The sequence below is a fragment of the Helianthus annuus genome, chromosome 1, assembly GCF_002127325.2.
Source record: "Helianthus annuus cultivar XRQ/B chromosome 1, HanXRQr2.0-SUNRISE, whole genome shotgun sequence".
NCBI classification, from domain to species: Eukaryota; Viridiplantae; Streptophyta; class Magnoliopsida; order Asterales; family Asteraceae; genus Helianthus; species Helianthus annuus.
Genome location: NC_035433.2, coordinates 73,650,591 through 73,722,679, shown reverse-complemented (window position 1 = coordinate 73,722,679; position 72,089 = coordinate 73,650,591). Strand labels below are relative to the sequence as shown.

General features: G+C 37.6%; 6 protein-coding genes, 1 long non-coding RNA gene and 1 other non-coding gene across 8 annotated transcripts; 4 read left to right on the top strand and 4 right to left on the bottom strand.

Annotated features, from left to right (window-relative positions):
- Positions 1-12,016: 12,016 nt before the first annotated feature.
- Positions 12,017-15,017, top strand: LOC110868998. The gene is made up of 2 exons (XR_002552901.2): positions 12,017-12,172; positions 13,873-15,017. It is a non-coding gene; the product is annotated as an uncharacterized LOC110868998 (long non-coding RNA).
- A 7,945-nt stretch (positions 15,018-22,962) lies between these two features.
- LOC110869012 (inactive receptor-like serine/threonine-protein kinase At2g40270) lies at positions 22,963-29,115 on the top strand. Its single transcript, XM_022118304.2, has 9 exons — positions 22,963-23,301; positions 23,382-23,526; positions 24,945-25,016; positions 25,106-25,249; positions 25,341-25,481; positions 25,825-26,258; positions 26,775-26,965; positions 27,040-27,172; positions 28,417-29,115. Exons 1-9 carry the CDS (start codon positions 23,220-23,222, stop codon positions 28,995-28,997), a joined length of 1,923 nt encoding a protein of 640 aa, XP_021973996.1. The 5' UTR covers positions 22,963-23,219; the 3' UTR covers positions 28,998-29,115.
- Positions 29,116-29,128: 13 nt separating this feature from the next.
- LOC110869005 (ethylene-overproduction protein 1) lies at positions 29,129-33,914 on the bottom strand. Its single transcript, XM_022118293.2, has 4 exons — positions 31,586-33,914; positions 30,777-31,068; positions 29,805-30,114; positions 29,129-29,715 (listed from the first exon to the last, which is right to left on the bottom strand). The coding sequence occupies exons 1-4, from the start codon at positions 33,667-33,669 to the stop codon at positions 29,483-29,485; spliced, it is 2,919 nt and encodes a 972-aa protein (XP_021973985.1). The 5' UTR covers positions 33,670-33,914; the 3' UTR covers positions 29,129-29,482.
- Positions 33,915-40,386: 6,472 nt separating this feature from the next.
- Positions 40,387-40,935, top strand: LOC110909188 (putative formin-like protein 21a). Its single transcript, XM_022154233.1, has one exon. It carries the CDS (start codon positions 40,387-40,389, stop codon positions 40,933-40,935), a length of 549 nt encoding a protein of 182 aa, XP_022009925.1.
- Positions 40,936-43,218: 2,283 nt separating this feature from the next.
- On the bottom strand, positions 43,219-47,324 carry LOC110869021 (pentatricopeptide repeat-containing protein At2g30100, chloroplastic). Its single transcript, XM_022118316.2, has 2 exons — positions 46,262-47,324; positions 43,219-44,185 (listed from the first exon to the last, which is right to left on the bottom strand). Exons 1-2 carry the CDS (start codon positions 46,988-46,990, stop codon positions 43,412-43,414), a joined length of 1,503 nt encoding a protein of 500 aa, XP_021974008.1. The 5' UTR covers positions 46,991-47,324; the 3' UTR covers positions 43,219-43,411.
- Positions 47,325-57,535: 10,211 nt separating this feature from the next.
- Positions 57,536-57,608, bottom strand: TRNAE-CUC. Its single transcript has one exon. It is a non-coding gene; the product is annotated as a tRNA-Glu (tRNA).
- A 3,139-nt stretch (positions 57,609-60,747) lies between these two features.
- Positions 60,748-61,275, bottom strand: LOC110909253. Its single transcript, XM_022154314.1, has one exon. It carries the CDS (start codon positions 61,273-61,275, stop codon positions 60,748-60,750), a length of 528 nt encoding a protein of 175 aa, XP_022010006.1.
- A 2,452-nt stretch (positions 61,276-63,727) lies between these two features.
- LOC110909350 lies at positions 63,728-64,609 on the top strand. The gene has a single exon (XM_022154394.1). The coding sequence runs from the start codon at positions 63,728-63,730 to the stop codon at positions 64,607-64,609; it is 882 nt and encodes a 293-aa protein (XP_022010086.1).
- Positions 64,610-72,089: the final 7,480 nt, after the last annotated feature.

Sequence of the window (72,089 nt, the reverse complement as noted above, 5' to 3'; positions counted from 1 at the left end):
CCAAACAAAAACATAAATTCCCAGGTGCTACCGTAAATTACGGTGCCACCGAAATTTACGGTAGAGGGTTTTGATTTACGGTGGTTTTCTACTGTGTTACGGTGTAACCAAGAATTTCCAGCACTCACCGTAATTTACGGTGGTACCGTAAATTACGGTGGAGCCTGGAAAATTTTTATATTTTTGTTATTTCAATGTGGTGTTAAATCTTGAAATTTTATCATTCATAAACATCAAGAACTAACGATTCAATTGCTGATTCATAGGTAATTAGGTGGTCATGGATGGCGATCAAGCGTTAAGATGATGAACCGAACACTCCACTTCGAAGCTTCCGCTATGTTTGAACTTGTAAATCAGTGTTTCTTTTGTTGTAAACAATTTCTTAAACAACTATACTACGTTCTACCTTTGTCTTAGTAGGCTAAGGGTGTAATAGTTTTTGAAACTTATGTTATTCTAACGTCTTTTGGTATAAAATGGTTATTAAATTCTAGTATAAATATAAGGGTGTAATAAGTTGGTAATCAGAGCCTCAGGTTGTCAATAAGTGTTCGGTTCAAGCTTGATCGACCATCCGGTAAGAACTAATTTCAGTTAATAAATCTTATATTACGTAAAGAATGAGAAATGAACAAATATGCATGAAAAGACCAAGTAAGCTTAATCAACAGCAAGAACGATTGAATCAAGTTGTGAACTTGATTGAATCAACAGCAAGAACGATAAAATCAAGTTGTGAACTTGATTGAATCAACAGCAAGAACGATCAAATCAAGTTGTGAACTTGATTGAATCAACAGCAAGAACGAACAAATCAAGTTGTGAACTTGATTGAATCAACAGCAAGAACGACTAAATCAAGTTATGAACTTGATAAAATCAAACAAGAACAGCATGTGTTATAAATGGAATGTTTTAACAACTTGTGTAAACATTTCAGAAACGAAGATGGCTGATAAAGGTAATGATGATGCGGTGCCAAGAGTCACCGAACAAGTCAGGGAGGCGATTGCCGAAGAGGTTGGAAAGGCAATCGAAAACAGTCTGACAGGCTTCATTGATAGAATTCAAAACACAGTTCTATCAATGGTAGAAGATAGAATCAAGAAATTAGAAGACGACTCAAAACTTGAAAAGGAAAAACATGGAGGACGGAAACCTTGTTCATACAAGGAATTCATGGCTTGTAAACCACCGATATACAATGGGGAGGTTGACCCAACAGTGTGCCAAAGATGGCTAAGTGATATCGAAGGGGTATTCGAGAGAACCCATTGTGATGTAAACGACTATGTAGCCTATGGTACGGGTCAACTAAGAAATCAAGCAAAAGATTGGTGGGATAACAAGAAGAGAGAGATCGGTATTGAAGCTGTTAAGGTCATGACTTGGGATGAATTCAAGACGCCATTTCTGAAGCATCATAGCCCCAAAGCGGTTATGAATAAAATCAAGCAAGAATTCATGCAGCTCAGGCACAAAAACGAGACCATAGACAAGATCACGGCAACGTTTATGGATAAAATGAATTTTTGTGATGATCTTGTGACAAACGAAGAACAAAGGATATACTACTATCATAACATGTTGAGTGCCGAGTATAGGGAGTTTATCACCCCTTCCAAATACGAGACCCTTACCGAGATTATAAATGCTGCTCGGGAGAGGGAAATCGAGCTGAAAAAGAGTATCGAAAGGGGTGAACGGAGAGCACCTGATGTAAATCCCAGCCCTACTAAAAAGGCACGAACAAGTGAGAGCTCAAGGAAATCTGACACGAAAGGCGGGTCACCGAGTTGCAAAATTTGCGGGAAGGGCCATAGAGGCGAATGTCATTACAAGGATAAGCCTTGTCCTATATGCAAGAAAACGGGACATATAGCCTTATCATGCCCGGAGAAGGTAACGGTTTGTTACAATTGTTATCGAACGGGACATAAGAAATCTGAATGCCCGGAATTGGTTGAAAAGAAGGGTGGGCAGGAACAGAAGGGTGAAGCCCCTAAAGCAAAGGCAAGATCTTTTCAACTAACCGCCGCAGAAGCAAAGATTGAACCTGACGTGGTCTCAGGTATATTTACTGTAAACTCGATTCCTGCACGTGTGTTGTTTGATACGGGTGCGAATAAATCCTTTGTTTCGTATGGATTTATTCGACATCCTTCATTTATTCTAACTAAATTACCTGTGCCCTTAGAAGTAGAGATAGGTAATAATAAAAGTTTTATTGTTTGCGATGTATGTGAAAATTGCAAATTGAGCATTGACGATGAAGAATATTTGATAAATCTAATCCCGATGTCGATGGGAGAATTTCAAGTCGTCGTTGGGATGGATTGGCTATCTCGACACCATGCAAAGGTCGTGTGTTTCCGTAAAGAGATAAAACTGACATCTCCGAGCGGGAAACACGTCACCATCTATGGCGAGAAAGGAGGCAACCCCATTGTATGCTCAATGTTGAAAGCACACAAGCTAATGAAGCAAGGATGCAAAGCATTTATGATATACGCAAATGAACCCGAAAAAGAATCACGAAAGATTGGAGATGTATCGGTAGTACGAGATTATGAAGATGTTTTTCCGGAAGATTTGCCGGGGATACCGCTCGAACGGGAAGTAGAGTTCGGGATCGAATTGATTCCGGGCGCGAAACCCGTAGCAAAAGCCCCGTACCGACTTGCGCCGTCAGAATTGCAAGAATTGATGTCCCAAATCCAAGACCTGCTTGACAAGGGATTCATAAGGCCGAGTGTGTCTCCTTGGGGCGCACCGGTATTATTCGTGAGAAAGAAAGACGGGAGTATGCGCATGTGTATCGATTACCGGGAGTTGAACAAACTCACGGTAAAGAATCGATACCCGCTCCCGAGGATAGACGATTTATTCGACCAGCTACAAGGTGCGAACTGGTTTTCCAAAATTGACCTTAGATCGGGGTATCACCAATTAAGGGTCAAAGAAGAAGATGTGCCGAAGACGGCTTTCCGCACGAGATACGGACATTACGAATTTCTTGTGATGTCATTCGGGCTAACAAACGCACCCGCGGCTTTCATGGACCTCATGAACCGGGTTTGCAAACCAATGCTGGATAAGTCGGTCATCGTGTTTATCGATGATATATTGGTATATTCAAAAAGTGAAGCTGAACACGCACATCACCTACAAGAAGTGTTAGAAGCCCTTAGACGAGAGAAGCTATACGCAAAATTCTCTAAATGTGCCTTTTGGTTACGAGAGGTACAATTTCTTGGCCACATTATAAGTGCCGACGGAGTACTGGTGGATCCGTCAAAGATTGAGGCGGTGGCAAAGTGGAATTCCCCAAGGAACCCTTCTGAAATTAGAAGCTTTTTGGGACTTGCGGGATATTATAGGAGATTTATTCAAGATTTCTCCAAGATTGCGTCACCACTAACCAAGCTGACCCGAAAGACAGAAAGATTCATCTGGGGCGTTGAACAAGAGAAAGCGTTTCAAACGTTTTTGCGAATTCATGACTGCGTTACTTGAAGAAGCTCATAAGTCACGATACTCGGTCCACCCCGGGGCTACAAAGATGTATCGAGATTTGAAGGCCAATTATTGGTGGCTGGGCATGAAACGCGATATCGTTAAATATGTCGCAAAATGCTTAACGTGTTCCCAAGTGAAAGCGGAACATCAAAAGCCCTACGGAGAATCACAACCTTTGGAGATACCGGTGTGGAAATGGGAGGAACTAACGATGGATTTAGTAACCAAGCTTCCAAGAACGAAAAAGGGGCATCATACAATATGGGTAATCGTAGATCGACTTACGAAAAGTGCTCACTTTCTACCCATTAAAGAAGCTTATTCTTCCGAGAAAATGGCGGAAATTTACATGAACGAGATTGTATCTCGACACAGGGTGCCCGTGTCAATTGTCTCAGATCGGGACACTATATTTACTTCTCGTTACTGGCAAAGATTTCACGAGAGTGTGGGAACGAAATTACACATAAGTACCGCCTACCACCCTCAAACTGACGGCCAGTCAGAAAGAACCATTCAAACACTTATTGATATGCTGAGGGCGTGTGCCTTAGATTTTGGGGGAAGTTGGGATGACCATTTACCACTAGTGGAATTTTCTTATAACAATAGTTACCACTGTGGTATTCAAATGGCACCTTACGAATTACTATACGGAAGAAAATATAGAACTCCCATATGTTGGGGTGAAGTGGGACAAAGGGAGCCCGCGCCAAGTGATTTAATAGCAGTGACAAATGAAAAAATTGAATTGATTAGAGCTCGTTTGAAAGCAGCCCGGGATCGACAAAAAGCTTATGTAGACAAGAGAAGGCGCCCTATTGAATTTCAAGTTGGGGATTTTGTTCTATTAAAGGTGTCGCCATGGAAAGGCATAATCCGCTTTCGTAAACGAGGTAAGTTAGGCCCTCGGTATATCGGGCCATTTAAAATCTTGGCTCGAATTGGAAGGGTTGCATATCGATTAGAGTTACCGTCCTCACTAGACGGAATTCATAATACCTTCCATGTGTCGCAGCTGAGAAAATGTCTTGCGGATGATACTGCGTTAGTACCTCTCGATGACGTCGAGTTGGACGAGGGATTGAATTATGTTGAGAAACCAATAGCCATTAAAGATGTGAAGGTGAAGAATCTTCGAAACAAAGCTATTAGACAAGTACTGGTCCAATGGCAACATCGAAGGGGGTCGGAACTTACGTGGGAATCGGAAGATGAAATGCGAAAATACTACCCTTTTCTTTTCGGTATGTCAATATTTAATTTGATATGTGTTTTAGGTTTCGAGGACGAAACCTCCTTAAGGGGGGTAGATTTGTAACACCCCAAAAATGTTAATTCACTTAGGATAAAATGTAGAAATAAAAGGGGGTAGTATTTAAATTAAATAAGTATTTGAAATTGAGGGACTAAAGGTGCAAATGCCCAAAAGTTGGGTTACTAAAATCAATTTATGTCAAAAACCCACACACAGTACGTGTGTGGGGTTCTGGTCGATCAACAGAGAGGAGCAAGAAGGGAGTAAACCCTAGTTTATCAAAATCCACAAGAACCAAGTGAAATTTTATGAAAATCGAAAGCATGAACAACGAATTTTAAGCTCCTACATCTGTTCTTCGAAGTGGCGTGAAGGAAGAAGGTTCAAATTCCAAGAAATCGGAAGGATCACAAGACCGAGGTAAATCCTCGACTTAGACGATTGGATGGCTTGGAACGTGCACACTTGATTCATGTCCGCCTCACGCTTCCGTTACAAGTTAATTTGATATGGTTTAAAGTTTTGGTTAAATGTACTTAAACTTATGTAGTAAGTCGATGTCCTTGTTGTAGGGTTGGAACTTTGTAAATGTAGTCTTGTCGTGTTGAATATAAACCTTGTCCGTCTTTGATTTTTGTCAAAAAATGTTAAATGTTGGTGTTTGTTTGAGTAAAACAGGTAATAGTGGTTTAGTACGAATGGGTCATGCCGAAATTTCCAAAAATTTTTCCATATATATTAAGCTAGTTAATCTTCTAAGGTTTGGGGCGTATCATGGCCGGACAAATCAACGGCCAATACGAAGCCAAAGGATATGTAATGGCGCTCTATCTGAGTCAAGCAAAGACGTTGCTACAAACCTTCTATTCCTACAAGGTGCATCACATAAACCGAAGCGAGAACAAACTAGCAGACGCGCTGAGTAAACTCGCATCGACAAGCTTCCAACACCTAGCAAAGGATGTGCGCATAGAAGTTTTGAGCAACCCATCTGTTCCACTTAGGGAAGTAAGCGTCATCCAGAAAGGGACAACGTCTTGGATGACTCCGATAATCATGTACCTTCAATCCGGGATACTCCCCGAGAACAAAGCCGAAGCGAGGAAAATCCAGTACAAGGCCGAGCACTATCAGATGGCCGATGGAATTTTATACCAAAAGTCATACCTTGGCCCATTGTTGAGATGCGTCGACGCTGAAGACGCAAACTATTTGATCAGAGAGGTCCACGAAGGAATCTGTGGTATACATGTCGGGCCAAGAATGGTGGTGGCAAAAGTGATGAACGCCGGGTACTACTGGCCCGGAATGCATTTAGACGCAGTAAAAGAGTTGAGGAAATGCAGTGGATGCCAAAGACATGCTCACAAGACGATGCGCCCCAAAAATGAATTGGTACCAGTCACAACTGCATGGCCCTTCCAGCAATGGGGAATAGACATGGTCGGCCCTTTCCCAGAAGCCTCAGGAGCGGTCAAATTCATAATAGTCGCGGTCGACTATTTTACCAAATGGGTAGAGGCGAAGACACTTGCATCAACCACGTCAACTGTCGTCAAGATATTCATATGGGAACAAATCATATGCCGTTTCGGCCTACCGCTCAGAATCATCACTGACAATGGAACGAACTTCGCGGCAGACGACCTCGAGCGATGGTTCAAAGAATTGCACATCGAACACACCTTCTCTTCGGTTGCGCACCCGCAGGGGAATGGTCAAGTAGAAGCAGATAACAAAAGCATTGTTGATGGTATCAAGGCAAGGCTAGGCGAGAAAAGAAGGGGCTGGGTTAACGAGCTGCCCAGCATACTCTAGGCCCACAGAACAATGCCAAAAACAAGCAACGGTGAGACACCGTTCAGTCTAGTTTATGGGTCTGAAGCAGTAATACCAACAGAGATAGGATTGCCGTCTCCACGAATGCTCTCCATGAACTTAATCGACAACGAAGAAGAAAGGAGGATCGACCTGGACCTCCTAGAAGAAAGAAGAGAGATGGCGGCAATCAACGAAGCAAAATACAAAACGAAGCTGGAGAAATATTATTACTCCAAGGTCTGAGTCTGCACCTTCAACCCAGGGGATTACGTCCTAAGAGACAACGAGGCTTCAAACGCCGAGAAACCTGGAAAACTGGCTCCCAAGTGGGAAGGACCATATGTCGTGGGCGCAATACTCGGAAAGGGAGCTTACAAGCTGCGCACCATCGACAACAAAGAGGTTCCACGAACTTGGAACGCTCAACAATTGAGAAAGTGTTATATGTAAGAAATTCATGTAATTACAATGGCTGAATCGCCGACACATTTATCGTAATACAAGAAGTGTTTGGCTATCTTTATTATGCAAATTTCCTGTCACAACTGCATATATTACTTTGGGCGTACACGAAAACACCAATGGCTCGACCATAGGAAACGTTGTAGACCTCCAAGGCTCGTCACAACCAAGTGCACAGCTGGGTCAGAAACACAACCAAAGCCTACAAAATGCCAAAACAAAACTTCGTGCCCACACAAACACGAAAACATCGATAGCAAGGTAAATAAACATTGTAAGGCTCCTAATGCTGAGCCCACACAATAGCCTGCAACTCGATCACTTCTTAGTCACAAGCCAACTCGCGCAGAAATACGATAGAACAAACGTTGTAATTAACACAACACAACTTGTCAGCGCCATCATTCATTCGTGACACCTAATCAAAGTAATTTTACATGCACATATTATGATGATAACAAAATTCGCATAAAACAAAGGCAAATATTAACATACCAAACATCAAGCATGATCAGTTGTTCACAAACATAACAGGTAAAGCAAAAATTCAAACTGTTCACAAGTCACCAAAAATTACAGGGCCGTCTAAGGCCATACGCGGCACACAGGCCGGAATCCTTCACTTAGGATGGCTAGTACCAGCACCTCCCGCCGCACCTGCTTCATCCACGAGAGCCTTTTTCAACAAGCAACACCATCAACCTTCCTAGCTAGCTTCTCTGCAGCTTTAACAACGGCAAATTCCAGGGATGCAAACTATTTACGTTTTGCAGCATACCTACAATCACAGTTCTCCGCATAAAGCTCGAAGTGGTGGTCCTTTTCATTATTGATAGCCGCAGCTTTAGCCATACTTCCGACCACTATTGTATCCCGCTTGACCCAACTCAAACATATACGTGGCAAGTTCAGGAGAGTTCACAATACGGTCAGCAAGATGCAAACAAGCAAACACCAACATAAGAGGAATCGTCAAAACATGCCAAAAAAGAAACAAACATAAACGAAGGAAGTTACCAAAGGTACTGCGCGTGACAACAACCATCTGCAATCAGCAGATACCTCCTCAACAAGGCCATCAGAAGCTGCACATTCAGAAGTTTTCTCCTCGAGAAGCTTTCCAGTGGCCTCACACTCGGAAACCTTTTGCATAACAAGGAGCTCCAAATTGTCGATACGAGCGACATATTCTTTTTCTCTCTTCTCAAATGCAGTACGCGCCTGATGGGCTTCATCAGCAAGCTCCTTCTTCTCACCAGATAACCGAATAATCGCTTCACGCTGAGATTGCATCTCAGCGTTAGTACGTTCACACGCTGCTTCCCAGTCCTTTTGTTTCTGAACGTTAACCTGTTTCTCCTGCTCAAGTTTTCGTTCAGTATCGGCAACCCTCCATTGTAAACCTTTCTTCTCCGCATTAAACTTTTCTTTCTCCTCAGCAAACGCCCTCCTAGCATCCTCAAACTCAACCGTCTCCTCTCCCATCGACCTCCATTCACGGACAATTTCTCGAGAAGTAGCAAAGAAATTAACCCCAGCGCGCACATGATCATCCAATAACTCAAAACGATTGCGCCGCTTCTGGAACATCCTTTCAGCAGGAGGAAGAGACATAGAGAAGAAATCATGACAGTTGCCCAAATCACTCATCCGGGAACCTTGAGTCAGATTCCACCGAGGAGCGTGCGGCAAGTCATCACAAGCAGGGTTGTGAGTTTCCCAGGAATCAGCATGAACACTCTCAAACTGTGGACTACGAACAGCACCAGAAGTAGCACCACCACCACCCGGGGGCGCTTAGTATAAATCGTTTGGCGCGGGGCAGGTTCACTGGATTCCACCTCAGTATCAACACCCTTACCCCTGTCACCAGCACCTTCACCACCTGCGCTACCACCGGCACCAACACCACCTGCAACATCGCCGCCACCCTCACCAACATTCTCCGCAGCCGCTTCATCTTCCTTCTTCTCCTTCCCAGGATCATCGCGAGGAGGGGTTAAGCCAACCGTCCTCGATGGAGGAGAAGTAGGAGGAGTAATTTGTGAAACATCCAACCTATGAGGCCCTTTGCCAGACTTGACTCCTGCCATAGAGCAACCACAACAATCAAAAGTAGCTCGAAGAAACATGCAACAAACATACAAATACAAAGTCATTACCAGTAGGAGCAGAAGCAGCAAATATCTCCTCCAAGAGATTCCCGCGACCTCCACTAAAAACACCCATATCAATTTCAGACTCGGAAGGAGCAGGCGGGGCTTCCTTATGGAGTTTAGCCTTTTTCGAAGCAAGAAGAGCAGCGGCTTGCTCGTCAAGTTTGCGTTTCTTATCTTCGAGGGCTTTTTCTTCATCATCTCAGTCAAGGTAGACTGGTCATCCGGGTCAGACACACGAGCTTTCTCACCAGCTTCTAAACCAAACAACGTATCAGATACGACTACATAATCTAGAAAAGGAAGAGTAGAGGGTCGTTCACGAAAAGTACCAGCTGTTTTGCCCTCAACCCTCTTCTCCCCTTTCTCAGGCTTGTCAGCTTTTTTCTTCTTTCTTGACTCCACCTGAGCAGAAGGATCAACATGAATCTCTGCATCATCATCAACAACTTCATGAACAGGCTCATTAACAACAGCCTGCGCGTTACCTGCACGCGCGCAACGCGAAATTAGACCTTCAGAGGATCTATCAGAACTTCCACTCGAGAGAACAACAACTTCCTCTCAAATAGAATCAATGGGGTCATCTTCATCATCTTCACCTAAGGAAACACTGGCATATTTAGTAAAACTCTCATCAGTTGGGTGCAAAAAACGACCTCGAATTTGGTTTAACCATGTCGGTTTTCCATCTTCTTGGATCGCCTCAACCATGGCACCCGCAGCCTTCGGGTCCAAAACATATATCAGACTATATCCAACTGCAAAAAACGAAGGAATAAGGAAGAACACACAAAAAATTCAAATATACTTTAAAGGAAATCACATATATTTGCCTTGCTAACCATAAACGGGTACACCCAAGGGGTTCTTCGGACCCATAACAAACTCATTCCAGCACCAACTAAGGCCATCTCGAGAGAACAACAACTTCCTCTCGAATAGAATCAATGGGGTCATCTTCATCATCTTCACCTAAGGAAATACTGGCATATTTAGTAAAACTCTCATCAGTTGGGTGCAAAAAACGGCCTCGAATTTGGTTTAACCACGTCGGTTTTCCATCTTCTTGGATCGCCTCAACCATGGCACCCGCAGCCTTCGGGTCCAAAACATTTATCAGACTATATCCAACTGCAAAAAACGAAGGAATAAGGAAGAACACACAAAAAATTCAAATATACTTTAAAGGAAATCACATACATTTGCCTTGGTAACCATAAACGGGTACACCCAAGGGGTTCTTCGGTACCCACAACAAACTCATTCCAGCACCAACTAAGGCCATCTCCTCCAACTGAGAAATAGCAGTTGCTTTGTGTGTTAGCTTCTTGTACCAATCTTCTTCAGCAAAACCCACCAAAACATCTACCTTTGGGATCCCTTCACCTACCGACCGGTAATGCATATCCACCGGAATAACACCGCGACGAATGTAGAAAAACTTTTGCTTCCAATCGTGCAAGCTATTCAAAGGGACGGAGCAAACGGGAGCAACACCTGTCCGGGCGTTGAAAGAATAGAAGCCATTGGCGTAAGTAACACTGTAGAAGACGTTGAACATCTCAAATGTTGGATCAATACGGTGGGCTCTACAAACAAACTCAAAGTGAGTAATACGCGGAAGCCCAATCGCATTAATTTGAGAAATATGAAGCCCATAGTTCCTCAACACCGAGGCAGTAAACTTGGTAATTGGAAGCCTGAAGTTACCCTCCCGGAAGAATGCAGCATATAAGGTCAAGTAACCCGGAGGTGCATCCATAGCGGTAGAACCAGCAGTCGGATATTGGGCTCCCCACTCAGGACGAAAACCCATTCCCTTCACCAAATTATTGAACTCCACTTCCTTCCATCCTATAACTGCCTGGTCAGGGCTAGGGGGAGCCTTTCCTTTATTCTTCCTCTTCTTCTGGAAAGGATTTGCACCAGACATAATGAAGATAATGAGAGGTTAAACGAAAATGTTCAAACAAAGAAAGAAGAAAAGATGAAGGAGATGGAGAGAACCAAACTTCAAAAATTTGAAAAGTGAGGAAAGAAGGAGAAACCGCCTCATATTTATACCCATCGCATTGAATGCGATGGGTAGTGGGCCGTCAGAGTCCAGGAAAAGCAACCAATGGGGGAGAGACACGTCAGAAGAGAGAGAAGACACCACCTCTTTTTTCGGGAGCATGGGTAACAGGGCCTGACAACGTGACAGAAAGTAACTGACGGAAACTGAAAAGGCGCCTGTTCATCTCCGATAAGACAGGGACACCAGACAGTCACATCAACATCTTCCCCAAAGACAACAAAACTTCCATTAGAAGGAAACAACAAGTGCCATGCGCCATGCGTCCATTTGGCTCAACTTTTTAAGTTGCCAAAATCCATGCGCCATGCGTCCATTTGACTCAACTTTTTTAAGTTGCCAAAACCCATGCGCCATGCATCCATTTGGCTCAACTTTTTTAAGTTGCCAAAACCCATGCGCCATGCGTCCGTTTGGCTCAACTTTTTAAGTTGCCAAAACCCATGCGCCATGCGTCCATTTGGCTCAACTTTTTTAAGTTGCCAAAACCCATGCGTCATGTGTAACGCCCCAAAATTCAAATTATCTAGTTGTTAATATGTTAGCACGTTTAAAAAGAAAAAAAAAAGAAACAGAATAACTAGGTTATTAAACCTAGTTAAAAGTTTGGTTAAAATAAATAAGGATAAGAAATCTAGTTATATAATGAATAGGTTACAAACATGAGGGGTGGTTTTTGAATAAATAGAAAGATTATATATAAAATAAAAAAAAACCCCAACTACCCATATCTGGGCGTGGAACGATCGAACAGAGAGGAGAAAGAAAGGGGTGAAACCCTAATTCATGAGCAGACCTTCAAATTGAAAGGGGAATTGAATCCTAGTTGAATGCATGAACTAAGAATGATGATCCTCTAAGCATACCCAACATCAAGTAAGTCGAAATTTTCAATTTTGTGATGTTTGATTTTGTGGGTCTAGTATAATTCCGGTATGTAATGCAAAAATTGGTATGAATAATGGTTGCTATGGTTGCTAAAACATCAAGAGATGTTAAATTTTGAATATGAGCATGGATTAGGCAAAACCCACTTGTATGTTAAAAGATGGTTAAAAAGTTGTGAAATTCTACATGCAATTTAGATAAATGTTGATGATATTATGATTAATAGGTGATTTAGAACAATATGCATATGGCTAGGGTGGCAAATTGTGAAGTTGGGATTGCTTATGTGAATCAATGGGTGAACTAGTATCATCATGTAGAATATGAATCTTGCTTGAATTTGATGAGAATGAAGAATTATAGTGAAACCCATTTGTGCTAGTTGTATGGTGGAATCTAATAATTTTATGTTAGTGAAATTTATGTGAAATTGAAGTATGAATGTATGTTGGTTGGAATTCATGTTGAAATTGGTCATGGTTGAAGATGATTATGTGAATTGGTTGAATTCATGTATTAAGAGCTTGTACAATGTGTTTATAATGTTGTATGCACACCAAGCGTTTGATGAAATGCTTGAATCATTAGCTAATGCACACATACATTCACGCATGTGTAGTTTCAATGTGGTTCATGTTCTATGTAAGAATTTGTGAGAATTATTGTATCATATGGTCTCTAACATGTTTATGATGCTTAGCATAAATTGTGAACATGAATTGATGATTTAAAGTCGAGATTTAGTTCATAATTCCAAAGATTTACAAAGCTGATTGGAAGTAATTATTGTTGCGCACCTGTTTTGAAAAATTCGTATAAAATCAACCGTAGCTCGGTTTAAGGCATATGATATATCCTTGAAAAGGTTGTTTCGCATATTACATTTCATATTTGGTCATAAGAGGCTGGTTATGAGATTTAGTGGGTCAAAACAGCATGAAAAGTTAGTAAATTCGTTTTGACAGCAAGCTGTTTGGAAGCATTTCAGCTTCTGTGCTGATTTTGTAAAAATCATATAAAATCATAGGAATGTCCGATTGTTACGATCTTTATATGCTTAGAAAGATCTCTGAGTGTAGATCATTTCATATTTGAACATGAAGAACTGAATCAGAAGATAAATGGGTTAAAATGTGTCGTGAACAGCTGCTGCGCAGAAAGTTGCTGCACAAATTTTAGTATAAATATTCAGTAAAAATAGTTGTATTGTTATGCACACTTGTATGAATCATGAACTACTGATTTTAATAAATTATTAGTAAGTTATTTGATTGTTTTAAGTGTCTAAAACACTTACCAACTAGTTTATGCATATAATTGCACCAACGGGTCGAAACGGGTTGTTGATAGAAAATAGTAGAATGGATGTGTAAAAACCAAGGTGTTAAGAAATGGTATGAAATGTTTAACATATGAAGCAAGTTGCCTAACTTAGAAAAGGTTATCATTCTAAGTATGGAATTTTGAAAGAATAACGAACATGATGTAAATACATAATTATGCATGCTAGAAGCTCATGTATGACTGTTGTGATGATGGAATGATAAATTGTTAGATTGATTAGCATTGTAGTATTATGATACATGTTGAACTCGTTAAGCGATTGACACGTGAATAGAAGTGTGATTAGTGATGCGTATGATTATGTATACTAACTATTGAATGGATGTAATGGAATGAGATAATAGGAACGTGTCAAGGAGAGGTCAAGCATAGGAGGATAACGGGTCAAGATAAGGCAAGGTGACAAATACACTTATTGGAGTACTCGAGGTAAGTGAATTTCGATTCACTTTTTAGTAGGTTTAATAGATTTTAATACTTATGTTTACGAAACATCATGAAAGAACATGTAATAATCAGAAGTACAAAGCCAATAATGCCTCATTATTGAAGAAGGTTGTATTTAAGCCGAAAGTAAATTGGTGGGTTTAAACGGGTCGAATTTTATGTGCATATGTTGCGTAATGTAATGAAATTCGTTATGGTTAAGACCTTGGGTAAGAATTTTTAGTCATTATGTAAGGGGAACATTTCCCGGACCATTAGGAACAAGTTTTATATGATTCGGTTGTCGGTTAGTGAATGAACGGATTGTTTCGTGTTAGTGTAGGAAATTTTATAAGTATATGTGTATAGGAATCCAAAGGGCACGTGGGTTGAATCATAGATTGTCTATACTATGTAAAGTTGTGAATGTGACATTCCGGCATAAACCTACATGTAAAAGAAGCTTGTGTATATATTCGTGATTAATTGATTTTGCGTAGGAAGGAACATTGGCATGTATGAAGGTACGCATGTATATATATAAGTGTATATATATATATATGTATGTATGTATGATAATAAGTACGTAAGTGTGAATGTATGTGTGAATGAATGTTCAATGCTTAAGACATATGCATGAACGTTATCAAAGTGTTCGAGTATTTATGGTTACTAATGATGTGCGTTGAGTTGGAATGTAATGTAGTTATGGGATCGTTGGCTTCATGAAGAAATGGAGCTGGATTTGGATAAGAGTATTAAGAAAGCGCTTGGACAATTCCACGACTACTTTATAGAATGCTCTACGAAACTCTATTATATAGTTTAATGTTGTATGGTATGTTAATGACTAATGGTTTGGCTGTACGTGGTGTCCACAGGTATCACTTGGGTTTTCTCTACATTTATTGAAGTGAAGCGGACTTAGTTCGAGTTGAGAGCAAGGATTGTACGGGGTAGAATGGTCACATAGTGTAACTCATATAGGTTTTGAAGTATTAATGTTATAAAACGTTATAAATCCGTTTTAATGAATATATGGTATTTCGCATTTGAACCTTCATGTGTTTGATATGTCTATTAAAGAACGAAATTTTTGGGCTCTTGTTTTCCGCTGCGTCGTATTTTAAGTTATTACACGTTAGTCTTACAGGGAATTGTTCTTATTACGAACGGGTCATGCCCGAATTTCGTCAAATAATAGTATGATAATATCACATTTTGGAATGTGTAATTCTTGGGCGTTACATCATGCGTCCACTTGGCTCAACTTTTTAAGTTGCCAAAACCCATGCGCCATGCGTCCATTTGGCTCAACTTTTTTAAGTTGCCAAAACCCATGCGTCCACTTGGCTCAATTTTTTAAGTTGCCAAAACCCATGCGCCATGCGTCCATTTGGCTCAACTTTTTTAAGTTGCCAAATTCCACGCGCCATGAAAACCGCCATAAAAACCACTACCCTTATAAGTCCAGAATCCCTCCTAGACGATCAACTCAACTAGAAGGCACACTGGACTTGGGGGACTTGAAGAGGTATGGTCCCAATTCCCTGCCCACATGGCAGGGACCACACCACTTTTCGATCATACATGGCGTCTACATCAGCAAAAGCAATCCAGAAGCTTCTAGAAACTTCTGGAAGACGTCAAGGTGGCACCAAAGATGCTCCATCCGACAAAAAGGACAACACGTGTCACCAGTTGCAGAACGCCACATAGGCCTGCGACAAATCAGGGGGCAGAGCTGACAACGCCAGTACAAGGTTTCCAGCAGGGACAAACGTAAGCGCGCCACGTGTACCACTACACCGACTATGGCAGAGGAGACCAAGAGGATATTCCCCTTGGTCGGACAGCTGGCGCGCAACCATAGCTGGCACAGCTGCTCCCCCCTTCTTCACCCTCCGGCTATAAATAGGACCCTTCATCATTCAGGTTGATCATCTTGGCTCTCTATACTCACACACTCAACACACACTGTTTATTCTCCCTCAGAACAGTACTTATTCTCACGCCGGAGCCTGGTTAAGAGGGAAACCCCCATATTCCCCTCTTAACGAGACTAACGGTGTTGCTGTTTTGCAGGATCCAGGTCATTTCTGCGAGTAAGATAAGAGATTGAACTCATAGGAGAAACAACCTGGCAGATTAACCTTGGTGTTAACCTGTGTTTCATCAAGGGTTAAGTTATGGGTTGATTGTGTAAAACAATTTGATAATGGTTCGGTTAACCAACCAACCACCGAGCTTCACATTTTAGGTTTGGCTTAATTAGACTAATGTAATATTAATTTATTCTTTTTGTGAAATTAAAAGCTTTTAACGAACCAATACATATTTGAAGATTGACTTGACATAACTAAATACCAACTTAAAAAAAGATACAAATTAAATACATGTTCCTATTGGTACCAACTTAAAAAAAAATACAAATTAAATACATGTTCCTTTTGGTTTTAAATGGTATGGTTATCAATATAGTGAATTGTACTAAATAGAAACTGAACCAATATAGTGAATCATCGGTTCACTAGTTTTTATTTTTATGATTATATTTTTCATTATTTCTATTATTCCGTTATACGGTTTCTCTACTCATCCATAATTAAATAGAAGTGCATCATTCTTACCAGGTTGGTTTACTTTCTTTACACAAATTGTAGGGGACACTGGTTTTTTTTCCTCGTAACTCTTGCAAATTTGTCCCCCAAATACGCTCCCTTCATAAGAGCGGACGGGGCGGGAGCGTGATGGCCGGTGGTCACGCGTTATAATCGATCGGCACACCGCCGCCGGTCACTTGAAAACGCGTTATCTTTCTAACGCGTTAACCACACAACGCGTTGAACTTTTCAAAAATCGAACGTTGCACATGACCGTTGTTCAAAAATAGAATTCCATATCACTAGTGATTCCACCCCTCCTCCATTTCTATCACTAGTGATGGAAATTTGATTGATGACATGGCATTACTTGATTGGATAGTGGGAGTGATGGAATTCCATCACTAGTGAACCACAGAACCACCCCTAGTGGCCTAAGGCTCGAATCATTCTCAGATGCCCCAAGAGCATCCTTTCCTTGTTTGTTGAGTTGGTTCACACACGCGCAAATAGTGGCGAAGCTTGACCCTATTGACGGGGGGTTTAAAACGTATATACCCAAAAATTTCTATAGAACCGGGGGGTCGAAAACGTATATAACCAAAAATGTCTATACGAAAACTACATATATAACACTATGTTGCCTTGATTGGGTGAGACTGGTTGTATAGTACAAGTAGGTTAAAAGCCAACAATAAGTTGCCTTGATTGGGTGAGACTGGTTGTGGGTGTACCGTGTACGTGTTTCAATAGTGCCGGCCACATGTCTCCTCCGTAGGCTTCTTTTGACACCTCGCATCCCACCTCTTTTTCGCCAAACGATGTTTGTTGGGTCATGTATTCATCTCCATTGTCACTGTGTGCCGCAATCACAAAACTTGCCGGTATCATCATTATTTTCTCTTCCTGTTCAATCGTTTGCATTATGTTTCTGAAGCGCATTCGATTGTTTTTAGTAAATCCGTGTTTAGGGTTTCTGGATATTAATATTTTGTTGACTTTGTGGGTTGTTTTTATAAATACAAATTAATAATCGTATAAAATACCCATGTTAGTTTCTAAAATAGAATATTTCTATAACATAGTTGTTAGAAGTTTATAAGGATTTTATAAAGGGAAATTTACCAAAATAGCCAAGAATAACTTTGACTTATCAAAATGACCACTTCATGAGTCGGTGGAGCAGGGCATCACGGATTCAAATGTGTGGGATGCCTCTTTCAAGACCCCTCATGCATCTTTAAATATGGAAGTGACACGTGTCTCAATGATTAGGTAGACTCCTCCAATGCCCCTCACCAGACTCATCCAATGCCTCAGCAGACTCTTCCAATGCCCCTCAGCAGACTCTTCCAATGCCCCTCAGCAGACTCATCCAATGCCTCAGCAGACTCTTCCATTTAAAAATATTTTTTTAAATTAAAAAAAGTCTGGGAAGTGCCGGGATGCGTCTGGAAGTGTCGGGATGCGTCTGGAAGTGCCGGGATGCGTCTGGAAGTGCCGGGATGCGTCTGGGAAGTGCCGGGATGCGTCTGGGAGGTGCCGGGATGCGTCTGGAAGTGCACGGGATGCGTCTGAAAGTTGCAGTCATCTCCGGCGAGTTGCAGACGCCTCCGGCTCCGTCTCCGGCGAGTTGCAGACGCCTCCAGCTTCGTCTCCGACACCTGCAACTCGCCGGAGACGGAGCCGGAGGCGTCTGCAACACGCCGGAGACGGAGGCGTCTGCAACTCGCCGGAGATGACTGCAACTTTCAGACGCATCCCGTGCACTTCCAGACGCATCCCGGCACTTCCCAGACTTTTTTTAATTTAAAAAAATATTTTTAAATGCAAGAGTCTGCTGAGGCATTGGATGAGTCTGCTGAGGGGCATTGGAAGAGTGTGCTAAGGCATTGGATGAGTCTGGTGAGGGGCATTGGAGGAGTCTACCTAATCAATGAGACACGTGTCACTTCCATATTTAAAGATGCATGAGGGGTCTTGAAAGAGGCATCCCACACATTTGAATCCGTGATGCCCTGCTCCACTGACTCATGAAGTGGCCATTTTGGTAAGTCAAAGTTATTTTTGGCTATTTTGGTAAATATCCCTTTTATAAATATAATTGAAACAGTAGTTATATATTTCTCTAGAACAATATATGACAAAAAACCATCAATGAAAACAGAACAAGATACAAATATTAAAGACAAATCTCAGAAAAAAAAAAAAAAAAAACGATAAAAGTAGTTTTGAATTTCATAAGGTGTTTGGTATTAAGGGTTGAGTTTATAGATACTGGATAACCTCAGCATGATTACTATAAACTTATTTTGTAATTTAAAATTCGTATTGTTGATATTATTATCAAACATGACGTGACACGTAGCATAAAAAAGTTGATAAATGAAAAGGAATTATGGGGGTCTCTTTCATTAAGCTAAAAATCAAACAAATTAAAAAAAATCGGAATATCATTCTAATATATATAGATGCGCAGCAGTTCAATCTAGTTCAGAACCATTTAGAATTTTTAGTTTTAGTTGTTTTTCAAAAAGCTCTGTTTTTTTCATTCTAATAAATATAAAAAAATTTAAAACTATCATATCATAATTGGTGAATAAGTAAAACATGTTATCTTACAACATATTAATATGAAATAAAATTAATGCAAAGAAATGCTCTTAAGAGGGACTTAATGTGAAATAATTTTCATCATCATCATATCAGCATACTCAGTAAATCTCATCAATAGCAAAGTTAAGGTAAGGTCTGAGGAAGGTAAAATGTAGACAGTCTTACCTCTACCTCGTAAGAATAGAGATGCTACTTCTAGTGAAACCCCCGGCTCATTATATGAAATAATTTTATAAACCTTAAATTCATTAGTTTTTAATACACTATGAAACCACCTTATAAATAAATATTAAAGTTAAATACGATTTTCGTCCTCATGTTTTTACAATTTGAACTCTTTTAATTCAAAAGTTGAATCTTTGTCATAATTGTTATTGACCTTTTTGTAACTTTTTCGGCCCCAAAAGAAATCTTTTATACAAGTTCGGCCCACTCACGCTAGTTTTGTTAGATTTTTATGATAGATATAAGGGCATTCCAATCTTTTACACTAAAAAACTATGTGTAATTTAGTACGATGATATCAAAGTTGGAAGGCTATTTGTGTGATTTAGTTTTACTCAAATAGTTTCATACTTATTAGAGTAAATTACAAGTTTTGTCCTTTATGTTTATATCAAACTTCAGGGGTTGTTCTTTTGGCCAAAAGTTTACAGGCGGTGTCCTTAACCTTTCAAAATCTTACACGTTTTGTCTTTTAGGCCAAACCTGGTTAGAAATCTCAGTTAAAAACTGTCAAATGCAATGCACATGAGGGTAAAATGGTAATTTCCCTCTCAACCCTTTCAAACTCAACACTCACTCCATCTTCTTCCCCAAATTAATCTGAGCCTTAATACCTAATTAAAATCATCTTCCCCAAATTAAAATGATTTTGAGCCCTAATACCTGTATCAATCTTACTAAAAACACATCCAGAACATACCATATATCAATCTTAAAGAAAACACATCAAAAACAAATCTATGCTTCATCATCATACGATACATTCAACGAAAACATTCAAAGCGCAAAAACAAGTGAGAGTTCAAGCGAATACACCACATCAATGGAGTTCAAAAGGCTGAAAACCACACCTTCACCGGAGTTATTCAACCTGAATAACATTCCTACCTTCATGTTCAACCAGTTACCAGATCTCCGATCAATCGAGCCAATAATTCAACACAAGTATTCACCTCCATTTAATCACCACACGCAACAACCGACATTAACAAACTACCTCACTCCAACGCCACCGCAACAACCGCCGTTTCCTCCTCCGACGATGACGAAGTTATCCGGAACAAAACTGGCGTACAAACGACGCCGTACACTCAGCGACAAAACACGATCCTTACAAAAGCTGCTACTGGTGGACAGAAAAATGGATATGGCGTCGATTTCTGAAGAAACGTACACGTATATTATGTTTCTGAAAGCTCAAATCAGTGTTCTGGAATCGATGCCTGTTGTGTCTAGCTCGTCATCGTAGTCGTGTTTGAATTTGAGATCTGCAAACCCTAGGTATGGTGGATTAGGGAAACTGAAGAGGCAGCAGGTGCTTGAGGTTATGGTTAACTCCCCTGTGAATCAGTCGGTTTGAAGTAATTAATTTCTTTATTAGGTATTAGGGCTCAGAATCATTTTAATCTTGGGAAGATGATGGAGTGACTGTTGAGTTTGAAAGGGTTGAGAGGAAAATTACCATTTTACCCTCATGTTCATTGCACATACAGTTTTTAACTAAGATTTCTAACCAGGTTTGGCCTAAAGGACAAAACGTGCAAGATTTTGAAAGGTAAAGGACACCGCCTGTAAACTTTTGGCCAAAAGGACAGCCCCTGAAATTTGATGTAAACATAAAGGATAAAACTTGTAATTTACTCTACTTATTAAATGTACTGAAAATCCACTTAGAAATAGCCTAGTGGTATTGTTGAGTTAGATTTTAAAGTAAGATGAGGTTAGGGGTTCAATACCCATAGTTAGAGGTGGGCAAATCGGGTTTTTTGTATACCCGAAACTGGTTCCTAACCGTACCCGGTTCTTGTCTGAGTTTGTATGGAACCGATTCTTCTAAGATCCGGTTCCGGTTAGTATGCAAGTTTAATAGCTAAACTTGCATACTATGGGCTATAGTATGCAAGTTTAGCTATTAAAAAATTATATAAAAATTTATGTTTTTGTTTTATTTTTTTAATTTAATTATTTATTAGCTTGAGTACGTTACACAACTAGTCCCATAATTATTTAATGATCTAATTAAGTTACATAAATAGTCCCTAGGTGTAAAAATACAAGTACACCCTTCCATTTACCTGGTATAAATTAGTAACATTTTTCGAGTTGAGAGTTTCACTGGAAGCAGTCTCTCTATTCCTACGAGTTAGAGGTAAGATTGTCTACATCTTACCCTTTTCAGACCCTACCTTAGCTTTGCTATTGGTGGGATTTACTGAGTATGATGATGATGATGATAAAATTAGTAACATCTTGATGCATAAAGGTGTTGTACTCTATGCATAGGGTGGTTTTAAAAAAATATGATATTATACTTTTAGTCCCAAAGTTAATTGACTTTTTACTTGTTTGACGGATCCGTTGCAACGCGTGGGTCCTTAATCGAGTTAGTTATTATTTTCTATGTTTTACGTTTCGGTTTAATTTCTCCGCATTAACACGCCGCAACTTCAATGTTGATGGTCAATGACGGTGGTGTGACATTAGTGCTATTTGTCATGGTTTTACGCCCCACCGCAATGCAGGAGGAGGGGGGTTTGTAATACTAGTTTAACATAAAAACTAACCGTGTTAGTCTTAAGGATGCAAAACGTTACAAACCGTTTACGTAACAAAAGATGATAGTTTAAATAACCATAACCAAACCAGATAAACAGAAACCTTATTCAACTCAAAACATTAATCATAATCATCTTAAATCTTAAATCGCTAAACACACATCTTTACACACTACACAACTCCTAAGGGTGAAGGGGGCACCCCCCTAATTAGGTGAGGGAAAACTTTTTTTAACCCAATCATACGTTGCCATGTCATTTCCCCTCTATAACTTCCCTCTTGTCCAAAAACGTACGGGGTGCACCCCTCTTAGGGGAATTGTTTTTTTATTCAAAAAAAAAAAAAAATTCATTGGTCCATCAGTTCCCTCTCTCCTCCCTCTCTCCTTCCTTTCTTCGGTGACTCCCCACCGATTTGGCCCCCCGATTTCCCTCCCCTCTTGGTTGGCAGCACCTCACCGCTCGGCAACTTTGGTCCCCGAAGGAAGTCACTGAGGGTGCCCCGCATAGCCTAAACACATACATCCAAATAGCAAAAAATATCAAACAGATATTTTGAAAACAAAAATTTACCCTTTAAAAGAAGAAGACACTTGCCCATGGCTTTATAGCCTAGTGGCATTTTGGGGGTGAGATAAAACTTTGGGACCAATAGGTCCTGGGTTCGATTCCTACAAGGGGGTTTTCCCATATTTATTGGGTTTCCTTCTGAATTAGTGTATAGGCATTATGCCTAGTGGAGATGGATATGATCGGGTGGTTCCACTGGTGGCACGATGATACTCCAGTGGTCCGTCAGTGATCCAAATTTGCCGTTAAAAAAAAAAAAAAAAAAAAAAGAAGAAGAAGACACCATTTATTATTAGTAGTTGAAAATATTTATGAAAGATAAATGCTATGGCCACCAAACATGGCCAAGTAGAACATGGAAATAAAAAAGTAGCACGTGACGTACGTAGCAAACACAACAGGACGGCGGCCACTATAAAATACACCAAAAACATACGACAAAGTCAATCCAACAAAACAAACATCTTCTTCGAAATTCATATTTCATTTTGATCAAACTTTGTTATAATAACCGAAACCCACAATAATCTCGGCCGTCGGTGACCAGACCACTTTTTTTTATTCAAATTTTGTTACCAAATTACCGCGTTTTTAGCCTCTTTTTTGCATGATCACCACCACCCACACATATCTGGTTTTATTCATAACTAAAAAGTGCTAAAAACCCTTGATTCTTTTTTGTATTTTGGTTTCAAAATGGAAAGATTTAAGCTGATGTTTGCAATGGTGTTGGCTGCTGTATTACTGATTGATCACAGTTGGTGCATCAATACAGAAGGTATGGTAATTAATTGGTATACTGTGTACTGCTGCTTTCTGATTCACAACTCTTTCGGTTAAGGTTTTATGGGTTTGCAGGATTGGCTTTGTTGAAGTTTAGAGATGGGATTGAGAGGGATCCTTTTGGGGTTTTGTCTGGGTGGAGTAACGGCGGTGATGCGGTGGATTTGGACCATTGTTCTTGGTTTGGGGTTGAGTGTTCTGATGGGAAAGTGGTTGCTTTGTAAGTTTTTTTTCACCTAATTGATTGACTGTTAGACCATGCGTAATGGTGTAACATTATAATGCCCCCACCATGGGGCGTTTTGCGCCATGTGGCAGCCCAGTCAGCAAGGGGCATTATACCATAAAATGGTGTAGTGGGGCATTATTCAGATAATGCCCATGCAATCATTTCCCAATTATTTTTTTTAAACTTTAAATACTTTATTAAATAAAAAAAATACAATACTAGAAATAAAAAACATAAAATCCGATTAAATAAAAAAAATACTACAAATAAAAAAATTAAAATCCGAATATAAAAAAAAAGACTAGTTTTCATCTTCGCTTTCTTCACCCTCGTCCTCCGTTTCTTCCTCTCCCTCCGGTGGAACATACCGAACCGACCATGCGTGGTGTAGTAAAAAAATCGTAGTTGGCTTCCAAGTCGTGGACTATACGTAGAAATAACCGCTTACTCATTCGGAAACGACGTCTAAACATTTCGTTCGAATATGTCGGCTCCTCGTCAAAATAATCCTTCATCAAACGATCGTGTGCCCCGCGTCGGTCTCGTTCAATATAACCTCTTTTACCTTTTTTGGCTTGTGGGCGACGACAATGCTCGGCATATCTCATCGCTAGTTTACAAGCACCCGTAACCGCCTCTTGCTCAACCTCCTCATCGGTTGAACCATCGCCATCCGCAAAAAACTCGTGATAGCAATAGTTTAGCATGGAGGAAGAACTAGGAGAATCCATCAAGTTTTTATAAAATTCTTGTATTTTTTAGAGAGTTTTTGTGATTATTTGAGTTGAAAATGTTTGAGGGTATATATATATATATATAGGGGGAAATAAAAAAAAAAAAAAATAAAAACTAGCCGTTAGCAACTAGCCGTTTGATTCGTCCGTTCCACATTCTCGAGCGTTTTAAAAATCACGCCAAAACAATTTTTTTTCAAAAAAAACGCCGGAAAACGCCCCGTGTAATGGCGAATCCGGCGTTATGCAGCGTTTTTTTTCAAATTTTTTTAAAAAAAACGCCCCGTTACGGGGGGTCTTAGGTGTTTGATCTAATGCCTAGCTGAGCTTAATAATTGTGGTTAGGGGGTTTAACAAATTATATCGGATTGGGATTTTTATATATAATTTTCAGTTTTTTGTTTGTGTATATATACACACATGTTTATATATAAATTTCATAAGTAGAGAGGTTTTAAGTTTTAACCTCTCCTCAAACCATTTTTTTAAGTAGACAAGATTAATAGTCAGAATTAATCGCGGGGCTGCCATCGATTTTTGGCCGAATAGGACCGTAATGGCCAATTAGATGAAAATTCCTAGGTGAACCTCTGATTAGCGATTAATTGGCGACTAATCGGAGGCCCGACGCTATTTTTACAGCTATGGTTACGCTAATAATTGCTAAAATTACAGGAATTTGAGAGATCTATGCCTTGGAGGAACACTTTCACCGGAGATTGGGAAGCTGACAAATATGAAATCCATGTAAGGATCCATGGTTGATAATTTGATGTCTACTGGTTTTTTCGTCACTCATCATGTTTCGACGATTATTTTGTATGTTGTATGAACAGTACTTTACGCAATAATTATTTTAACGGGACAATTCCTCGAGAGATTGGAGATTTAAAGGAGCTAGAAGTGCTGGATTTGGGATACAATAACTTTACTGGGACATTTCCATCTGATCTTGTTAATAACCTATCGTTATCAATTCTGTGAGTTGTATTTCAGCTGTAAATTATGTAACATGTTCATACTTTTTTCTTATTTTTTGCTTATTCGGTCCGTATATGATTATTTACGCAGTTTATTGGACAATAACAAGTTTCTTGATACGCTTTCGCCTGAAGTATACAATCTTAAGACGGTTTCTGAGTTTCAAGTAGATGAAAACCAACTCACAAGCTCTCATAAAGATGGTAGTTGTAATGGCAGGTCCAGTTCTTGGTAAGTGTCTTAAATAAAGGTGGTTAAAACCGGTAACAATCTTCATTCAAAAAATTGGTTTTTAAAATGATTTTTTTTTTTATGTTTTCAGTAAAATGATTTATGCATTAGAAGTACATTTTGTGTGAATTTAAACCCTGTTTTCCTTTTGAAAAATATAACTAGAAGTCCATAACTGACATACTCGTAGGTAAATGGGTCGAAATTACCACCTCTACTTGCTGTACAGTTTAACTTTACGGACAAGTTGACTAATTTCCAACTTTGGATCCGATATGCAACTAAACCCGTATCAAATCTTTAATCAGAAAATTCAAAATCTTGTTTCTTTTTGTTCTTATAGGAATATTATTCAAACCCGAGACGCCACCGAAAGAAAGTTGTTACAAGTGTCACCATCACCTTCACCTTCACCTTCACCGTCGCTATTAGGTGTACCGATCTCATCGATATCATTACCCCCGTCGCAAATTTCCGCACCTTCGCTGCTACCCGTACGTCCACCACTGCCGGTTTTCCCGCCAGCAAGTCCACCAGTTAACTCTTTAGCACCAGAGACCGTACCCGCTTTAGCTCCATCACCCGCTTTGGTTCGAAACTTTAACCATAACCATTCAAACCATCACAAGGTTTTAATATGGTCTGGGATCATTGGGGGTTCTGCATTTATATTTCTTACGGCTTTTGGTTTTCTTTTCTTTAAAAGAAATAAAGTCGTTACCGTTAAGCCGTGGGCTACCGGCTTAAGCGGGCAGCTCCAGAAAGCATTCACAACAGGTTGTTTCTTCTTCTATCATTTTATTTAGGCCTGTAAGCAAACCGAACGAACATGAACAAAGGCGTGTTCGTGTTTGTTCATTTAACTTTAACCGAGCACGAACATATAACCGAACGACTTTTTGGATTCATGTTTGTTCATTCAGAAAATGGGTATTATCGTGTTCATTTATGTTCGTTCATTTAAAACTAAACGAAAGTTCCCGAATGTAAACGGGCATAAATGAACGCATAAAACATGTGTTCATGTTCGTTCATTTAATTAAACAACGAACAAAAAAATTTGTTCATGTTTATTCGATTATTAAATAAACGAATTTCCCGCCAAACTAGTTCAGGAACAGTTCATGAACATTCGGTTCGTTTACAAGGCCTAATTTTATTCCTTACTAGTAAAATAAAAAAAATATATATATATTTAAAGAAAAGGTGTCAAATCGGTCAAACGGGTTGAAAGTCAACCCGGGTGAGAATTGCAGGTGTTCCAAGTCTAATACTTTTATGTCTGTAATTCAGGTGTTCCAAGTCTCCAACGCCCGGAACTTGTAACTGCTTGTGAAGATTTTAGTAATATAATCGGTACAATGTTAGATGGTACTGTCTACAAAGGAACACTTTCTAGCGGAGTCGAAATAGCTGTTACGTCGACTGCGATAACAACGTCTAAAGATTGGAACAAGAAACTAGAAACCCAGTTCAGAAATAAGGTTAAAAACCTAGTAAAACACAAAAATGTTTTTAATATTTATTTCAAGTCAAACTTGTGTTGGTTGTTTTTCAGATAGAAATGTTGTCAAAGGTGAATCACAAGAACTTTGTAAATCTTATTGGATATTGTGAAGAGCAAAAACCTTTCACTAGAATGATGGTTTTTGAGTATGCTCCAAATGGAACTCTCTTTGAGCACCTACATAGTAAGTTACTTGGGTCAACTTTGACTTTTGACTTTTTCAACACCTTGGTCAGATTCGATGATTAGATCATACTCATACGTTTGTTTCGAGATTTTAAATTCATATAATTGTCAGAATAGATTAAGATCATTTTATTAATCTGTTCATGGTCAATTATTTGACTTTTTCATCATCTTCAGCATATTCTTGAATCAATCATGCATGATGCATGCTACCCAATAATTCATGTTATTTAAAAAAAATTAAGAGTTAAATGCCATTTTAGTCCCTGTGGTTTGGGCCATTTTGCCAGTTTAGTCCAAAGGTTTCATTTTTAACCTGTGGGTCCAAAAAGGTTTCACATTTGCCATTTTAGTCCACTGGGTTAACTTCATCCATTTTTTCTGTTAACGAGAAGGCCAATTCGGTCATTTTGTATGTAATTCTGTTAACTAAAAGGGCAATTCAGCCATATAAAATGACCGAATTGGCCTTCTCGGTAACAGAAAAAATGGATGAAGTTAACCCAGTGGACTAAAATGGCAACTGTGAAACCTTTTTGGACCCACAGGTTAAAAATGAAACCTTTGGACTAAACTGGCAAAATGGCCCAAACCACAGGGACTAAAATGGCATTTAACTCAAAATTTAATGACCTTTTAATCTAGTTAGCATCAAGAATATTATCAAGAGGATAGCTGTCTTTATCTTTTGAATGTTGTAAGTTATTTGACAACTGGTATACATCTAGATCACATGCAGTTAAAATGATTAGGTCATTATTGTCCATTTTATATATTAAATTTTGTTATATCTATAAACTGTAGTATTTCAGCAATAATGAATGATCTCACTGTTTAAATAAAATGGAGTAAAATGCCATTTTCGTCCCTGAGGTTTGGCCAGTTTTGCGACTTTTGTCCAAAGGTTTGTTTTTGCGCATCTGAATCCAAAAGGTTTGAAATCTTGCCATTTTCATCCGGGTCGTTAACTCCATCCATTTTCTATGGTAAGTCAGGGGTATTTTTGTCAACTTAAAGACGGAAATCCTTGACTTAATAGAGAAAAATGGATAGAGTTAACGAGCTGAATGAAAATGGCAAGATTTCCAACCTTTTGGATCCAAATGCTAGAAAACAAACCTTTGGATGAAAGGCGCAAAACTGGCCAAACCTCAACTATACAATTTGCGCAACTTTTGACCGGTTGAAGGGTCAACATTGCCACATGTACTGATGAATATCTAACTATTGTTATCTATGCAGTCAAAGAAGCAGAACATTTGGACTGGTCAACACGATTACGCATCGCTATGGGAATCGCATACTGCTTGGAGTACCTACACCAACTCGACCCGCCGATCCCTCACAAAAACCTAAAATCGTCATCGATATATCTAACCGAAGATTACGCAGCCAAAATCTCCGATTTCAGCTTCTGGGATGCAACAAAAGCAGGACCCTCAAAAACCGAGCTTTTGGAGACCCCACCGTCATCCCCACAAACCAACGTCTACAGTTTCGGTGTGATCTTATTTGAACTCATCACAGGTAAGATGATTAACGATTCTCTTGAAAACATGGTATCAGAACTTTTGAAAACCGATCAGCCTGTAACAAGTTTGGTGGATCCGAGTTTAAGTTCTTTCGAGAGCAGTATGGTTTATGGGCTTTTTGAAGTGGTGAAAATGTGCGTTGTTTCTGACCCGAATCAAAGGCCCGCGATGAGAGAGGTTACGGGTCGGTTGAAGGAGATTACTGACGTGGCACCGGAAAATGCGATACCGAGATCTTCTCCGCTTTGGTGGGCTGAACTCGAGATCTTATCATCTACTGAGTCGAGCTAAAAAGATTCAAGTTATTCATATGTATCTATATCAACTTTTGGACCATGTTTTGTGTACATATTCTTAATAAGTATTTGATTTGTTCATCTTTAAATAAATTTCTGTAACTTGATAATCATTAACCTCATTTATAATAATAATAATAAAATAATAATTAAAAAGAGAATCTTGAAGTCTACATTCAGAATTTAATGAAGAAACAATGATTTTACAGCATACAACAATAAACTTACAACAAGATTCCCAAGGGTGGTACGTGTGAAATTTCCTTTTTACCCCTCTTTACAACCCTAATCAAACATTCAAATGCATGTAATATGTCATATCATAATCATACCACCATAAACTCTTGAGATTTTCAACTTCCAAAATTTCCTGTTCAGTCCCTTCTTTTTCATACATTTGGGCGCGAATCTGCAGTCGTGTGATTGAACCAATGGAGGGCGTAAACGTCTTTTTATGCCCTCAATAGCTGCACAACAACCTCATGTATAGAACTCGGCAGATTCTTTTAGTGTTCGGTTATAAAGCTCGAGTGTCTCTTTGTGATTAGGATCTAAACAGAGTGCCGCTTCACAATCTCTTAACGCTAAGTCGTAATCACTCATCGACTCATAAAACGCTGCTCGAAGATGCAGCATTTGTAGCTCGGGTTTAAACGCTATGGCTTTTGTAAGCTCTTCGACAGCTTCGGTTTCCTTTTGTTCATCCATCAACACTGGTGGTATAGAATAATAAAGTTTATTACTCTAAAACATTAAACGTATCTAAATAATTAAATTTGAATTATGAAATAATGAAAAGTACCTGCAGCTCTATATCTGTAAGGGTAAGTCCTGAGTGGATCCAACTGAGTTGCCATATATAAATCGTTAACAGCGTTATCGCGATCGCAATATTCAGAACGTTTTTCATGAGCGGATGCATTATTTTCTGCTTTTTCAATCAGTTTTGTCATTTCATCGTATGCAGCTTTTCTGTCGTCTTTAAGAGAATAGACACGTGCTAAACCTTGATGAGCTCTTGTATGCTTTATATCAAGTGCGTTTATATAACAATCTGCCGCAAGATCATGCTTCCCACAGTCCACGTATATACTACCGAGATTATTTAATGCCTGCAACAACAAAAATAGAAAAAAAAATTAGTCTTGTACTTTCTTTCACTTCCTATTCCTTGTAAATGTAACGGGTTCATTTGGGTTATGTTTTATTTAAACGGGTTAAATAAAAAACTTGGTTAGAAATTTTTTTTATGCAAAATGGTTTTGAAAGTCATTCAAAGTTTATTGACTTAACTGCCATTTTTGTCCTAGTGGTTTGTCCAATTCAAACCAAATTTCGAATTTGTACCATTTCCGTCCCTGACGCTCTTGAAACATGCCAGTTCCGTCCAAAAACGGACGTCTGTTAAAACCTGCTGGCATAATTGGACAAGCCACGGGGACGAAACTGGCATAACATACGTTAGTTTTTTGGACGGAATCGGCATGTTTCAAGAATGTTAGGGACGGAAATGGTACAAGTTTGAAATTTGGTCTGGATTGACATAACTGGACAAACCACAGGGACGAAACTGGCATAACAGACAGTTTTTTGGACGGAACTGGCATGTTTCAAGAATGTTAAGCACGGAAATGGTACAAATTTGAAATTTGGCCTGGACTGACATAATTGGACAAACCACAGGGACGAAAATGGCAGTTAACTCAAGTTTATTTTTACTATATAGAAAGATTCAGAAGTTTATTTTTAGTGTATGTGTCTACATGTTACTTACTTGTCCTTTCCGAAGCCCGTCTGAAGGGCATTTAAGAGCATCAATAAGAAGTTGAATAACAACGGAAGAAGAATCAGGATCAAGAGATGCATCTGCAAGTGTATACGCTTTAAGAAAATACGCTTCAAATGATCTTTGAATCGAAATAGATTCGTCAGCTTTAGCTAAAGCTTCCTCACGATATCCAGTATCGTATAAAATCCATCCTTCGTAAACAAGTCTTTCATGCTTTGCGGTCGCAAGATTTCTCGCCAATCGCAAGCTCCGCATTGCCGCCTTTTGGCAGTTTAATCTGTATACAATATGTAAATGGTTCTCTTTATTACAACATCACACAATATTCTTTAACTTAAAAGCAACTATTTAGGGTAAATTGCATTTTACGTCCTTTAAGTTTGAACATAATTGCAGGCGTTGTCCTTTAACTGACGAAATTACACTGGATGTCCTTATGTTACAGTTTCCCATCATGTTGTGTCCTTTTGCCCTAACCCAATTATTTTTTTTATGAAAATGACCATAATGCCCTCATGTGAGTGGCAGATGTTAAGAGTTAACCGAAAAAATTAACTACGTTAGGGCAAAAGGACACCGCATGATGAAAAACTCTAACATAAAGTACATCCAGTGTAATTTCGTTAGTTAAAGGACAACTTGCAATTTTGATTAAACTTAAAGGACGCAAAACGCAATTTACTCTTTAACTTTTTTTCTTTTATTTATTTATATATTTTGAGGCTAAATGCAATAAATACCAACCTACTTTCATTTATTTCTTTCCTTAAATGAAATTTAAACATGGTATGTACCTTAAAAGAAGTAAGGACTGCCTGAACCTTAAAAGACTCTTTGCAGGTTCATGCGACATCATTTGATGAATTATTGCAAGTGAGCCGATGTCATCGATATAGGACCACCGATCATATAACTGCAGCCAGCAATCAGCAGCGGTCCACTGTTTGACTCGTTGACTCAATAAGTCAACCAAATGATCACATCTCATTTTACCATGAAACATCATATAACAAGGCTCTAAACTCAATAACGCCCGAATATCCCTCACAGCAGCTTGATAATCTTCGAGAACGAGATAAAACCATGCGCGTAATTCAAGGCAATCCGGAGAAACCTTAAACCGAATAATTTTATTGATTTCTTGAATAGCTTCGTTGACTAAATTTTCCGTCACCATTGATACGGCTCTGTATTTATACGGGTATGCAAGTGTCGGATCTAATTTAGACGCTAGTTCCAAATCTTGAAGCTTTTTAGTTCCGAGATTGTATAAAGATCGTTCTTGATACATCCATCCGGTCGGTCTTTTACAGTCCGATATAATCTTGTTGATTAAATCACGTGCTAAATACGTTTTCCCTTGCTTATACAATGTTCGGGCAATACCGGTTGCTGAATAAACGTGACCCATTTCATACGCTGCCTCGAAACAATTTTGAGCGGTTTTATACTCTTCTTTTTCGAATAACAAAACGCCTAACTGATGAAATGCGAGTGTTTTCTGCCATTTTTCTGTTGCAAGCTCGATTAATCGTTCTACAAGCATGATCGCGTTTGATGATGTCATCTTTTCCTCGAACGCTACTTGTGTAAGGAAATAGTATAATAAAAACGAAGCGTGATTAACCGTACTTAACTTCTCCATAGATTCCGGACTAGCAAACAAGCTTAGCACTTTCGGGTTGTTTAACGAACCCGGAAGCTCTCGCAATATAACTTGTAAACAAGACGCTACAAGCAGACTCGCATTGTCTTCAAAACCGTATTCGATGAATAATAATGCATCGTCAATGTTGGAAACTAACGATGACAGATAAACCTCACATGCTGATTTCATTTCCTCGCAACAAAACTTCTGCGAAAACGATAGAATCTCCAAAACTACACTCGGAGAAACGAAATCCATCAACTTTTTCGTTCTACTAAACGCTTCCACACCCCTCATTGCTTCCGCAGATATCCCGATTTGCGAAAAATCAATCTTTTGTTTTACTGATTCGACAAAACTACCATACAACAACGTGTTTAACGGGCTGGATAACGAAGCGATTTTCCCCCTAACACAACTAACAACCTCATTACCAATACAAAAACACACAATTTCTTCTTCTTCTTCATCTTCATTATTAGTACAAACAACATTATTAGCACGAACAATAACATTATTAACATCAACATTCTCAGAGGCATTTTCACAAACACATAGACAGCGGTCAAAAACCGACCGAAAACAATTCAAACCACCATCAACCAAGGCCGATTTCGGGCATTCGAGAACCTTACCGATACAATCAAGAGCCGAAACACCGACAAGCTCATCCTCTCTCCTCTCAAACCTAAGCCAAGCAGACAAAACAACCTTCGAATGCACATCAACCGCATGTTCTCTAGCACACTGCAAACTCCTCCTAACCAACTTCACATCACCCAGTGCGCACAATAGCGCATACTGCTCCAAATACAACCCACAACATGTTCCAGATTTAGTCCCAGATTCAGTCCCAGGTTCATGACAACAAGAATGAACAATTCTTGTGTAAAGATCGGAAATGGAGTCAACAAAGTCAACGGGGCGTAAAAAGGGGTCAATTGGAGGTTCAATTAGGGTGGAATCGGGTAACCCGTATGGAAGATGAGATTTTGAATTGGTAATACTATTAATCGATTCATCACTAGTGGAAGAAGAAGAAGATGATAAAATGGAGTTGATAGTGAGCGCGTGGACTTGAGTGGGCTTTTTGCAGCGGTCTTTGAGCTTTAAGCCGTTGGATTTCATGGAGTTTGTGAATTGACGGATCAGAGTGACGACTTTTGCTGATCTTGGTGTTGATGATGATGATGATGGGTATTCATCGTATGTGGGTGTGGAGATCGACATGAATGTGAAATGGGTTTGGGGGGGGGGGGGGGGGGGTTGAAGGTTAACTGGTGTTGTTGAATGCCATTGGGACGATGGGTGTGATCAGTGTGCGTGCATCCGTGAATGTATGAGAGAGAAAGAGTAAGAGAGAGAAGATGGTTTAAGGGATTATTATTAGGATTTATTTTCTGTCAACATTATTCGTTAAATCTGTGAAAAGATTTGTGGGTGTAGAATCTTTTGGAGTGTTGTTCGTTTTGAATATGTTAGGCAGATACACATTTTGGTCGACTCACATTTATAGTTTATCGATCAATAGAGTGGGGGTGGGTTGGGTTTTATTCCTTTACAAAAGATTAAATACAAATACGGGGTTATTGTATAAGACGTATGAATAGAATGAAAAAGTAAAATAGCGTATTTTTATAATTATTCTATTAGTTGAGTAATTGTCTTGATGAACTGATAGAGATACACATATAGAGTAATTTTGAATTTTGTATTATTTGATGTATTTGTAGAGTAATTTTTAGAGTGGGGTTTGCAATTCAGAAAGGATTGGCGCCGCAGCTTGTTGCCCGTCTACCTTCTGTTTTGATGTAACTTAACAAGTTTTCTGGACTTTATTTATATATCTTTTTAATTTTTTTTTAATTTTATGTTGTTTGATAAACTTGTAGAGTAAATGTGTCTGATATATTTTTTTGATGAACTGGTAGAGTAATTATGATTCACGTGTAGAGTAATTTCGAATTGTATGTTGTTTGATGACCCTGTAGAGTAATTTTAATAGAATAATTACGATAATGCTACAACGAAATATTGGAAATACACTCGATTCATACGTTTTGTACATTAAGTGTATTTATACACGAACTAAACTCTTTAAAAACTGAATAATAGGTGAATTTAAGGAGTAGATATTAGAGGGATGTGTGTATTGGTCGTTAAAAAAATTTGAAATATGTTAATAATAAACAGTATAGTATGTTATATAGAAAACCAATTTCGAATAAAAAAGTCGTATTATACACACATAAATTACTTATAAATGTGTTCTACAGTTAGTGAAATTTCTATAAAAAGTTGTATTATACACACACAAATTACCTATAAATGTGTTCTACAGTTAGTAAAATTTTCTATTAAAAACTGGTTATATGTTGAACATTTATATAAATATGTAACTAGTAATTAGCTAGATAAGTTTTTAGGACTGATTATTATTATTATTATTATTATTTTTTTAGTTTGATATATTATGTATAAAATACTGTTTGATTTAAAATACTTTTTTTATTACTAATCAAAAAGTATATTAGTTATGAGCTTTTATTCTTGCTTTTAGATGAAAAAATAACCCATGGATGTTTTGGAAAAGGTTTCTTGGTTACTTTTACATGTTTTTCATTTCCATGTACCAATTAGTATTGAGACAAAAGTTTGTTGGATTTCATGTGATACTATTATATTAAGGTGAACTGATATTCATTCTTCGCGAACAATTACTACGGATTAGGATAAAATACAAAGTTTCTTAAAAAAAGAAGTGTAAAAAAACTCCTAAAAATAAATCTACTAAAAAAAAAAACCTAAACATCCTTAAGGTTTTTTTTTTTTTTTTTTTTTTGAGGGGGGGGGGGGGGGGTTAGGTTTTTGGGTGTGGTGGGGTGGGGTGAGGGTGGGTGTTTAGGTTTTGGGTGGTAGTATAGTGGGTTTAGATTATTGAACACTTGTCACTCTATAAAGCCTTCTTACACCTCTTACAATTAGATGCCTTTGTAAAATAAATTAACCCCAATTACTACAGTTTCGTTAATATACTTACATACATATACAACTTTTATTTTATACGTGGTGATGCATATGCGCATCACTACAATTTAGTGTTTTTTCTTGATCAATAGTTATCAAATAAATATTACTTTCAACAAAATTCATTACTAATATAAAGACGTGCTGGCTCTTTGATTATATATATATATATATATATATATATATAGGATAAGGATCATGTGAGAAGTGATAGGCTAGTTGAGAAACTTGAGAAGCATTCTGGACCACACATTTTTCTAAGCCTTTCGTAATATACACATATGTATAGTTTAAAATTGACTATATACATATGTGTATAACTCAATATACATATATGTATATTGAGTTATACACATATGTATATAGTCAATTTTAAACTATACATATGTGTATATTACGAAAGGCTTAGAAAAATGTGTGGTCCAGAATGCTTCTCAAGTTTCTCATATAGGGTGGACTTCTCTTAGGATCCCTACCCTATATATATATAGGTAGAGGATCCTGTAAAAAAGGCCTAAAGTGTGAGAAGGGTAAGATCTCAGCCATTAGATCTTTTAATCTAATGGTTGAGATCAATAGGAAACAAATTGTAAAATATTTTTATTAATTTGGACTGATTTGAAATATCTAGGGGCAATATAGTCTTTTAAACCCACTAGAAATTAGGTAATGCACATGTAACTTCCCCCCGTCTTTTTTAAACGGTAATAACTTTTTATACATAACTTTTTTTTAAAAAAATTACACCATAATAACGAGCGTTTTTTTTATATTTAATATGAGTATCATATTGCTATACTTATATAGAGAAAAAAATATGTTTCAATCAGATGTTTAGTCAATGAATGGTGTTATATACTCAACCATTAGATCTAAATTAATTGAAAAGGGTAAGATTGTAAATGCATTAACAAATTCAAATATGATAATCCTTGATTTAAGGATTTGGAGAGAGAAAATCCTTGATTTAAGAAATATAAACCTCCATAACATCATTCATTTTAATTTTTTTTTGCATCATTCACAGAATCAGAGCCATGTTCATGACATGGTGTTTTAAAAAATTCATAGTTCAATTCATGGTGTTTTTACGAAAAAATATAACACCATTCAGTAAACAAAAATATAACACCATTCAGTACACAAAATAACACCATTCAGTACAAGATATAACACCATTCAGTAAACAAAATATAACACCATTCAGTAAACAAAAAATAACACCATTCAGAAACAAAATAACACCATTCAGAAACAAAATAACACCATTCAGAAACAAAAAAAAAAAAAAATCATCCAGCAAACAAAAAATAACATCATTCAGTAAACAAAATAACACCATTCAGTAAATAATATAACACCATTCAGTACAAGAATATAACACCATTCAGTAAATAAATATAACACCATTCAGAAAAAGAAAATAACACCATTCAGAAACAAAATAACACCATTCAGAAACAAAATAACACCATTCAGAAAAGAAAAAAAAAACACCATTCATAAAAGGAAAAAAACACCATTAATGAAAGAATATAACACCTCTGTATCATCTTCTCCACTTCCGGCGCCGTTCGATGTAGATAGAAAGAGATCGCAATACCACCACCACTGCCAATTCCGGCACCACCACCGCCGCACCACCACTGTCGATCCAGCACCACCACCGCCGCTGCCACTCGCACCAGCACCACCGCCGCTGGCTCTCGCACCAGCACCACCGCCACTGTCGCTCGCACCACCACCACCGCCGCTGCTGCTCGCACCACCACCGCCGCCGCTGTCGTGTTTGATCTTCCGATTAGCCGCTGTCATGTTTCTTCTTCAGATTGATTATGAGAGAGATCAAAATCGTAGATGGAGATCATCTGGAGAGAGAGAGATATTATAGGGACTTTGATTTACAGTTTCCATTTTTTGAATGGATATAAAGATTTTATTACCCCTATAATTTTCAATTCAGTCCAAAAAATAAATCAAATTTTATAATTTGGTCCCTATTAATCTTAACCATTAGATCAAAGATCTAATGGTTTAGATTTTTTCTTACCTTTCTCACACTTTAGGCCTTTTTTACAGCATCCTTTATATATATATATATTAAAAGAGAATAACAACGATTAAATAAATGAAAATTTAGAAATACAAATTGCAAGAATATGAATGATACAAGCCACACATTTCAAAATAGGGCACGCAAGAATTTAATACTATATTCCTCCAAATGAGTGGAGAGTAACAAGAGATTAGGATCCAAGAAAAATGATGATGGTATGGATAGCAAAACTTTATTTGATTATGTTCTTAAATGAGATGTGATGTGATTCATTTTTTGGTCGTCTTAAATCTCGTCCATAGAAAGTGATTATTCTTTTCGATTTGATCGTTTTAGTTTTTTTTCTTTTTGAACGGCCAACAAAGTTTTGTTATTAAATACACGGCACCAACTGAATGTTAGCACCGGAAAACATTACACACACCAATGTCTTACAATCTTATACACGATAAATCAAAATTACACCAAAGATCCCACGTCAATTCACGCATCTCCGCACGATTCCTAAGCCAAAGGAAACCAAGGATTCTAATTTCCTCGAGTAATCCATTAACTTGAACCTGCTTCTGGTTGAAAACCGCATTATTACGGCTTCTCCAGATGCACCATGTAGTCGTCTGCACTAACGTGTACCCAAAAAAAAAAAAAAAATCTTTGGCGTGTTTGAATAATGTTGTTTGCCGTTCAAAAACAATTGTTTATCCCCAAATGAAATGCAAGATAGTCAAGTTATTGCAAGAACTGCTTGATAAAAGGGTTCGTTTGCTCTAGCAATTGATGCACCTATTTTGTTCATAAAAATAGAAAGATGATAGCTTGGGAATGTGCATTGACTAGTGTGGATTAAATAATATGACCATCAAGAAAAGATATTCATTGCCTACTTTTAATGAACCTTTTTTTTAAATCATGTGCTAGTTGGTTTTCGAAGGTTGACTTGAGATTGGTTTGTAACGAGCTTAGTCGTTAGGAATGTGCGGTTACGTTTCGAATTATGAATGCACCAACCACCTTTATGGATTTTATGAACCGAGTGTGATGACCTAAGTTCAATTGACCATTAATAGTTTTTATTTTTTTGAAGTATTCGAAGAGTAATCCAACCATGAAAAGCATTTGTGACATGTGATGGATACATAGAGGATAAGTTTTATGTCAAAAGACATTCTCTTGTGATGGCAAAAGACAGTGATAGATTTATAGAGGAAGACCTTAAGGACTTCGGTTTTTCGTGTGAATTATGAATGCACCGACCATCTTTATGGATTTTGAGAGAAAAATGAGGGACGGAAAAGAAGAAAAATGAATGAGTGTTAGGCGGATGGGTGTGGGCTCGGGGAGTTGAGGTGGCAGGTTATCCCTCGGGGAACACTGCCCCTCCCGACCCTTCTTCGGTGCAGATGGAGAATTCCCTCCGATCATTTTTGTTGTTGTTATTGTTTGTTGATTTGAGCAAAATCAAAAGGGGGCGAAGGGGAACAACCATTTCAGCATTTCTCATAGAGATAGAGGGGGGAGGTGGTGATATGGAGGTGATGTGAAGGTGAAGGTGGTGATGTGGATGTTGGGGGATGACCCTTCCACACCCTATAGTCTTATAATAGAAATAGAAACAAGTAAAATAAGAAATTGTGTAGCGTATTGTTTATGAGGTAAAATTATTAAGAAATCCTTAAATATGTCTAAATAGTTAACTTACAAACTTCCACTCAAAATCTGGTAGGAAAATGCCAACTCTCTGTTTCAATATCAATTTATAGAATGAAGAGTGCTACTATTAATTAAGTATGCAAAAACATACTTAACCTATTGATGTGTCACATTCCAAACACGGAGCACCTAACTTCATTAATTGGTAACATTTTTTTCTTCATTGTAATGCTTGCTGACTTGTTTTTATAAGTTATTTTAATTTTTCTTATATATTAAAAAAAATGTACAGCTTGCTTTAGCATATAATATTCTAAACTAACCCCTTAAAATATTTAAGATTATCATTAACGTTTAGATTAAATCATGCTACGGTTAAATATTATAATTGATGGGGTCATTAGCTTTCCGGTAACGTCACTGTTACCACTATATCTTAAAGATTTTGGAAATATATATTTACATTATTTAGAATAACATCAAGTTGCTTCTAGCCAATGATCTCTAGATCAAGTGGTGGATGGCTTGCATTTCTTTTTGAGAGATGCAGGTTCGACTCTCACTTGATGCAGAGTGAGATACTGGTGGGCAATGATAGCAGACCCAGGGAAACCTGGGTTGGATCCTTGAGCCAAACGGGTTTTACCGGTAATTTCACTGTCGGTACCTACAGGCGGTCACTTGATGCAGAGTGAGATACTGGTGGGCAATGATAGCAGACCCAGGGAAACCTGGGTTGGATCCTTGAGCCAAACGGGTTTTACCGGTAATTTCACTGTCGGTACCTACAGGCGGTTGGTTACCGGGTTTTCTCGGAGTACTCCGTTTGTCCAGTGGGTGTCCCAAGAGTACTCGAGATTGAGTTTGTTGACCGTTCAAAAAAAAAAAAAAAACATCAAGTTGCTTCTGTCGTTATATGTTAGATTTTATGATAAATTATGTTTATTTAAAGATATAACGAAGTTATTCAAGTTCTTTTTCTTAAAGTTATTCAAGTTATTTTTATTGTCAATTAAAATATATAACGGAAATGAGAGGTGGAGTGCAATGGGCTATTACGAGGTAATGAAAAAAACGTGTTTGATTGGTCAAGGTAATGGAACCATCCATTACATAAGACATTTCATTCCATCAAATTCAATGGATCCATCATCCTTGTTTTTTTTTTCATTTCATTCCCTCTCTCACCTTCATTAGCAACACCTCCCACGACCATGACCACCACCCGCTGCCATAGACCACCAATGGCCATCACCGCCGACACCCTCCGCCATCGAACACCAGTGCCACCGCCACCACCACCTCCACTACTAACCATCGTCACCCACCGTCGCCGCCACCACTTGCCACCCTCCACCACCGACCACCGTCGCCGCCGTCAACCATCGCCACCGCCACAACCACCACCCATCGCCACCGACCACATCCTTTGTCGCCCCCACCTGCCACTGCCGACCGCCGCCACTGAACACCGGCGCCACCGCCGACCACCCGCCACCACCACTAAGCACTGCCACCCATCGTCGTTGCCGCCATCACCACCCGCTGCCACCCTCCACCACCGCCACCACCGACCATCGTGCTGCCGTCATCCGCCGCCCTCCATCATTGCCACTGCCACTGACCACCACCTATCACCGCCGTCACCCGCCACCGCCGCCACCACCAAACACCGTTGCCGCCACCACCGAAAGCTGCCACCACCATCACCGACCGCCACCATCGGCCCCCACCCCCACTACCGCCACCCATCGCCGATTTGATTCCTTCGCCGTTTCCTACCTACCAAACAACACAAGGTAATGATTCATTATATTCTCACATAGTAACCAAACAAAACAACGGAAATGTAATTATCCATTTCATTTCATTACCTCATTCAATTCCGTTGTTCTTTCTGTTACCCAATACACCAAACAAACCCCTAGTAATACGGTTTTACGCCCCCTCCCCGCAACGCCGGGGAATCAATTTTAGTTTACACTATAAAGCATAACATCTGTTTCTGTTTTAGCTTTTCAAATTTTGACAGAAAACACCCAACCAAATTAAGTTTGACATAAACACATTTAAAAAATATGTATACATAAATAAGCAGGTTAAGCAGGTCAACACAAACATTTGTGAAGTTAACCTGAATCCGACATGTTAATTAAATGTGTTCGCGGATTCAATGCGTAACTAACTCGAACTAATTTAGATGAAAACTATGTATGCGATTCATACTAGACACCTCTTAAGTGTTTTCTGACCCGTTTCACAAACTAATATTCGTATTGATTTTCATGTTTCTTTTTGGGTTGAGAACTTATTTAACCGAATCGATCACACACCAAGAATACATGATATACATGACATGTAAACAAAACAATACGATGAAATTAAAAATGAATACAAAAACAAAAACTAACAAGCATACAATGTCTGTCAATTATTGAACAATAATATTAAAATAATATGAAAATAATGCATGATTAGGTATACTTAATACTCATGTTCTTTGTCAACTAGCAAAATTTGCATTATTTGATCATTTCACGACAGGACAACCAACATCAGCACAAATACAAGTCAACAATCACAATATATAAGCACATATGCAAGAAATTAGGCAAGAATAGGTCATCACATGCTTGAACTGTCTACAACTCTAAAAGATGTAAGAAAAAAGATTCCAAAATACAATCAAGTATACATATTTCCAGCTCAAATGTCCCTTTTGATATTACCCTTTCACCCTTCAAAAAAGGGTTGGTACAACAATAAAGTGGCGGTACGGTGGTAACAGATAAGCGCTTAGAGTTCACCTAGCAGAGGTCTTAGGTTGGAATTCAACTTCTACTGATTTTCTATTTTTAACCGTCTTGAAAACCATTTGCCCAACCCAAGCTGGATTTTACCTAGTCTCATTGATTAGCAACGAATTGGTGAAGTCATGTATATGTAGGTTTTTTTTTTTTTAATAAAAGGTTGTCATAGGTTGAAAAACAAGTTAGGATTGATAAGGGCTTGGGAAAAGAAGTTACATTTGACTTGAATAAGAACTACTAAGCTTCCAAAGGTATTTGTAAAATGACAAAATAGAAAATAAAAAATTATACTTTAGGTAGATGCACTTCAAGATTCTTGATCCAAAAGGTAAGAACTTTAAAGATGACAAGATTCTTGATCCAAAAGGTAATAACTTTAACGCTAGGTGGTGTGGTATAAAGCCCACATGAGCTTTATAATGCCACATCAACGCCACAAAAGCGAGATGCTTTATCGTTAACTTGCATGGTGTGAGATAACGTCCCTTTTAAACAGTATAAAAAAAAAAAGAAAAAGGAGATCAAAAGGAGGAAAATCTGGTTGGTGGGAATGAAGCGCCACATAAGCGAGAGGCTTTATCGTTAACTTGAGTGGTGGGAGATAATGCCCCTTTTAAACGGTATAAAAAAAAGAAAAAGGAAATCAAAAAGAGGAAAATCTGATTGGTGGGAATGAATGGGCCCCACATGCATAACCCTTTGGCGCTCGTTAAAGAGATGGAGCCCCTCCATAGCGACCCCCCCCCCCCTGGCGCCTAGTAAATGGGGAGAGGGGCGCTATGGAAGCTGATTTGACAGGGGTGCGAGACAACACTGGGTGGTCTAACAAAGATGCCGTTGACTTTTGACCAAACTTAAACTGATTGGTAGTGACCAAACTACAAGGGGTCTGGGTCTGTTGACCTTCAGCCGGCCAAAGTTTCTATTAATAAAGGTATCTAAGTCCGTCGTTTTCTTGTAGTTTGACTTAACCATATTGTCGTCGATAGAGTAGTGAATATAAAACAAAATTTCTTTAGCGACCCCTGATTAAAATTTTCTAGTTCCGCATATGGGTATTCACGGCTTCAGCATACCAGAAAGTTTTAGATCAATGCATAGCATGATTCTATGGGTATTCACTGCTTACCTGTAAAAGTTTAGATTGATGCATAGCAAGATTCTTGATCCAAAATGTATGAGAATTTGAACAAAAATTCTTGAACTTGCCCAATAACATTCAATACAATGTACCGGAGCATATGACAATCATTGATCCAAATTGAAACAACTTCGACAAATCGAATCATAAGATACACATTGGAACATATATCAACATCTTAACTACAACCGACACGAATTATTAGCTCTATACACATTATACATATACATACATATACATGATGACAATATCACCTTGCACTACAAAAGTCACTTACAGTTTACAAATTTAAAGCATTTTGATCACCCAAAGCTTATACTTCTTTATATACATATATATAAGACATGGTCCAGTCAAACCCGCATCCGATAACTGCTTGCAAAGGTTAAAATAAACTTCCACATTTCCGGTTTGGTTAATTCTTCTCCTTAACCCCTGCAAAACCGCAGCCCGATCAAGAAATTCGGGATACACACCCAAAGCAAGCATCTTAGATACCGTTTCGGCTGCATCTTCATAATGAGAACCTTTGATATAACCCCGTAATAACCACGTTAACGTTTTCTTTTTATTTAATAAACTCGTGACCTCCATTCTCGTAAGCAGTCGTGAAATAGATTTTACTTCTTTTTGTGACGCACAAATGGCTAACACGATGTCGTAAAGGTTTGCGTCGGGTTCTTTTCCGATTAACTTCATTTTCCATAATTGTTGTTCGGCTTCGGGCCCGCGGCCCGCACAGATGTACATGGCTAAAAGACGTTCGTAAACCACCCCGTGAAATGACGGTCCGCCCTCTTCGATCACCCAATTGGATAAGCGGACCCCGTCTGATAGAAGGGTGGTTTGGTAATTTTGGATGAGGAGTGTGTCTTCTGCGTCTAGGTTTGAAATTAAACCGGTTTTTGTGAAGGATTTTAACTTGCGTAAAGCTTTGCTGAATTCGTTGAGTTCTTTGACGACAGCCGTCATGGCGATTAGATAGCTGTAAACCTCTGGTTTTAGATTGGATTCTTTAATTTCGATTACGAGCTTAATTGCATCTCTGTAACTACCATCCTCCTGATAAAAAAAAGATGGCACAAGTCAAATAAATAGCCATTAAAGAGTAAAAATAAAAATCAAGTGAACCAAATAAACACTACGGATACTTTACAATGCGTACTAACGGGTTCAAATGTAACATTAAATCAAAGCTTTGCAAAAAAGGGAAAAATGTAGCGTTATTTTGAATCAATTTAACGATCAGTTTCAATATTATGAATTCAAAACCATGTTAAGTCACGCCTCGTGTTGTTTCCTTAGTTATACATCGCAATTACAACCTGATTCGAGATAGGCTAAATCTCCAACTACAAAGGTAAAAACCTAAGTTGATAAACAAAAAAATCGATACGAAAAAAAAAACATCGATATGAACTCCTGAACCCTTAATCTCTATGTTATTATAAAGACAAAAAGGTAAACACGTCCCACAATTAGCTCCTCTATTTCTGTTGACTGACTAATTGAGTTGACTTGCTCTGTGGATACGCATCAGTTTCCTTAGTCAAATATGGGTATTATGTTATTTAAATGTCACGGAATGGCAATATACCTATTACCTAAGTTGTCAGCGGTCCGCTTTCATAATGATAATAACGTCAGATATATACTTTCTTGAAATGGGCTAGTTTGGTAAATTCATGGACAATCAACCGGTATAGCCGGTAAAAAAGATGACATGGCAAGCCACCTGGCAGGCTTTATACTTTTCTCAGTTTCTGAAAAGAACTAACCTAGTAATAAAATAATAAACCACTTCATTATAAAAGCATAGTTACCAAAATGGACCAGCAGCCTAAGTACGTTGCTATCCTATGGAAACTTATACGAATATGATCAAGGGTATTAGTTTATTAGTTTTAATTTTTTTTATTAATCCACAATTAAGCTACGTACCATTATGGAGGGACGGTTAGAAGCAGCCTCTCTATTCCTACGGGGTAGAGGTAAGGCTGTCTACATCTTACCCTCCTCAGACCCTACCTTTGCTTTGCTTTGCTATTGGTGGGATTTACCGAGTATGATGATGATGATGACCATTATGGAGGGACGGCTATCTCACCAAGCAATGTTACTAGAGTCACATCTTTCTGAGGACATGGTCCAAGATAGGACTTCGTGGAGGCGTAGGATTAGGGTTAAGGACTTCTAGAGGATATTGCAGGAAGGTCTTAGGTGTATTTTAGGACTTAAGTTTTTCTTATTCTTTAAATGACTTAACCGGTGATTGACTTCTTGTGTACATGCCTGAATGATGTTCTATGCTATTACACACGATTTACATTATACTGTGTCAATCTGATCACTAGCTTGGTGTAGGTGACTTCTTTTTTCTATATTCTTTGACTTGATGTGTTGGTTTGCTGTTCGTTTTGGAGCCGGGGGTCTCTTCTGGAAGCAGCCTCTCTATCCCCAGGGATAGAGGCAAGGTCTGTCTACATCCCACCCTCCCCAGACCCTATGAGTAGCATCGCTATTTGTGGGATTTACTGGGTATGGTTGTTGTTGTTGTTGTTTTATTTTTATAACTCTCAATAAACTATCATTCTTGTGTCCTATCAAACCACAAGTATCCTACCTAAGAGGCTATGCAGTTAATGCGGTAAAAATCGGATATTGGTCAAGGACCAATATTTAAAATATCAGTTATCGCGGTGGGATATCAGTAATTTATATATATATATATAGCAATTCAACACTAAAAATTCAATATACTCTCCTAATTAACCCTTTTCAACTTGCAAAACACTAACAATCGTAGGAAGTAGGAACTGATTAAGACTTGAAACACTAACATTTAGCACTGACAATTAACAATTAAAACTTAGAACTCTTAATAGCAGCAATAAGAAGAAAGACGAATGGTAGAACTAAGAAGAAATGTATTGATATCGGGAAAATCGGTGATATCGGTCAATATCGCCGATAATATCGGTACCGATATTCTGACCAATATTTGACACCGATATTTTACATGGAGACCGATAATTGCTATATCACCGATATTAACTACATAGCTAAGAAGATTAATTGCACACAAGAGATTAAACTATATAAACATAAACGATCAAGAAAACATAATTTAAAACTTACCATCATCTTCCAAGCAAGATATCCGGTGGGCCCCCCTTTACGTCCACGTTGTTCACCCTCTTCACGCCCAATCCCCCTCCTCAAAACCTCTTTCACAAACAAAACACCCGCATCTTTCTCACCCAAATCCCAATACAACGATATCACCTTCTCAATCATACTAAAATTCGGTTTCAACCCGACACACTCCATATTCACAAGAAGATCAATCACATCCTCAATCTCATGCTTCCCTTCAATCAACTTCTTAACCCAACCACACATCAACGACACCATAAGCTCCATCGTTTCCTCATCGACCTTATTCTCCTTCTTCAACCACTCGAAAACCTCTAACGCACACCACGAATCCCTACCCTCTTGAACAAAATACACCAACACTAGCTGCAACTCTCTAGCAGACAACCTAGAATTCATTTCCTCAAGAACATCAGACGGTTCTCTTGTCATCGTCTCTAACGCCTCAATCGCCTCGAAAAAACCCTCACTCATTTCATCCTCATCATCACTTGTCACAACACTATCCAACTCTACCGCCTTACAACACCTAAATTCACCATTATACATAATATTTCTCATACTATTATACATAATATTTCTGTTCTTGATTGAAACCCTAGAGCAAGAACTAACAAAACTGATTCCATAAACTTTTGGGGGTGTGAAATTAGGGCTTTTATTAACAGAAACTAAATTCATAAAAGAAACAAGATTATAAACAGAACCCATTTGCAAGAACAAGTAAAAGAAAGAAACAAGAGAGAATTTACTCAATTTAGGGTCAAAGTTGGAGGGAAAACCATGGAATTGAGAACGGAAATGGCGGCAGGAATTGTGGGTGTTGATTAAGGGTGAAGGATAAGCAATAAGGGGAAGATTGTGAGGCAAAAAACCGATGATTTGACTAAAAAGATTGGATTTTTTTAGTGGAATGAATTTGTGTGGTATGAAGATTGGCGATTGAATGGAATTTTTGGTTTGTTGAAGATAAAAATAAAAGGTTGTAGGTGGGTAAGACGACAATTTTCGAATGTGACACCACACCGCATATTTGTTCGGTCATCGCAAGTACAATTAGAAGATAAGGTTTGTAGACTACTAAATCATCACTTAGGCGATGTGTATTCATAAAGCCCTTTTGGGGGCGTTATGCGACATATGGCATGCCACGTCACTTCGGGGCGTTATGCAATTTGAGGCCGTAGTCATAAAGTCTCTGTGTAATCATTACTCATTTTTTATTTTTTTATTTTTTTAATTCATTTGTAAGCGTCGAAGGTTGGCGTTTCGGGTTCACCCGACTCGTTTGTTTTGGACCTCTTTGATGGCCGTGTGTTTCCCGAACGACCACTCGGAGTAGATACGGTGGCCCATTTGGGGCTATGGCGAAGGATTTGCCAACACCTCATGTACGGGAAATGGCCATTAGCCTCCGTATACTCGACCAATACCGCTTGCGTAATGTCTTCATCGTTACTTCCACTTTTCCATCCGGAAAACAAGCGTTGGTACACGGTTTGAAAGTTTGTAAAAAAAAAATGAAAGAGATGAGAGTGTTTGAGTGTGTGTGGTAAAAAAAAATAGGAGAGGAGGTAATGATTTAAAGGAAAGTTTGAAAAATAAATTGATTTTTTTTTTATTAAAATGACCGCTTACAAACGTTCAAAAAAATCAAGTCACCAATTCAAAACGCCGTGATTATTATCGCGCTTTCAAAATTTTTTTGGGCATAGCGCCCTTTGTATTGGTGTGCATGCCGCCATCTCGGCGCTATGGGTAGTGGTCGCGCCCCACTACGTATGCTCTTAGGTTGGTTGGTGAGTCTAGTATAAAGTCTCGAACGGCTTGGTGGGTATGGCCCCGTCCTCCACCCCGGCGCTGCCACCGGTCATCGTCCCTCCACCACGCCCCCCTTCCGTCCCGTCCTCTTCGTCCTTTCTTCGCCGTTTGCGACGGAGCAAACAGGTGGCCCTCCCTCGGCGACGCCCGTCCTCCCACGCCGGCCCCCCGTCTTCATCCCGTCACCCATACCGTGTAACCATGTTATATAGGGGCTTTAAAGCTCCCCTTTAAGTTGAATGCAATGATTTAAATGTCTTAATCTTGATTACCTAGTTATTTGTTTTTTTTATTTTATATATTTTTTAATTTATATACATTTTTCTTTAAAACAAATTAAAAAATCATACTTTCAATAAAATAAAACAAAATTTTAAAAACATAATTTCAATAAAATAATTAAAAGATTACAAACTACTTAAAAATAAAAAAAAAACTACAAAGTTACTTGAAAAACAACCAACTTAAAAATAAAAATAAAAACCTTTTCAGTCGTCCACATTTTGAGGAAGTGGGTTGGGTTTCGGGTATGTTTTGGGTTTAGGAAAAAAATGGTGGTGCGGAATGGCATCCAAAAAAACGGGGAAGCGGTGGTGGCGTTGTCTGATGAGGGGAGGTTGGGGTGCTAGGTGGCATCGGATAATACCCAATCTCACCTGTTCGCGGGTCTCTTCGGTATCGTTCTTCTTGCTCGTTGTTTGCTAAATTACCACAAACGAATTGTTGGGGTCCCACGCGTTTTGATTGTTGGGAAACATTATGTGAGTATGATACAGTTTATAAGTTTTATAGAGAATAGATGAAGATTTGAGTAAAACAGATAGGATATATATATAACGTGTAAAATTTTAAAACTAAAAGTTAATTTTTTATTTTTTTTTTAAATTGTTACTGGTGCAAACAGTCAAATGAGGGGGGCCACAAGAAATCAAGTCGTTGGCGCTCGTTGGTACGCTAGCGAAACATCAATGGCGCCCCCTGTGGCGCTGAGGAAGTAGAGGTGGGGCGCCAAAGGGCGCTATTATTGTTGATTTGGCCAGGGGCGGTATACCACACCCCTGGCCTTTGAAACTTTTTTTATATACTTTTGTAGGTCGCTAGGTCAACCATTGTGTTCATGGTTCATCACAAAATCGTAAAAATCGTTTGAATCGATCATTGGTTCGGTTTCTGCATTTTAAGAAGCTGATTTAAAAGTTAGCAATTTCATACTTGGATAGTCAGACAAAAGCAAACAACGGACGAAGTATAAATTGGTCCAACTTAAAGAAGACATAACTTGAGATACGTTTGAAGTGACAAAAAAATCTTAAAGAATCATATATGGGGCAAACCGTCATCATTTGACGGACCCGAATCTATCATCCGGTGTCAAATATTTTTACTTTATTTTAGCAATCTTTCTTTGTTATGTAAAACATGTGAAATGTTGTAAAACAATGGTCTATTAGCTACTAATATATAAGTATATAAACATGAGAACAAAACTATAAAATAATGTAGAGAATAGAACATGGAGAATTCTTATTCATTATTCAATCTTCACCATATACAAATGCTTCTATATATTTAGGCATATACATTAATACAAAAGAAAATGAAGAGATATGAGTTATGTATGTGGAGAGTCACCATATAAATGACTCATTCATAACACTCCCCCTTGACTATCCACATACTTTTAATATGTTTGGTGCTACTGCCTCGTTAAAAACCTTGCTAGGAAAACCCAATGGGACAAAACCTCAGCTAAGGGAAAAAGAGTGCAGCATGTATTTTCTTATTCTGATACTTCTGGATCAGGTATGTTGCCTCGTTAAAAACCTTATTAAGAAAATCCAATGGGACAAAACTTAGTTAAGGGAAAAAGAGTGCAACTTAAAAAAAATCTCCCCCTCATTATAATATGTATCCTTTAAGTAACATGTGTCCATCTTCCTCGAATGTTACTCAAAACCTTTGTAGAATAATTTGTTGTTTGATGCCTTGAAGTGCAATATTTTATATTGAGTAATGTTGTAAAATCTTCTTGTGAGACTTCTAGTGCTTCCTCTTGCAAACAAATACCATAAGATCCACTACTATGTTGTGTTACATTCTTTACATCTACAAGACTAACGAAACTAATTTTCATAGGTTAGTAAAATATAAACACATATCATTCTTACCTTTAGGGTATCGACATATCTGCTTTACCATTCAAATGTCTCCTCATTGTACATGTGTTATATCATGTTGATAAATTCAAATAAGAAAAACATATTATGCATAGATAGAAAGAAATATTAATGCACAATTGCACTTTAGCCATGGTACTTTTGGAATAAGAATCCCTACTTTGGTAGGAGATGATAATAGTCATTTCTTATAAAAAAATGACTTAACAACCTTTAACATACTTTAAGGTTCAACTATGTCCATACTAAAATATCCAAACATCATCTTCTAGATGTACTTGAGGGATTAGCAAAATATGATTATATATATACTCGAACTGCAGTTCGAGTAATAATTAGACCGTGCTATGGTCATTCAAAAATTCTCCCTCTAAAAGCTCGATAATTTCTCTCAATGATGCCTAGAATCATTACTGTAAATTGCGATTATAGTGAACTTTTAAAAGTAGAATGTTCATAGAACATGGCTAATTTAATTAAACTTATATCCCTCTTTATGTGAATATCTCGAGTTGTACAACACTCGACCCAACTATTTTAGTCCATACGTATTTTGTCAACTTCATATAATACGTTCTTGCGGTTTTTACATCATTAATGCTTCTAGCATTATCAATCCATGAGGGAATTCTTTCCATCTGATCCAAATATGCATGTGCTTTCACTCTTTAGAAGTTTTGCTATATAAATTTTGCCCTTTTAACACATAGATATCTATATCATATGCAAAAATATCATGAACACTTACTTTTATCTCCAAAATCCATGTTGTACCATGTTTATACACTGTGTACATTGAGATGCTATAACAACCAGGTACGCATTTTCTATGTATGTTTATTGGAGTATTGGTGCATAATAATTACATCCATAAGGTGTTTCAATTAACCTCTTAAGCACTCAAATGCCTTAGGATACTCATGGGGAGTTCCAATTATATTCAATTCAATAACATATACAACATGTATATGTATTCAGATCTGAATTTACATAATAATCATAATATTCTCGAGAACTTATTTTATATGACTTAGTATCAAGTGATACATAACTTTCATAAGACGCGTGTCAATTTTCTTTTATATATTACCAGACTGATAAGATATTGGAAAATCAATGCATCCACCACGAGAGAATACGTTTTCTCATAATCAATCATAGGTCTTTGTGAAAATTCTTGTGTCACAAATTTTGACTTATATCACTTAATTTGATTTTCACTTGATTCACATAAAAGACACTTTTGTATCCATCATATTTTACAACTTTAGTTGTATGGACTGTTGGTCCAGAAGCTTTCCATTTCATTAGAGAACTAAACTCTGCCTTATTTGCGTCTTTCTATTTTGGTCAATCATTTCTTAATATTCATTCATATGCAGATCTTAAATCTTGATCCTCATCATTTTAATCATTTTAAGCGCTACATTATATACAAAAGTATAACGACGTCGATTTTTATTTCGATTCCATACATATCTTAGACATGATATAACTTATCGAGATCTCTTTATTTTCAGGTACCTGAGGTTCTTCTTGAACCATCATGTCTATTATCTCTTCAAGAGATCTTATTACTATAACCTCGACTTGACCATCTTAATTACTTGCTCCAATTTTCGAGGAATTTTATTATTGGAATCAAATAGTCTACCACGCTTTAGGCGTGTAATGGACTCATTACAAAAATATATTATTTCCTCTTGGGACACGAATATAATTGGAGCATAAGCAGTTGATTATGTGACTTACTTAGTCACTCTAATTAGGTCAGTGAACTTGTCTGGTAATTTGTTCTTTACTATTGATAAATGAATTATACTTTAAACTTCTAGTTCATAGTTTATAGTCTAAGGATCAAGATGACATGATAATTCATTTCACTTTTCACTTTCCAACTGCTTGTTATATCCCCCTAATGTTGGGAACATTCATTCACTAAAGTGAAAACCAATGAGCCATAAACGAATTTCTCACTAATGGCTTTAAGTATTTAATCATAGACGATTATTTATACCCAACATATTCTCAAATTTTTTAGAAGTCCCATCTTTGTGCGGTGTGGTGGATGAGTTTCAATATATGTCGCACAACCAAAATATTTGATGAGATATCTTTGGTTCCTGACCAAAAACCAACTGTATGGGGAGAACTATCACTTATTGGCTTGATGTGAACTGATGGTACTATATATAAAATTACATGTACCTAAATGAACTTTTGCTCCTCTCATGATTATCTCAACAATAACACTTATTCCAATGATTGTTAATAATTTGTGAATCAAATTCATTATTATCAAATAAATATACTAATCTGGATTAATATGCTTGCTGTCACATTAGCTAAGCCACAATCACACAAGATTCATGTTGTGGATTTGATAACCATTTAGACGATGCATCGATTTTAAAATACTAAATGGTATCATGTTTGTATATTTATTTCCGTTATCATTTCCAGAATATTTGGGGATTCACACGCTACTTTTGTTGATCAGTACTTAACTTCACTTAAGAGCAAACATGACATGTATAATTATCAAGATAATCTTCTGGTTCTTCGATACTTTTCACATCATCATTAATGACTCGGTGTGGTCTAACCGGTCATGCCAACTAACTAAATACTTATTATCCATAAACCTTTGGATTATGATCGCATATGTATTACTTGCACGTATGTAATACAAAATGTAAGATACAAGAGAATGTATTATAACTTCAAAGTTTAAACCATCATGTTATATGGTCATTCCTTAGTTTGCCACTTTTGGTGGTAGATCTCATTATGACTATTGTTACAATTCTAATAGTCGATCTCATCATGACTATCATTTCAATTATTGTAGTCGATCTCATTATAATTTCTAACGGTTGATCTCATTATCAACATGACCATCATTGTATTTTTCTCAGTGATCACAATGATCAATATATATTCATTTCATGGATCAAAGTAAAACCAAACAATTTTCACGGTTTCCATTATTTACTCGGACATATAAATCTAAATTCATTTAGAACCTTTTGTTTCTATTTAATGATATTGCTACCTTAGGATCATATTTGAGGTTTGACAAACAAAGTTTGTTTTATCCGATTTTCCTTATAAATAAACTTCTCTTTGTTGTTCGAGTCATATAATATTACCGGTCTAACATCTCACGACCATTTAAAACTTGATAATGAGATACATGGAGTATGACACTTTGGGTGTCAAATCTACGCATATTTCTCCTCTTTCATGAGAGTGACAATAAACCATTATCTGGTTTAATCGTTCCATTCAATGTTATCGATGCAAAGAAATGATAGCATATAGAATACAAGATGTAGATAGCAATAAATCATTCAATACATGATCTCATAGCATGTCATCATATAAAAACAACTTATAATAGGCCTTTATGAAATAAGAAACCTTTTCATCACTAATAAGCAAACGTATATAATTTATGTAATAACTTATCATGGTATAACCAATCATAAAGATATGATATAACCAATCACAAAGATATCTTATATATATTCGTTACTTACTTTGAAACTTAAACATATATCTCTTTCAAGTTCTCAGATCATTTATTATTTGAAAATTGGAATATTGATGAACTACATAGCGTACTCAATTTTTTCTTCTCAAATATTGATATTAAAAAAAAACTAATGACATCAAATAAACAATCTATATATTGCACATATGAATCATATAGCAATGGTCATTATTTTATACAAGCAATAATAATAGTTAATCAAAAATTAAATTATTAAACATTATGACATAGCCTAATAAATGCATGAGAAATACCGACATCGCTAGAAAGGGTTTCTCTAATAACAAATAATGATATCTAGCAATACGAATCAATTACATGAATTTCTTATATGCAAAATTTGTTATAAATGCTAGTATAACCCTAGTATAAATACCAAATGTTATTTTTATAATCATGCTATAACAATAATAATACATTGCATCATAGATTGTATACTTTATTTAAAACTAAATCACGTGATGTTTCCAATGAGCACTACACACATAACTCATTTATATCTAATTGTGTAAAAGTCCTTTGGCATGCTATATATTAACAATGACTAATGAAAACAATTAATTACGATCCACATTATAACTCATTTATATCTAATTGTGTAAAAGTCCTTTGGCATGCTATATATTAACAATAACTAATGAAAACAATTAATTACGATCCACATTAACATTACGGTCAACAAGCAAATAATTTCAGTTAAAGGAATAAAAAGGACTTCACTTGGGGTTTAACAGAAAAAGTGTATATATTATGTCCTTGATTGAGTAGTAAAACTTTATGAGATAAGACTAGTAAAACTTTATGAGATAAGATATTCTTTTCGATCAATTAAAAAGCATAAATTTTTTTAAATAAATTATCATGGTATAATTAATTATAGTGTAACAAAAAAAATATCTCACGTATACATATCTGTCATGTTAATTTGAAACTATGATTTTAACATATCATCATTTGTTTACTAGTAAATAAGCCCACCTTTTTTTTTTTTACTTTCTACAATAATAAATTATGTAGTTCCATATAATCGTAAACACTATAAATATAATATCTTACCATGCAAATATTTCAAATATTCATATATAACATCTATCTGATCCAACTTTATGAATAAGATACCAACTCATCAATATAATCAAAATCACCATAACAAGAAGCAAATTTAATTAAATCCAATTACTTGATGTATGCTCTTGTGTTTCTATGCAACCATCTAAATTCATTTTTTTTTACCACTGTGTTCATATATTCTTATCCAAGCACTAAAAATAAATTAAGAAGTAGCCTATATATTGTTCATTAAAATAATGAGTAGTACGGTATCTAATATGAATGGGTAATTTTTTTTTTAACTATATCTTTTATGTATGCACCGAAATCAATATTTTGGGGTATATGTCCTTAATTCATTTTTTTTCTTATCAATAAATTAAGATATACTAAATAACAAAATATCAATATTTTTTGCACTTAGAAATATATTATATAAAAAACTGAAACTTAAATAGTCTTCTAGAGATTGTAAATACAACGGTATAACGTCTCCATTATTTAAATAATCTTTTGAGATTGATATAAATTGAATCAAAACAGAGATTTAATTAAATAGTTAAGTAATCTTTGAATTCGTTGTCCCATACAACAAACTCGCATTTCTAAATTAAAATTCAATTCAAATCAATATAATATTATAATTCGTCAATGCATATCAACAGGATGTGTATATGTATTATGAGCAATAAGTTTTTATGTTGTTACCTTATTTGCCACTTGAGATAGGTTCGTGATTGCGGAATGGAACGCCCCGTCAAACAAGCGATGGGTGGGATGTTGGTGATAGCTGTTGTCAAGTGAGACTCGCAGTTGGTGGCTCCAGTATGCAATATTTACTTGAACAAAACAATAGAGAATCGCTACCGCTATGGTTTTTTTCAAGAAAAACACCGTCGTGCTGATAACGTGTTGTAAAACAATGGTCTATTAGCTACTAATATATAAGTATATAAACATGAGAACAAAACTATAAAATCATGTAGAGAATAGAACATGGAGAATTCTTATTCATTATTCAATCTTCATCATATACAAATGCTTCTATATATTTAGGCATATACATTAATACAAAAGAAAATGAAGAGATATGAGTTATGTATATGGAGAGTCACCATATAAATGACTCATTCATAACATGAAAATTGATTTTAGCAATCTTTATTAGTATATTATATGATAATAATACTACTAATGATATAAATATCACTTTGTCAAACTTAGTTAGTGGCTTACTACAAGCTAAAATATTATTACCTTGGTTTAAGGTTTAATATTAATTGATTTTACACCATTAGTTATAATATTAGTTGCCGTTTTAACCGGTAGCTTTCCTTTGACTCGAAAGGTGACCAACTCCTCCTTTAATTGTCTTACGAACCACTTTGAGTCAGTTAGTCAAGTCAAGCAAAAAATCAAGAACAACATCTATAAATTTTTAGATTTTCAAATGAAACATTGTATGTATGTTGAAAGGAGGAAAAGTTTGGAATTCATCTCATATAAACTTAATATATACTAAACTTTAACGAAAGTTGGTATTAGTGATTTCAAACTTATTACAAAATTAAACTATATAAATCAATCATACATGCGACTTTTGAAAATTAGACCCCAAACATCTAACTAAAGTCAAACCACATAAGGGTGTAAGGAGTGGTTAAACACTTTGGAGTGGCAAACTAAAAAATCAACCAATGAGAGTGTGCCACGTCAATTAGTGAAAAGTGTTTAAACTTTGGTGAAAAGTGTTGGCAATGGTTTAAACACTTGGTGAAGTGGTAAACTTTTTTAAAAAAAAAAAGGAAAAATGTGTGATTGGTTGAGAGATGGCATGGACCCCACCCCACAACACCCTCTCTCTCATACACTCCCTCTCTCTCTCCTGCTCCCTCACTCTCTCTCTTCTTCCCCGCGTCGGCAAGCGGTTGCCGCTCCATTTACCACACCGATCGGTAAAGGGGTTGGCGGCGGTGTTGCCGCTCGGCAAACCGACTTTGCCGCGCCCCTTTACCGACCACACCGTATACCCTAACCTCTATAATTAACTCTTGTTTAATTCATTCTAAGATACTTGGAAATTTCAAAACATTACACAAAAAGTTCAAACACGTTTTTAAAATAAATTATTTTGTTAGCATAGTAATGACTTTCGGGTAAAACTAACAAAAATATTCACTACGGTTAGAGTTGTTTACGAGCTATACTCGAGCCAATCCAAGTTCAACTCGTGTTTGAGCTAAAAAAGTAGGTATCAACTCAACTCGGATCGAAATGCTCAATCGAGCTAAAAACTTAAGCTCGAATTCGACTGGAAATAGCTCGGCTTGGCTTGGTTACCTTGTTTGGATAAGCTGCAAGTGAGTCACTTGAGTTATCTACTTATTGAGAGGAAATAACATTTGATTTGACTCGGTTACGATGTTTGGTTCGATCGAAAATTATACAATCAGGTGGGTTTCGACTACTGAGCTACTCAATCCTATTATCACACTTTAGTTTTATAATTGAAAGACGTATCTAAAAAATTGGAAATTAAAGAAAACTCAGGTTTACCTTAATAGGAAATTTTTACGAATTAAATTTTGTTTATACATTTTAATATTTCTATTAATAAAATAAAAATAACAAACCTACTTGTAAGTTGAAAAATTCCGTTGCCGGGACTTGAACCCGGGTCTCTCGGGTGAGAGCCGAGTATCCTAACCAACTAGACTACAACGGGTTGGTTAAATGTTCTGGTCTTTTTATTTTAATTATATACGATACTTGAAAAATGTGTCTTTTTTACTGGTTACTTTTTTTTTATTTCTCTACTTAATTTAAAAGTTTTCTTTGTTAAATGGGCAAATTCGTGACTTTTTGGTTGATTAATTTTTTTTTCTATGATATATTAAATTTCGATTAATGGTTACGAACCAATAGAAGTCATTTTTTACAGTTTTTTTTTTTTTTTAAATTAGTTTCAAGTATTTTCTTTAAATGTTACTTCATACTTTGTAGCATCTTTCATTGTTCAAATAATGTTAACTAGTGGATTGTCCGCGTATTGCGTCGGAAAGTTTGACCGGTATCGTTTTTGTTTGTTACGGTACCATAGAAGAAAAGTTAAACATAACCGCATATTTGGTTTATTCAAACAAACTAATAAACGCAGTTTATAAGAGTAAAATTAAATTAATTAACAAATTAAATGCGGCTAACACACAATTTAATTTATAACCTATGGAATATGCATATATTGAATATACTTTTTTTTGGAAGGCAAAGTTCATTAAAACAAACCAGCAAGGAGCTCGAAAGAGTACACAAAATCAAAACATAGAACAAACAAAATTAAGAAAAACATGACAAGGGGGAGCGACACCAGTTTTGCCAACGCAACGACTTGTGCTTTGTTCTGTTAACAATCCATGTGAAGATCTACGCGAAACAATCATCAATATGGAGTCGATATAGATGCTTTGCATCCTAAAAACTTTGTTATTCCGCGCATTCCAAATAAACCATAAAGTGGAATAGAGAATGGTTGTCTTTAGATTCAAAAGTTCTTTTGATCCTCCAGACTGAGCAGCAACATCAAAAAGCTCTTTCACATTATTTGCCGAGTACCATCTAACATCGCTCCACCACGAAACTCGACTCCAAACTTCAGCAGCCATGGGGCATTTAACAAACACATGGTCAGTAGTCTCATCCTCTAAACTGCAAAGAGGGCGATGGTATCCGGAATGTGAATTCCTCTACTAGCCAAGTTCGACCGAACATGAATCTTATTTAGCTTTAGCTTCCAACTAAAGTTTGACACCTTTAAAGGAACCCACTTACTCCACTGAAAGTTTTTAGTCTTTTCCACGTTTTCCAATTTTGACAACAACAATTTCCTCGCCGAGCTAACCGAAAAAATACCACTCGAGTCATGCACCCAATTCCACTTATCCTCGTCTGCCTCAAAGACGTAGCATTTTAACATTTCCAAACGTTTTTCCGTCTGTTTTTTCCCATTGAGTTCAATCAGCTATGTCGAAACACATGTTTTCATATGGTTAATGCATCACATAACGTTTGGATTAATCCATTCGATGTTTGCGATGTACCGCGCCGCAATGCGCGCGGGTCTTATTGCTAGTTTCTTCAAATTAAGAAAACTATAGCAATAGCCTACTCAGTAATTTTTTTTAAATATATTATCTTATGAAAAAGTTATAGCTGTTTGAAAATCAGGAGTGAAGTAGGTCCCTCAAACACCCTCTTAATAAGGTTCTTCTAAATAATACATAATTTAATAGAGAAAAATGTCTGGGAAGTCCCTGTGTTTGGTGAAATTTCACATATAGTTTTCAACTTTTTAAAAATTACACCTCTAATCCCTAACTTTTGCACTCTCATTTCTCAGATAGTCGCTAACGTGGATAAAGGTAAGTATTTTGTGTCAAATGAGTATGAAATGACTAAATCATCCTTACTAATAAATAAAACATAAAAAAACAATTAATCGTTTAAAAACCTACCCCACTTTGATCTTCTTCTTCATGTCAACCCAATCCCACCCCTAAAAGCTTCAATCACCCCCTTCATCAAGAGCTTCGGTTTTTAATATTAATAATTACCCCACTCAAAAATAATGATTTCAGGAACTATATAAACAACTTTGTAAAATTTATATAGTAAGCTTAGTTTATAAACATTAATGAAATCCCTGTCAAATTACAGATCTGCAAGTTCCTTATCAAACAATTGTGAAGTAGGAGTATGACAGAAAAACAATTACAGATCTAAGGATCAATATTGGTCACCATCGCCGGTTTGTTCCATTGCCGAAAAAACGATTTAGGCGACTAAAATTCAAGATTGGTTCGTAAACTTCAACGAGCCAGAGCAATTCCACTGGTTTGTACACTTCAACGAGTCGGAGCAAGACTTTTTAGTAAGAATGGTGGTTTCCTTCGGATGTGAAGTTTCTGGAGTTCAGTTTGTAGAGATAAAGGTGAATAACGAAATGCCGGTGAGGAGTTCAATAACATTTTTGAATTTTGTGTGATTGATGTGGTTAGGATCGAGATAAAAACTAGATTATTGCAGGTGCCGCCACTATATAGTTGATGTAGGTGGTGGTGCGAGTGATTGAAATCAAGGGTTAGTGGTGGTGCGGCTACTGTTGAGGTGGGGTGATTGAAATTGGGGTTTGTGGTGGCTGGATGATACAAAAGGGAGGTGGAAGTGGTGGGGTTAGTTGTGGTCGGAAAAGTGGTGCAAGGTGCAGGTGGTTATGTGAAGAAGAGAAAGAAAGGGGGTAAGGGTGGGGGTGGGGTAGGTTTTTATATGGTTAATTAAATTTTGAGTAAATTACGTTTTGGCCCCTGTGGTTATGTCAGTTTTACTATATTAGCCCAAAATAAGAATTTTTAACGTATCTGCCCCCAGTTCAGATTTAATAACTTCAAGAATGTTTTTCCGCGACCACTTTCAAGAGAAATCGATAATCTTACCCGCATCAATCTTAATCCTTTCCGAGACTTTGTAGTTTTTTCACATATCCATAGCATAAAGGTTGGGAAAGAGGTCTCTAAGAGGAGTTCTTCCAAACCAACCGTCCGTCCAAAAGCGAGTACTATTCCCGCTACCCACTTTCTTGTGAAAAAAATCCTAAGCCGAGACCCCAAAATCCAGAAAATCTCTATCAATTTTGGTGATGTTAAGCCAAGGGCCCTTGTAAACTGGGTTCGCGATTCTACTAATTCCTAGATCTTTAATATTATGAGAATTACAAACGATTTTTGCCCACAAGGAGGAGTCGTTATTAAAGATCTTCCACCACCACTTAGAAAGCAAGGCAAGGTTTTGGGCTTTTAAGTTGCACACGCCTAGACCCCTAATGACTTAGGAGTGGTAACCACGTCCCATGCTACCCAGTTCAGCTTCCGAGTATTATCGGTGCCACCCCACAAGAAGGAATGTCTAATCCTGTCAAGTTTATTGATGACTGTTATAGGCGCTTTGAATATAGACAAGTAGTAAAGTGGGATACTAGTCAAAACTGCATTAACCAAAGTGAGTCTACCGCCAAACGAAAGAAGATTAGCCTTCCATGAACTTAGCTTTGCGGAAAATTTATCAATAATCGGTTTCCATGCCTTACATAAGTTCAGATTTTCGCCAATAGAAAGCCCCAGATGAACACAAGGCAGATTTCCTTTGTCACGGTTTAAAACATTCGCCATCCCGGCAACCTCTCTATCCTCCACACCAATACCGAAGAGGCGGCTTTTATGAAAATTCACTTTAAGCCCCGAGATCAAGTGAAAGCATTTAAGGATTCGTTGCAGCCCAAGTAAAATATTTAACGACCAATCTCCCACAAAGACAACATCATCGGCGTAGGTAGACAACATCTTCTTTATTTTAATTTGATTAAAATATAAAAGATGTATTAATTATAGCCATTTATTGATTTACGGTAAAAGCTATTAAATAAATTGGATTGTTTTAACAAATTTATGGTAAAAGCCAGGGGTGGCAATCGTGTCGGGTTGATGGGTTACGGGTTGACAGGTTGAAATGTTTAACCCGAACCCGACCCATATTATTATTCGGGTCAAAGATTTCAACCCTAACCCGACCCATATTAATTTGGGTCAACCCGAACCCGACCCATTTAACCCATATTTTTAAATGAGTGATATAAGTTGACGATTTATAAACGAGTTGTTCGGTTTTAAGCGGGTTAACAATAACATGTTTAATGATGAGTATGCGTGTGATAAATAAATAATATAATGTGTCAAAATTAACATTATTATAATTAACCATGTAAAATAGAAACCAAAAAAACAAAAAGAAAAATATAAGAGATTTTTTATCTATATAGTTAAACGGGTTAATGGGTTAACCCGTTTTTATATGGGTCAAGCCGACCCCGACCCGTTTTTAATACGGGTCAACCAGAACCCAACCTGTTTTTTTAAACGGGTCGTGTTAGTCGACCCAAACCTATTTTTTTCATGTCAGGTTCGGGTCGGGTTAACGGGTCGTGTCAAGAATTGCCGCCCCTAGTAAAAGTTATTAAGCATTTACGGTAATATACTCAATCCCTATGCGATGAAGGGTTCCAACCGACTCAGGAAAGATCAATGGTACGTTGTTCCAGCTAGAAGAGGAAGGGATGACATGAATCAAGATCAACGTAACAAGGAGGTAATTTCGAAATTCTTTGTATCGAATCTTCCACCCAAGGCCTCGTCAGAGGATTAGAAGCATGTTTTCAGAGGTTATGCCGATTACGTTGGATCATATATTGCAAGAAAGCTTGACAGGTTAGGCAAGAAGTTCGGTTTTATTTCTTTTCGTAATGTTCGAGATGCAAAGAGATTGGAAGGGGAGATGCGTGATGTTTGAATGGGATCATACAAACTTTTCGTGGTTCTCGCTAGATTTGTGGACGGGGAAAGGGTTGAGGGTGGTGATAAGGGTCATACGGAGCTTCCGAAAGAAGGTGCTGTTCATGCAAACCCTTCTGTGGGAGAGCATGTAAACCCTAATTCGGATATTGGTGTTCAAGGTGGTGGAGGGGTCACAGGTAGGTCGTTTCGTGACGTTACTATTAATAAACATTTGGAGGAGATGTTGGATGTCATTAAGATTGATGATAACGTGGAGGCATTCCGGTCTTGGCATGAGATTGCGTTGTTTGAGAGGGTTAAGAATTTTAAAACTTTTTCAGGGCTTCACCCTTTGTTGATGAATGCGAAGTATGGGGATTGTGAGATTAAATACTTAGGTGGTTTTAGCGTTCTTTTGGTGTTTCGAGATGAGGTCGACTATGATCAGTTTCTGGGGAACATGGAGGTATGGGGATTTTTGTTTGATTCTCTTGTTAAATGGGAGGGAATATGGCCGTCGGACGAGAGGATTGTGTGGCTTCAGATACATGGGGTTCATTTGTAGTTGGCATTGGATGAAGTTTTTGAGTTGGTTGGTAATAGATATGGCAATGTGATTCAATCGTCGTGTGTGTCGGAAAAGGACGTGGATTTTTCCTATTCGTATGTAGGGGTTCTTTGCAATAAGGATAGTAGGATTTCTGACAAATTTGATTTGAGTTGGAAGGGTAGAACTTTTAGGGTTTGGGTGGATGAAGATATCGGGGAGTGGGTTCCGGACTGTGTGGTGGATACGGAAGACATGGAGTGCATCGAAAGAGACAGTTTCAGTGCACTGATTTCTTCTTCTGAACGGCTGGTGGAAGAGGAGGGGGTGGATTTGGAGATGGGTGAAATTGGAGGGGTGGATATGGATGTTAATTCGAAAATTAATGGGTCTGAAGATACGCCTAATTTGTCGGGTAATCAGGTGGAGAGTTATGAGAATATTATTGGTCTTAATGGTGCAGTAAATGGAAGGAAAAAATTCACGAAAAAGATTTTTTTTTAAAAACAGGGCTTCTTCTCCTGGAGTCCAAGAAAGGCCCAAAAAGAGGCCCAGGGAGAATGACAATTCTTCTGACCCATTTGAACTAGATAGATTAATTGGTATCATTAAGGAAGGCCCAAAATATGGGGAGGGGAATGTGGAGGATTCAAGTGGGTCACATGAGTATTGTACTCCTGATTTAAATGCAAGGGCCAGCTTGTCAGATGGGTTTGGAGGTTTGGGCAATGTTGTCGTTTAGAGTTCTGATGGGTGGGCTGCTGAATCGGTGGATGAGTATGTTAATAGGCAAGCGGAGATTGAAAAGGAAGCAGGTAATACGGGTGAACTTGGAAATCGACTGGGGGCAGAAACCTTCGATTTTATGCCTCAAGTTCGTGAATCTATAAGGAAGGAAGGGTTTCAAGGGGTGATCTCATGAATATTTTGTCACTGAATATTCGTGGATTGGGGGTTCAAAGGAAAGCTCAGTGGGTTAGGGATATAAGGTTACAGCAAGAGGTATGTTTTTTGATGCTTCAAGAGACTCAATATTCTGACTATAGTTCGATTGATTGGGGGCTTTCTTGGGGGAGAGGAAATTTTCGGGTAGAGACTGTTGAAGCTTCTGGTAGATCGGGTGGTTTAGTATCTTTGTGGGATGCCTCTGTTTTTTCGGTCTTGGATGTCAAGAAGTCTAGAAACTGTCTTTTGGTGGTGGGTTCAGTCAAAGGTAGCGGGGTATTTACGTATCTTCTGAAAGTTTACGCACCTCAAACTAGTGTTGGGAAGCGTTTATTATGGGCAGAGATCAAGGGTTTGGTGGGTTCAGGTATGCGTATGTGGATTTTGGCAGGTGATTTTAATTCAGTAAGGAATAGAGATGAATGGAGGAGCTCGAAGTTTAGTCAGTCGGCGGCTGATGAGTTTAATGAGTTTTTGGAATATACGAACCTTCATGAATATACTTTGAAAGGAAGGCGTTTCACTTTCGTTTCGGGTAATAAGATGGGTCGTATAGATAGAGTGTTTGTTAATTGGAATTTCATGATGGAGTGGCCTAACGCGGAGTATAGAGCTCTTGGTAGAGATAAATCAGATCATGGCCCGTTGATTTTGAAGGTAAATTTATTGAATTATGGGCCGAAGCCTTTCCATTTCTTTAATTCTTGGCTGGACAGAGTCAACTTCGATGGGTTAGTCCGTAAAGCGTTGGAGGAAGGAGTATTTATGGGGGCTCCGGATGTTCGTTTGATCAGTAAATTTAGAAGGTTGAGACATGTTATAGGGGAGTGGAAGGTCACGATTTTTGAGAGTTAAGCTGCAAAAAAGATGGTTATTGAATCGGAGTTACAACGGTTAGATGAGGTTTTAGAAGAAAAGGACCTTGATGAGGCCGAGTTATGGGTGTTAGAGGAGTCCAAGCGGCGGTTGCGTGAATTGGAATTAGTTCATCTTTCCGATCTTCGCCAAAAGGCGAGGTCCAGGTGGGCTTCAGAAGGAGATGATAACACGAGGTTTTTTCATGGCTTAATTAATAAAAGGCGTAGTGTGAACTTTATTCCAGGTTTGATGATTGATGGTGGGTGGGAAACGAAGCCAAGTTTGGTTAAGAGAGAGGTGTTACGCTTTTTTCGAGACAAGTATGTGGAACAAATTAAGGTGCGTCCGAAGCTGTGTTGTAACGGGTTAAAAACGCTTCAGCAATAAGAGGCGGATGGTTTGATTGGGGAGTTCACGGTGAAAGAAATTAAAGAGGCGGTTTGGGATTGCGGGGATGATAAAGCGCCAGGGCCGGACGGGTTCAATTTTAAGTTTATAAAGAGGTTTTGGGATTGCTTTGAAGATGATTTTGTGGGTATTTTGACTAATTTCTATGAAAAAGGGTCTTTCAGCCGGGGGGTTGGTTTGTCTTTTATAACTTTCATTCCCAAGAAGATAGAGCCGTCAGAGTTGGGCGATTATAGACCGATAAACTTGATAGGGGTGATGACGAAGGTGGTCTCCAAAGTTTTGGCGAATAGATTAAAAGTTGTTATGGATAGTGTTATCTCAGATTCTCAGTCAGAGTTTTTGTCAGGGAGGTATATTTTTGATGGACCGCTGATTTCTAATGAGGTTTATTCTTGGGCGCGGAAGATGGGGAAGGAAATTTTTTTGTTTAAGATTTATTGTAATAAAGCATATGATAATGTAAGCTGGGATTTTTTATTGTCGGTGCTAGAACGGATGGGGTTCCCACAGCGATGGTGTTCTTGGATTAGCGGTGTGTTGTCTGCTGCGAGATCGTCGATTCTGGTAAACGGGTCACCAACTTTTGAGTTTGATTGTCAGAAGGGTATTCGCCAAGGTTGTCACACCCCAACCGATGGCGGAAACATCGGGGCGCGGCACTGAGCGAAACAGATTGTCTCGAAGTTTCCATAACAATTATATTTACCAAATATTTTAAGTAACACGTCCCATACCATGTCATATAAGATAATAAAATTATTAGGGTACAAATCTAGGCAAATTGTTATGTTCCGACAACTCAGGTTTCATTAGTACAGAAAACTATTTGTTGGTCTCTAAGACTCTTTCCTAGCCTTGATTTCCAAGCAAATAGACACCTTAAGCACCTGTCACATACGTTTAAAATAAAAGTCAATACACATAGTGTAAAGGCGAGCATACGAGTTTGATAATAGCATATAGAGTTCGAAATAGTTTACGCATAACCAGCACGCACACTGAGTAAAACGAAGCATGTTATTATCGACATGAACCTATCGATACCAATGACTGCGGGTTGACTGTCCAAGGCAGCTCGTAATACATGATCACCACTGTAATCCATGCAAATAATTGTCCTTAACAATCCCCGCATGAGCGGGTGCTGAGTCCAAACTATACACTATTGTCGTTAAGGCAGGTAGACAGCATTCCATGTGTAGACATAACAAACAAGCATTCATTAAGTCACGTATAACATGCAGTAACGGTTAGCGTTTAAATATTGCGTAGTGTGTTCGATGTGATTTAGTATAAGTAATGTATGTAACACCCAAAAGTGCGTAAAGCAAAAAGGGGTCGAGTATACTCACAGCGGTTGAATGGATTGAAGGGAGCGCTTGAGAGTAGGGTTAGCCTAAATAGTTCGATAGCATAACGATAAGTTCCGCGTAAAATGATGCAAAGTGTATGTGGGTCGTACAGCTGGTCGATCGGATGGTAATCCAATCGGACAGCTGATCGCGCGAGTGGCAAGCCGTTCGGACGGCTCTGTGACAACCCTAAAAATTACAGGTATCCGTACAATTAATTTATATGTAATTAGTGCTTAATTACTGTGCTTGATTACAATTATGAATAAACTGCTTTCTGATTTCTGATACATACATATTCATACATCATACCTTATTACTGTCACTTTATTTATTACACACAAACAATAGTGACAAACTTGATGCACAAAAGCACAGTTAGCACAGTGAGCGGATAACCCAATAAACATGCTGACATTGCCAGCACTAGACATACATTGTCTCTGAGGCCAGTATGAGCCGGGAATAGATTACTACACTAGTAGGGAGTGTAGGGAGATGAGGATTATAAAACTGCGTCTCTAGGTGGTAGTTATAGTGACCGGGTGTGCCTAAAACATGCTTTGATTACAAAATTCTGCACTTTGTACAAAAATTCAGCATTTAACATAACTAGTAAAGTGCAAAAATTTGGTAAAACAATCCTAGACACTTTCCAAAGTGTTGGTAATTTATTGTGTCACTAAAAACAATATAAAAGACACTTTAATGCTTTATTTAACACTTTAACGGATCAACATCCAACCGAACAACCAGAGTTTACCTGGAACATAAAAATATTGCCAAAGACATTGTTTATACTTTTCTGAGCTAGTTAGGGTCCCCGAACACTCTAACACCCGTTATATTATAACACACATATTATACACTAACTAAATGCTTAAATCTTAACCAAGTCTTGTAACTAGATCATTGAAACCCAACTAAACCCAAACCCCCCTCCCAAAACCGGTTGTGAAGTGGGCCCTCCCCACTTGATTTTCTTGATTAAAATAATGGGTTGTGTTGGACAATTAGGAGCATTATATACAATGGTTAAAGGTGTAATATGGTTTATATAAGAACACAAGAGTTATGATCAACCTTCATTCACAAACCACAACATCAACCAACTTCTTTCTCTCCCTCCTCCTCTATTCTTGGCCCACCCCTAACCACCATACAACCATCATCATTCAACCTCCTTCAAACATTCCAAGCATACACAATGGTGCTAGAGATCATATAAGCAAGCTTGGTGTGTTCGGAAACTCAAGGACCACTCTAGTTTTCTTTTATCCACCACTTTTACGCTTTGAAACTCCCCTAGCCTTGTGCTAGTAGTAAGTGCCTCTAAACACCATCTTGTTCTTGTTTAAAGTGGTTAATAAGTGATTTAATGGTTAAAAGTTAAGAACACACAAGATCATAACATAAAGTCTTGAACATAAGTGATTAATGATGGATAAAGAGAAACTAGTTGTATAAATCTTGTGAAACTTGTCTAGTTGTGATTACTTGATGTTGTTTGTTGCTAGTAGTGGGATGGATCATCATCTAACCATACTAGATCATGTTCAAGAACATGAACTAGTAGTATGTTAGTGTAAAAGATGTAAAATATGATGAACCATTCCACTCATGAAACATGAACTTGTGTAAATGTAATTTTTTTTTTTTTTTTGTAAAATAAGGTTCTAAACTAGTAGATCTAAAGATCTACAAGTGGTTTTTCAGAAGAACCAAGCGAAAAGTGCAAGTCTTGTTGAAAACCCAGATCTTACATAAACTAAAAGCATTTAGTGAATAAACAAGTGTGTAAACACTTGTGTAAAAATGAAATTTCATGAAGAAACATTTTTGGTAAATTATGACAAGAAGTTGTTAAACTTCAAGATCTTTAAAAGTAAAGTTTTTAAGAAACCAATGTTATTTTTAAAAGATGACAAGATCCACTAAAAATGTTAGAAAGTTACTACATATTTTTACAAAACTTCCAAGTTCATGAGTTGGTGATTTAAACTAGTTTTGTCAAATTTGATGCTTAATATTATTGATTGATGATTGGTAAATTGCTTGATTAAATTTTTGAAAAGAAAATGATACGCTTGTAAGCGTGGACACCTCCAGTTACAGAGGAAACTCTGGCGAAATTTTTCCAGAAATATAACACTTAGAAATATTTTTGTGACAAGTGTTTATGAACATATTCTTAACTTGTTTTTCCAAATAAATTTCGCCATGATTTTTATTATAAAATAACCAAGTATTGGAGGTGGATTTTCGTAAATAAAACTTGTTAAATATATATTTAGAATATATATTTCATAATAAAACGCTTGTGTGATTATGTGATTATTTTGGTGAAATAGATATATTACCCTAAAAATAATATAACTCGAAAATATCATGAAACTACGACTCCAAAATAATACCAACGCTCTCACAAATAAATATTTAAGTTACACCTGTATTGTTGTTACAACGCGAACTTTAAAATGTAACTTATGTATAGTTCGGAAAATACTCTCACACGTATATTTTGATATGTATTATTTTGGAGATTGTATAAGGTAAAATATTTTAGACTAGTGATTAAAATATATTTTTCAAGTGAGACTTAAAAATATATTTTTCGGAATTAAAACGTATACGTATATTTTAGTAAAATATTATCTTGGAAATCAAGGAAGTAAAAATATATTATTTTTGGGAAAATACATATATTTTGGAAATAAGTTATTTTGGACAAATAAGTTAAGTATATTTTCTAAGTGGGACTTAAAATATATTTTCGGAATTATAAAGCATACATGAATTAAAAATCCCCATCATTGGGAAGGGAACACGAATACGAATACTCGAGAAGTACTAATACAGAAATATTGTATAAACAATTATTTCAAAACTAAATACAATTATTATAACTTGGAATAATACCAGAATCGTAACTCAAATTGTAGGTAGTCGTGTTTGCCGCGGAAATTTGGGTTACAAGTACGAAGACGCAATACAGTGAGTTCATGTCCCCCTTTTCTCTTAACTGTTTTCAGTTTTTATAATTCGGGGGTGAAATACATGTTACTATGATTACGGATACTTTTATACATGGTATGGTTAGCTTAAGGAGGGTTACTACTTAGATCATGTGAGTGGGTAGGAAAAAACTGAGGCCATTAATCCTCGTTGTAGGACCGAGGGACATTAGTGATAGATCTATTTGGGTGTAGCGAGCCCCACTCCTGAGTCCACTGAGTGAACCAGGTGGTGACTAAGTGCCCAACGCACAAATCCGCTAGGTTTGAGTCTTCCTGCATCACTTCACACATATCATTGGCTTTGCAACCCAATGGTGATCTCTTTTTCCTTAATTGCTACATACCAGGGACTTTTATACATACTTACAACATTTTCAAAGGTTTATACATACTCACTTTTACATGGACTCGCTCAACTTTATGTTGATTTTTCAAACTACATGTATTTCAGGAAATTAGTAAATGGATCTGGCGGGCGTTGGAGTTTTTAGCTGCGTTGTGAATAAAGATGTCATCCAAGTCATTAGGGCTTAGGAGACGTATCTTAATCCTGGACGAGATACGTGGTCCTAAACTCGGGTTTGTTTTAAAATCTTTTGTAGAGTCTTTTTGAACTCCTTAAAACACGTTATGGTTTGTAACTTAAATTTGGTATCGACATTTCAGAAAATTATGTTGTATTGCTTTTTAATCTAAATTAATGGATGTACATCTACTGGTTTTATCATATAGTGTTGTTATGATCGTATGCAATGGTATTGAGAAGTCACACCAAAAAAATCCACGCTTCCGCAAAAGCCAGGGTGTGACAGCTTGGTATCAGAGCTTCGATCGTAGCGAACTAGGATTCCCTCTTGAGTCTAGACTACGATCATTAGGGCTCTCACGAAAATATTTTCAAAACATTTTTACATTGCATACACCAAACGTCCAGATCCAGGGTACAAAGCATTTTTACAAACAAAAGGCACGAATACACTTTCCAAAGTTCATGTTTATAGTTCAGTCTTAGTGACTGGGAGGTTGGTCAGGGAGACCAGGGATTCGGTTTTAGTGACTGGGAGGTTGGTCAGGGAGACCAGGGATTCAGTCTTAGTGACTAGGAGGTTGGTCAGGGAGACCAGGGATTCAGTCTTAGTGACTGGGAGGTTGGTCAGGGAGACGAGGGATTCAGTCTTAGTGACTGGGAGGATAGTCTGAGAGACTAGGAGGATCAGTCTGAGAGGCTGGGAGGATAGTCTGAGAGACTAGGAGGATCAGTCTGAGAGGCTGGGAGGATAGTCTGAGAGACTAGGAGGATCAGTCTGAGAGGCTGGGAGGATAGTCTGAGAGACTAGGAAGTTCAGTCTGAGAGGCTGGGAGGATAGTTTGGGGAAGACTAGGATGATTACTTGCTTACATTAATTGAGACTTACAAGCTTATTTGATTTAAGGCTGATGTACGTGCATATGTGGTAGTTGTTCGCATACACTAATTGTTGGTAATTACTATGACTATACATGCTAGACACCGGCACACATGTCACTCTAATTAGAGAACGAGTTATCAGACATTGATAACCCTACGACCACCGCCACAGATAATGAGACTACATCTGCGCCAGAGACAATTACGTCAGATACTGAGAGTGATCCTGATATGCTAATGACGAGGACGACTTCTAACAGTCCGCGCTACCAGACTTTGGTGATACTTCATCTCTGCTGATGGTTTCATTGACAAGAATCTTTCTGTCACTCTTGTTTCAATCCATGACCACTCCATCACTGGTTATCCCGATGATGGACACACCATGGCTCCAATCCTCGATGATGCGCCTTGTAGGATCGTGTTCGGACCCAATTGAGTCTGTCAGAAGAACTTTTCCTAATTTGAGCGGCGGAAACAAACAAATCAGGTTCAATTCATCGAGCATACACTTTTAACTGTTAATCTTATTGATTGAATGACGTTTACAATCCTGGCAACACTTCGGCAGCACTTCGTGGCAACCAGAATGGCAATAACCCTAGAACTATATCTGATTTTGCTCCTACAGACACTATATATATGTGTTCTGATTTCGCTCCTACATACAATGACACCAGGAGCGAAATCAGATGTTGTAATCTCGGGCGAAATCAGGTCTATTACACTTCGGGCGAAATCAGATGGATGGGATTTCGCTCCAAATGACAAGATTGTCATTTCAGGCGAAAACACTTACAAATACAAGATTCATGTATTTCGAGCCCTAAACCGACTAACCCTAGACTAGACTCGATACAAGACGAAGTCGACAGATGAATGCACTAACAGACTCCCCCTCAGATGTTGACGAGTCTTCAGTGTCGAGTCTTCATACTTTAGTCTTTATCAATCTCTAGGCTTCTTTTCGAAGTATTTGACATTGTAAGCATCCTCAATCTCTATCTCTTCTCTTTCTCTTTCATCACCAACAAACTTCTTCTCTCGGATGTTGACATCTTCAAATTCATTATAATCAACATGCACTCCCCCTCAAATATTGACTCATCCTGCATAAAACTCTGCCACAATCATAAGTTTTATGATAAACATTTAAGCATTTAGACACCATTTGAAGATCCTATCACAACTTGATCAATTAATTAAAATCTGATGAACCACTTTCAAATTTTAACTTTATATCATTCACACTTCACCATTTCCAAACATTCATCAAGTTTTAGCACTTG

What these genes read in the sequence shown, in the direction of transcription:
- LOC110869012 (XM_022118304.2), top strand. Translation starts at nt 23,220, where the DNA reads ATGGAAAGATTTAAGCTGATGTTTGCAATGGTGTTGGCTGCTGTATTA. An exon ending in AACCTATCGTTATCAATTCT is followed by an intron (nt 25,250 to 25,340) that starts GTGAGTTGTATT and finishes TTATTTACGCAG; the next exon opens with TTTATTGGACAATAACAAGT. An exon ending in AATGGCAGGTCCAGTTCTTG is followed by an intron (nt 25,482 to 25,824) that starts GTAAGTGTCTTA and finishes TTGTTCTTATAG; the next exon opens with GAATATTATTCAAACCCGAG.
- LOC110869005 (XM_022118293.2), bottom strand. Translation starts at nt 33,669, where the DNA reads ATGTCGATCTCCACACCCACATACGATGAATACCCATCATCATCATCA. An exon ending in CAGTCCTTACTTCTTTTAAG is followed by an intron (nt 31,069 to 31,585) that starts GTACATACCATG and finishes TATTGTATACAG; the next exon opens with ATTAAACTGCCAAAAGGCGG. An exon ending in TTACAGATATAGAGCTGCAG is followed by an intron (nt 29,716 to 29,804) that starts GTACTTTTCATT and finishes CTATACCACCAG; the next exon opens with TGTTGATGGATGAACAAAAG.
- LOC110909188 (XM_022154233.1), top strand. Translation starts at nt 40,387, where the DNA reads ATGACCACCACCCGCTGCCATAGACCACCAATGGCCATCACCGCCGAC.
- LOC110869021 (XM_022118316.2), bottom strand. Translation starts at nt 46,990, where the DNA reads ATGGGTTCTGTTTATAATCTTGTTTCTTTTATGAATTTAGTTTCTGTT. An exon ending in ATCTTGCTTGGAAGATGATG is followed by an intron (nt 44,186 to 46,261) that starts GTAAGTTTTAAA and finishes TTTTTTTATCAG; the next exon opens with GAGGATGGTAGTTACAGAGA.
- LOC110909253 (XM_022154314.1), bottom strand. Translation starts at nt 61,275, where the DNA reads ATGTTGTCTACCTACGCCGATGATGTTGTCTTTGTGGGAGATTGGTCG.
- LOC110909350 (XM_022154394.1), top strand. Translation starts at nt 63,728, where the DNA reads ATGAATATTTTGTCACTGAATATTCGTGGATTGGGGGTTCAAAGGAAA.